General features: G+C 43.0%; 1 long non-coding RNA gene across 1 annotated transcript; it reads left to right on the forward strand.

The window, feature by feature from the left end:
* The first annotated feature begins 37,468 nt into the window (after positions 1-37,468).
* On the forward strand, positions 37,469-40,381 carry LOC121499509. Its single transcript, XR_005990151.1, has 3 exons — positions 37,469-37,584; positions 39,654-39,729; positions 40,069-40,381. It is a non-coding gene; the product is annotated as an uncharacterized LOC121499509 (long non-coding RNA).
* Positions 40,382-60,948: the final 20,567 nt, after the last annotated feature.

A 60,948-nucleotide genomic window follows, 5' to 3' on the forward strand; every position in this document is an offset into this window, starting at 1 on the left:
ATTATCAAGCAGCAAAAGCAATTTGATATCCAGGAATATTTCACAAACCACTAATTGAGGCAGGGCTGTTTGCTCATTAGCAGTGCTCTGGTACCCAACAGGTCTGAGAGTGCTAATACCCTGCCTGTGGCTGTAAATCCAAAGACACAAAGAGTTTCTCCTTAGGAGTGTACCTAGGAGTGGAAGAGATCGGACAGACTTGTTAGCTATCAGATCCACTCCGTTGTAATAACACTACCAAAGGGTTACTGGGAGCAGAGCAGAGTTTGCCAAACAGTGAATTTGCCGATGTCAGCAACCCGGAAGGTGAGTTGATTTTGACCATATGTAGGAATAGTCAGCAGAGGGACAATAAAGCACTTTGGGGTGGGGCTGTATGGAAGCTAAACAAGAGCCAACTAGAAAAAATAAGCAGGCTGGGGAATTAATTACCTGCAAAGGTAGACTAAGCCCAGACAACAGAGCAGCACAGAAAAGCCACACCACTCCCCAGCTTTATTTAGACTCCAAGTGTTAAAAAAAAAAAAAAAAGCCTGAAACTCAGGCCTAGCCCCACACTTGTTTGTTTCAACTAACATTCTAAATATGTATCCCTGAAATTCTAACCAGTCTAACAAAGAGGTTAGAAAAATCGCTGTGGTGGAAGAAATTAACCAATGATCTTTGGACACAGAAAATCAGCTAATTTTGTAGAAACACAAAAGTTAATTTTATTTTGCCATTGAATGAGTTATTCTTTGGGTAACACTAGTAGTTGGAGAAGATGAAGCCAGTGACACGTAAAGCCATTAATTCTAATTTGTTTTATATATGTATATTTCAAACAGAGATTCTTAACCCTCTGTGTCCACTGGGGCAGGGGGGGTTCATGAACTCAATGAAAAAGCCTACAAAATTCTGTGTCTGTGTACGTGCATGCACACATGGGCACATCCTTGCTCCCCTGAGGAAAGAAATCATTAGCTTTTATTTGGTTTTCACAGAGTTCCATGACTCAAAAATGGTTAATAAATTCCTAAGCTTAATAGCTACACACTCACTATGAGAAATTTACCTTTGTGTGAATCTAAATGTCGTACCTTTTCACCCTTCCATGCTTCTTCTTGAGCTCATCCACCTACCTGGAATACCTTTCCTTTCCAGTTCAGCCATCCTTCAAGGCTTGGCATACATAGCACCTTCTCTATGAACCCGTCCTTGCTAACTCTATTTTCAGGTGGAATGAATATTCCCGTTGAGCATTCATAACATTCCATCAAAACTTCTATAATAGCACTTACCAAAGTATTATCATTGTCAACTTCTGTGTCTCTTGGCTAGAGCCCTCTCCTACTCATCTGTGGGCCCCAGACTCCTAGTACAGTGCCTGGTACTAGGAGGTGTTTTTAAAATAAATGTGCAATGACTGAACAAGCAATTGAACTTAAACCATCCTCCAAAATAATTCCAGGTCTTAATTTCTTCTAGTGAAATATATCCCATCCATTTCCAGGTGTACAAGTCAAGATGAGTTGAAGACCTCCAAGAAAATTCAAGCCCAGCCAAGTTTTGATGAGTGTTCTGAAGTGCTATCTTCAATGGGTGTTCTTAAAATAACTAAGCTGTTAACACATCCTTCCAGCCAAATGGTGTCCCTTCCCCCCACTCTGCTAATGCAAGTGTGCATCTCTTTATATAAAATGGATCTGCCTGAAACATTAAGCTTGGAGGTGGAGATGGGCAAGGGGATAATGTGTGACCATTAGGCAAGCATAAAAAATAGTTCCAGATGTGGCTTTATTAAAAACAACCACTTTGTTGGTAATGGCAGAGAGAGCTTTCTGTTTGTAAAGTTAATGTATCTCAGGGGTCTAGAAGTTAGTGCTCAGTATGTCTCGGGTACAGATAAGGATCATGCTAAAGTATCTATTCCCCATGTCCTTTTATTGCTTGAGGAAATGTGTCTTGGTGGAACAAAGGGGGGAAAAAAAACAATGCCTTCTACTCTGCCCTATCCTCGCCTCCACAGGTCTTCTATATGGGTCAAGTGAAATGTCATGGAAGATGGGAAAAGGTTAGAATATGGGACAGTCCCAGAAAGTGACATTATTCCTTCCTAACTCTTGAACCTGACCCCGTTTATTTGATTTTGGACTTCTGACATCCCAGAGAAAGGCATTCCCCTGGGTCCGGGTCTCATTGAGACCCTATGCTAAGCGCAGGGATTCAATGATGAGCAAGACACAATCCCTAGTCTCCAGGAACTCACAGTCTGGTGGGGAGGAGAATAGAGATGAACCACAGAGAGGTGCCAGATTTGGGGAGGAGGAGCCATTATCAGGAGAGACTTTACAGGAGAGGTGACGTCTGAGCTGAGCCAGTGGCACTCACCAGGAAGGGAAAGTTGGAAGAGGAACTTGTGTGCAAGGAAAACATAGTGCTTTCAGAGAGCTGTAAGCTGTTTGGAGAGGCTGGGAATGAAGATATGGAAAGAAAAATGAAGGGAGATGAAGCAAGAAAGTTTAGGTGTCAGGTTGTGAAGTAGTATCTGTTCCATGCTAAGAGTTTGGGTGTTATTCTGCAGGTGATAGGAAATGTAGAAGACGGCAGAGGAAGAAAACAGCCTCTCTCAACTTGAGAAAGATTCATACAGGTTAACAGTTTGGATGATGGACTAGTGGGGAAGACACAAGGTGAGGAAAGCAATATCAAAGACAGGATTTAGTTAATTTAGAATGCCCATGGTCTTTAAAGCTATCCTGGAGGTGGGGGAGAAACGGGGAGAAGATGGCTTAGGCTGAGCCCCATTATGCCACATTTCTTCCTACACAACTCCCTGGCAGGCTAGGCCTAAGGAGGGATATTGGGAAGTTTGTGCTTCACCTCAGCTACTTGTCCTGAACTTCAGATCTCACGTGTTGACTTGACATCTGAAGGGAAATCATCTTATAAAATAGTCCACAGTCTACCTGCCTGGTGTCAAGATGTTCAAATAAACAGATATAAAAGAAAAGGGATTGTGAGCTCACCACTTCAGGATCCAAACCTGATTTTATGTCATCCCTCAGAATTGACCAAGCTCAGTAGGACCAACTGACCCAAACTATACAAACCTTTTGATGCCAGTGAAGAGACCAGTGTTTTTACTTTTGTTGGGCGAATTGAACCTCACATTCATGCAACACTCATTTTATTCATCGAGCAACATTGAATTCCTATTTTGTGCCATGCACTTAGAAATGCAATGAGGAGAGTGAAATCCACAGGATGCCTCCCCTCAAGGAGTTTTTATTCTGGTAAGAGATACTGTAAAGAGAGAACACACCAATAAATGTATGAGTCTACACCTTGACGAGCACAGTTAAGAACTGGGCACTGTGAAAGAGAAAAACCATCTAAACTGGACCAGGAGAGTTGGGACGCCTGGGTGGCTCAGTGGTTGAGCATCTGCCTTTGGCTCACGGTGTGATCCCAGAGTCCTGGGATTGAGTCCCATGTCAGGTTCTCTGAAGGGAGCCTGCTTCTCCTTCTGCCTTCTGCCTATGTCTCTGCCTCTCTCTGTGTGTCTCTCATGAATAAATAAATAAAATCTTAAAAAAAAAAAAAAAAAAACTGGACCAGGAGAAAAAAAGGCCTTTCTGCCAGAATGCTTGAATTGAGACTTTCTCCATGACTGGAATTCATTGAATGAAAAGCAGGAGAAGGGGCAGCAGTTGGAGGGGCAGCATGAAGGAAGGCTTGGGAAAGACTTTGGGGCACCCTAAGGGTTTAGAGACAGGCTGCTGTCCTGGAGTGCAGTGAGCAAAGGAAGTGTGATGAGCAATGCGATAGGTCCTCACCAGGTCACGCTCTTGTCCCTCCTGTCCCCTTCCATTTTCACCACTACCCAGGCTGTGTCATTGTTGGTAGCTGTATCTCACAGAGACAGCAACTGTTGCACCCAGGGAGTCTTAAGAGCTTTTGTCCATGCTCCTCATCCAATGGCTTGTGGGGCCACAATTAAGCTTCAAGAACCATATTCTTCTCCTATTTTGTTCCAGGAATCACATGCCCTGGTGATCCTGGGTTCCTTACCCGGAGCACGTCCCCGCTTCCACATCAAGCACCCTAAGGAACTGAATTAGTCATCAGAAGGTTCTTTGATGTGTACACCATCTGAGCAAAGGTAATCAGATAGTCTCCTGGGATATGTCATCTATGCCATAGCAGCAAGTAGTGAACTCTCCTTGCCCTGCGACAAACTCCTCCTCTCTAGAGGGCCCAGAATACTTAGTGCTGAGAACCCCTGACACTCTCTTGCCATACAAACTTCCTCCATGTACATCCACTGAAAAATAGTGCCTGATGGTGGACTCATTGTTGCTTCAGAAAATTGGATTACCAGATCACTAAGTTACTGCCTACTGCTACCTACAGCTACCTGCACAGAATTTGTGTATTTCTCAGTTCTCCTTCAGACTGTCAGTCCAACAGATTCTGCTAATGGCTACTCTCTTCCAGAATGTTGATTCATCTAGGTTCATGCTCAGAGGGAGGATTTTTCCCTGGCCTTATCGCAAGTCCAAGAAAAAGGTGGGCAGGAACCTGGGCTGTTATATAATCGACCACACTAACAGAATGTTTACAGTCGCCACTAACAAAAGACACAATTTAAAGAAGTCCAGACATGAACCAAGTCCGAAGCTCAGTGACCTTGTTCATTGACATCATCATGGGCTTAGGAGCTTTAAATCTTTCCATGTCACCATTCTTGGTGTGTCCAGGAAGTTTCTCGTGTGGCCTCAAGATAACTTTGGCAGTTCCTGGCATCATAGGTAAATGCAATAATCACTAGTAATGCAAAGATATTTACTTTAATATTTCCCTTTTTTATTAGCAAGATGCTTTTCTAGATGCTCCCCACCTCCACCCCAGTAGACATCCCCTCAGATCCCGGAGGCCAGGAGTTGGTCACATACATATACGCAGACAGGGAATGAGACTTCCATAATTGGCCTACAATCATGATTTACTCTTTTGGATCACCTTTTTCTAAGCACATGGGAAAGTGAACACAGAAAGTTGTTTTTAAAATAAATAAAAAATCAAGGCTCTGATGGCAAGAAAGAAGTGAGAGAGAGGATGGCTTTGGGGTTGGTGGATGTTCCCTAATGCTCTACACCAAATATTTCCAGTTCTCCTCTTGGGTACAAGGTAGGGCAATACTTTCCCATCTCCTACCTCCTTGAAGGAAGGAGTAAGAAGGCTTCTTACATGGGTAAGAAGCCATATGACTTGTGTCAGCCAATGAAATGTGAGCAAGGGTGACATCTGTCACATCCAGGTGGAAAGAAGCTTAAGAGCAAGTGAGAGATTCAACATGCTTCCTTTTCCCAGCTTTGGCAACCATGGAACCACAGAGAAGGAGTGTCCATTAACCTGGGTCTTTATTTTTTTTTAATTTTTTATTTATTTATGATAGTCATACACAGAGAGAGAGAGAGAGAGGCAGAGACATAGGCAGAGGGAGAAGCAGGCTCCCTGCTGGGAGCCCGACGTGGGACTCAATCCCGGGTCTCCAGGATCGCGCCCTGGGCCAAAGGCAGGCGCTAAACCACTGCGCCACCCAGGGATCCCAACCTGGGTCTTTAAATAATGATGATGTAGATCTGAGTCCCTCCCCATGCCCAGCATATCTACAATAGACATTTAACATGAGCAAGAACAAAACCTTTGTTGTTTTTGGACACAGAGATTTGAGAGCTGCTTGTTTCTGTAGCATTACCTAGCCTTTCTCAACTCCAGGAGAAAACAAGAGTATCTTCACAAGTATCACCTGTATAATGTTCATAATAGATGCCATTTACCAAGATACCATGTAGCAGGCACTGTCCTGGGTCTCATAAGGTAAAGATAGGGCTGTATTTTGCATACGAGAAAATGGAGGTTTGTGTCTTGTTCGGGTTCATGGAATAAGTGATTGGTGGAAGCCCAAGTTGAGTCCAGGTCTTTCTGACTGCGAAGAGCTTGCACTGTATACACATGTCCTTATTCCCAAGTAGAACTGCCACATGAATTTATATCTAGTTGAGCCTCACAACTTTCCTGCTGTCATTCTGTACTTCACAGATCTAGGAAGACACCAGAGCCTCTCCCTTTCCACTCTTCCTCGGTATCCTCCTGGTGACATGAAGAATCAGGGTGTCATGAGCTAGAGGAGGCACAAGGATTTTGGAACCAAATGGTCCAGAGGATCAATCCAGGCTCTGCAGTTGTACCTGGGGGAGTGTGGAGCGAGTACCTTAATATTGCTAAAGCCTCAATCTCTTCCTTTGTAAAAATGAGGACAGCTATGGATACCTCAGAAGATTGTCAGGAGGATCATATATAGAAAGCCCTTGTATGGAGCAGACAAGCAAGAATTAGTCATTTTTCATGATGGACTATTTCATCGTAATTTAAAATGAAATAATCGGGAATCTCCCACCCCATGGCCCCAAGCCAGTGTGCATGCATGCACATACAAACCGTCCTCGCTGAAATGCAAACGTTTCCCACTAAGATTCAACAAGGTCTCACAGAGTCTGCTTCTTGGTCATATAAGGGCTGGCAGGTCCTGTCTACGGGCTGGAGAAAAGTTTTGTTTCCCCAGCTGCACTCACAGGGGAATGCTCTGCAGGCACGGCATTGGGAACCTGTTTGACTTGGCTCAGAGGCCTGTCAGCACATTCAGGAAGTGAAGTCAGAGAGAAGCAGGATTTCAAACAGAGCCAGCTGCACACGAATGCCCAGGCAGTGACATGCCTTATCTAGGCAGGGTGCCTATCAGCCTGGGTTGCCCTGGGTGCTGTCAAAGAAACCTCTGAGAATGGCTCTGAGCCAGAAAAGGAAGAAGCAGTGTCTGGCACCCAGAGAAGGGCTGTGACTTCCATAACAAAGCAGCCAGAAGGGCTACGCAGGGTTCATCTAAGCCAGCCCCTTGTCTTGGGCAGCAGAATGACTAAGGCTGGACTCCCAGAGCTTGCTGGGTCAAGAGGCTAATGTTTATCTCTCTGGAGACTTGAACTCAAGTGTTGGGAATGGAACGAAGGAGAGGGGGAGGATAGCAAAAAGAAGGAATGGGTTAGGAAGGCTGGGCAGAGGAGACAGAAAAATGGATGGTGTTCCACAGCATGTGGATCCCTGAGAAGGAACATGCTACCATTCTCCAGCCACGTCCGGGACCAAGTACAGTGAGTAACTAAGACCTTCATGAACCATAATCCCAACTAGAACATCTCCTAGCTGTGAGTAGGAAGATAGTTAATTTCCCTAAGCCTCAATTTCATTAGCTAGGAAATAGAGATGGTAATACCTACACCTACAGGGTTGTTGTAAGGATTGAATAAGCTGACATAGCTTAGTGCTGGCAAATCAGAAAGGTATCAGCTTAGAATTCTATGGTTGCAAGCGATAGAAAATTCAGTTTATGTAAAAAAAAAAAGAGGCAATTTTATTGAAATATATAATTGAAAAGCCATCAGTAGAAGTCGTTCTAGACCTGGCTATATGCAGGGCTCAAATGATATTAATTAATAAATTAATTAATGGAAATTGATTTCCCTCCATCACTCAGCTTGCTATGGGAAGTATTAGCTTCTTGCTCAGGCTCCATATGAAAGTGTCCAGCAGATCCCGCTCTCTGTCCATGGGAATAAGTAAGATGGCAACAGCAGTTACTTCCCTTCTCCCAGGATGGTGTTTCATTGATCTGATTGGGTCTCATATCCATCCCTGAACCACCTGAACCAGTCACCATGACTGAGGGATGGCATGTGACATACTGATTGGCTTAGGTGTAGATCAACTTTCAATACTAGGGTTTGGGAGTCCCATCAAACCACATGGTCAAAGAAGAGAGAGAGGGGGAAGAAAAGATCCTCAAAGCAATGTCAGGACCTATAAAAGAGTAGATGCTGCTCCATCTATTTTGTGATTATTGTTGTTACTATTATCACATTTTACAAGTCAGGATAGAGGGGCAACTAGTCCCCTTCAAAAGCTGGGTCAAAATTCATGATACATTCTTCAATCTCTTATAACAAGTTTGAAGCTCAAGGTATAAATCATCAAAACATATTGCACTGGATGGAAAATGTTTGGGAGGACTGTATTAAACAATATAACATGTGAAAATACTCTGTAAAAAAGAGTTACTTATTAATATTAGTTGCTTTTGTAATGTTTATTGTAAAAAATTAACTCATGCAGGCCAGCTGAAACAGAGTCAAAGATACTCCGGGCAAGACTATGAAATGTCAGGACCCCACCAATCTATTCTGGTCTATATTTTTCTCTACTTTCCCGCTCACTGAACTCTATCAGTATCAGTATCTACAATTAGTATTTCCACAATTCAAAAGCTGAAGTAGTAAAGGTCAGAAAAAAAAAGAAGTAGACAGTCATCATGACTGAATTCTATAAAGGAGAATCCGAGGAGGGCACTTGATGGGATGAGCACTGGGTGTCACACTATACGTTGACAAATTGAATTTAAATTTTAAAAATGAAAGTCAGCCCTCGACACAAGGGTTTGTAAAATCAAAAATCAAAAAATAATCCAAAAAAATAAACAATAAAAGAATAAATTTTAAAAATTTAAAAAAAGGAAGGAAGGAAGGAAGGAAGGAAGGAAGGAAAGAAGGAAGGAAGGAAGGAAGGAGAAAAAAATTAAAAATAAAAAAGAGAATCCAGTACACAAATAAATATTCTTTTCTTCTACTCACATCAAAGATCTTTACATGAAAGATCTCTGAAAATTTCCAGAAGTGGTTATTAGCATAAGAAATGAATGAAAAATCCAGTGTTTCAAGAACAGCATACCAAGAAAGGTTAATGGGTCTACTGCATGGTTTAAGACATTTCCAGGAGGTGATATGGTGACCAGTTCTTGGCATAAATAGTCAAAAAATCTTTCCACCTTAGGATACCAACATGGGATTGAATGATCATGACTCTCTCAGAAGGTAGTGTTACCGTGTTTATTCACCAAATATTGAACACCTCCTCCGTGCCAGACACTGAGCACTGGAAGTGAGAAGTTATGTAAGATATCAATCCTACTATCAAAAGCTGATGGTGGGGCACCTGGGTGGCTCAGTCAGTTAAGCAGCTCTTGATTTCAGCTCAGGTCATGATCTCAGGGTCCTGGGATCAAGCCCTGCATTGGGCTCCTGGCTCAGCAGGGCATCTGATTCAGGATTCAGCTTTCTCTCTCTCTCTCTCTCTCTCTCTCTCTCTCTTCCCCTCTGCCTCTCTCCCTGTCACTCTTGCTCACATTCTCACTCTCTCTCTCTCTCAAATAAATAAGTCTTTAAAAAAAAAAAAGCTGATGGCATTCAATATATTAGTTGCTGTGAGAGAGGTAAATACAATATACTTTGGAAACAATATCCCACCTAAGGGAGTTGAACAATGGCCTCACTGAGAAGCCAACTTGGAATTGTATCTTTAAAAAGATGAAAAATGGGGTGATGGTGTTCCAGAGAGAGAGAGACCAAGGCCCATCAGTCAAGCATCAATTATTCATGGACAAAAATAGATGGAGTTTCTGCCCAGTGACTGTCAGGTAAGGAAAAGAGACATTTAACAGATTCTTAAACACATGATCAAAATTACTTACCAAGCCCAGCACTTTGCAAAGTGCTACAAAGATGTACAAGCAGTACTACTGCAGCGCGCTCCCAGAGCATTCAGTGGAAGGGTGGGGAGGAGCCTGACTCAGTCTGATCATTAGGGAAGGCCTCTCCAAGGAAATGACCTTTAAACTGAGACCTGATGGAATCAGTCAGGCAGATGGGAGTGGGTGGGGACAGCATTCCTGTCTTGGGCAAAAGCATGTGTTAGAAGTAGCCAGAAGACCAGTGTGGTTAGAATGTAAGGTTCCCTCCAGGAGAATCAAGGGAGGAGATGGGAAGAGAAGGAGGCCATGGGGGCAGGTGAATCCAGATGGTGAGCAATTTAATGCAGGATGTCCAAACAGAGCACCTCAATGACCCTCAAGTCTCAAACAACCCGAGAGGCTAGATGACAGTGAGCAAAGAGAACTTACGCATGTTCTAAAAGTCACACATTTCATGCTTAGGGCAGAAGCTCTGATTCCTGGCTAGAAGACATGAATCATGACATTAGCTGTTTGTGAAGCTCTTGGGGCCCAGACTTGCGGCCAATGCCTTCTGTGCTACCTTGTTCAACCTCGCAACGGCTCTATGAGCTAGCTATCACAGGCTTGCTCCTCGGTCTACAAGCTCGACTGGTCCCCGAAAATGGTTGCATCCTCCGACTGTACAAGTGAGGAGCGGGGTTTGGCTCTAAAGTCCGGCCCTTGATCATTCCATCAGGCTACCCCTGAAGGAATCAAAATCTTTAAGAATCTTGAAAATTCAACAGCTCAGCAATATCACCCTCCTCGAGCGGCACTTCAGCAGACAGTAGGTTTACAAGAAACGCTAATTCCTTTTTTTAACGTGAAAGGTGAATGGGAACTCCAGGGACCTTTTAATTTTCTCTCCCTTCCATATCTGGGCTTTAAGCCCCTGCTGTTTTGAATTCCATTTCAAATGAAAAAATAACCAAAAACCACTCTCTGCCAAGCCATTTGGATTTAAAACAGACTGGCAGAAACCTGGAAAGAGTCAAGATTCTCCTTAATATATCAAATACAGCAGCCAGACCCAATCTGAGAGGCTTTGCTCCATTTTGTAGAGAACAGGCCGTATTTTGAAAATGGATGAGTAAGGTTCACTGTTGCGACTTGTTTCAAGGTCTGGAGGCCAGGCCTGGTTTTGATCTGACAGGCCTGGGTCTCCAAATATGGGTTATTCCTTCGCAGAGACTCAGAGAGGCAGCTTGCTCGCCAGGCACAGCCCTGGAACAGTGTCCCTTTGAAGACTTCCTCTGTGGGTCTTAAGTGGGATTTGGTGCCCATTGTGGAATCACAGTAATGAGCTCAAAACTAATGTTTTTCATTACGCCAGCAAATCAGTCAGCCCCTCTGTTTGCTCAGGTGTGTGGCTGTGTGCCCCATGCCCTGATCTCTATATAAGAACAAAATAAATATTTTCAAAAGGAAGAAAGAATTGAAGACGAAGGAATGTCACAACTGGTGGGATAGGAAAAAATGAGAGAAAGGAGGCTCTGGTTAAAGTAAGATATAATTGCCATCTACTTTCTTTACTAATTGGTCACCCTCTAGTCTGTGAAGGAAAAAACAAACAAACAAACAACCATCTGCTAATGATGTGGCAAGATCCTTCCAATTAATTGGGGCTCATTCAGAGGCTTGAGCAGCGCCAGTAGATGGCACCAGAGGGCAGACACAGCGCTCCCTGCTTCTCAGGGTGTAAAAGATTTGAAAAAGCCCAGTCAACAAATTCAGCTGGGACCAGAAGAGCAGGGGCGGCGTCCTCCTTCAGAGAGGACCAAGCATAAACACATTTTTCACAGAATGGGGAAACATATGCTCTGGAAATGTTCTTGCTCTACCAGCCAGAGGCCAGGAAGTGAGCACCAGATACTGTTTACAGGGCAGCTCGTATTTCAGAATGAAGTAGAAGGCTCAGCAGGTAGGGAGGCCTAGAGAAGGAGAACCAAACTTGCAAGAAGCCCACGCTGCGACGGAACTGTGGAGGGCTGGGCTCAGGAAACTCGCTGGATAAGGCGATGGAGCCTAATGCTATCGGAATAAACCCACCTGCCTCCACAGAGGGACCAGCTGGGGGAAATACAAAGTGCTAGAGCTAGGTTAAGATCCTACATATGTGACCTTGACCAATTCTCGTCCCTTCTGAGCAACAGTTGACTCATCCATGGAAGAGATGCAATAATTGTAAGCGAGAGACAAAATCTGATTTATAGAGAATGCTTAGCACAACATTCAACGTCCAGCAATCTCTGAAAAACTCCTCCAGCTGTGGCACTAAAAGCCCTTTTCTCTGGGAATGGGTACAATCAGAAAAGACAACTTTCTCATCTGTGTCACCACTGCATCTGATACACACTGATTCTCTCTGGGATTGTCACATTATTTTACATTTTATTTACTTATACAGGTGCTCAGGTTGGGCGCTCCTTTAAAGTAAGGGCTGTGATGGTAAAGTTCTCCTTACATTCCCAGAGTCTATCAGGGCCCCTCGAACATAACATCTGTCGAATACAGGAGCTTTGCTTGTAAGCAAGTTGTACCAACCTACCAAGCTAAATGATTCAGATACAGAATTATGGCCATATCTCACTTTCTTTTTCTTCACTGTGCTCAGGAAAGAAAATAGAAAATACTGCAAACCCAGTGATGAAAATCAATTTTGAATTTTTTTTTTTAGCTGAAGACCAAATAGGAGCCAGATGCTAAGCAGCCATTTTCAATATTGGCCAGCTTACCCAACCAAGATTCTAAATAAATTCCAAGACACACCTGCAAGAGTAGACATTGTTCTATGATCTTAGTGTCACAGGTTAAGATTTGGGCATGTGGCATTCTAGTCTACACAGGCCTAAGAGAGATGCTAAAGGAAAGAAGAATGATCTGAATGGAAGCAAATAACAGGAGAGCAACAGAACCAGGGATGCCAATATGGCCAATTTTAAACAGGGAATTGGAGACCACAAAACTTGGCTATTGTGGTCAGATAGACTTGTTTACTAAGTAGCCCCTTTGGGGCAAGTTACTTAATTGCTGAAAGACTTAACCTCTTTGTTCAGAAAATAAGGCATATTAGTCAGAATAGGTTAACCTATGCTATGGTAATGTATAAACTCTGAACTCTCAGTGACTTAGCAAAACAGAAGTGAATTTCTCACCCACCCAAGGTCTCACCCAAAGGCAGGTTAGTGGGAGCTCTTCTACACTCAGGGATCCCATTTCCTTCTATCTTGTGTCATTGTCATCTCATCATGTGGCTTCCAGTATTACTGCAACAGGGAAGAGAGAGTTGGAGAAGGCACACTGCCTCTTAAGTGCCTTAGTACAGAAGTGACATATGTAATTCCTGCTCAGAGTCCATTGTTCAAAATAAGACACAGTCCGAGTTTAACTGCAGGGGAGACTGAGAAATGTGGAGGGGCATAGAGATATTTGGGGAGCATTATGTATTATATGCCCCCACTATATTTTAATATTTAGTTAAAATAATTGAATCGGGATTAGACCCTGCTGCATGAACTAGAACAGCCAAATAACAGTGGCTTTAAAAAGTTAGAGGTTTATGTAAAGCCAATAAAGTGGCTTTAAAAAGAAGCCTGAAGAGGTGGGCAGCTCCACAATCATCAGCAGCAAAGGCTTCTTCTCTACCTCTCTGTTCCACCACTATTTGCATATGGCTTCCATCCTCAAGTCACTGCATGGTTTCAGGGTGCCCTCTAGGTGCAATGGCCACATTTCAGCCAAGATGAAAGAGAAAAAAGATCAAGGCAATAAAAGGCACCCTACACGCTTTAAAGAGCTTTCTTAGAAGCTCACTCAGCAACTTTCATGTAGATCCCCTTGGCCACTCCTAGCTACAAGACAGTGGATGATGTGTAGTCTTTGACATTTGTGAATGGGAGAGTGAACGTTGGGAAGGCTACTAACAGTCCATGCCAAAATAATAACACCCAATTCATGGGGTTATGGTGAGCACTTTACAAAGGTAAAAAATAGCTTTGCCCAGGAGCTATTATATGTGTCCAATAAATGTTAGATATTGTCATTACTGTTTTTATTAACCACGTCATCATTTTGGAAGCCTGATCTTGGTGGCAACACCTTAGGGATCTGTCAAGAAAGTGGAACTAGTGTTTGGTCTCAGTGAGGAAGATTTGGAAGAGCAAGGCAGGGTACAAGAGCCCCAGACCCTGAGCTAGGGATTAGCAATAGCACTCCAGAGGAGGCACCGAGGCACAACGTCGTTCTGGTGGGCTCGGCCAAGTCATCAGGGAGCTGAGAGTGTGGAAGGGAAGAAGCTGACTGTGGTAGCACGAGGGTTTTCTGAGGCTGACTCCGGTTAAGAGATGTAATTAGCAGAGAGAAGAACACAAGAAAAAATGGTGGAAAACCAGAAAGCATCACAGTGACTGCCTTCATTGGTACCTTTAGAATCCAATCTTTCTGTACCCTCAATTCCACGTATGTATTTTCTTGCTATTGACCTCTTTCCACCTCTCTGAGATCACCTCACCCCTTTACTTGGTTTCTGCCACCACAAATCTCAGCCCTTCTTAATGCTACTGCTTTTTCACCCTTTTCTTTAGGATGCTATGGCCAGGCATAGCTTTTAGTACTAGGGATAGAGTGGGAAATAATACAGGCAATGCTCTTTGTTTGTAAAACCTATATGGCATGTTGGCTTTTTCCTTCCTTGGATTGGTGCCTTCTAGGTAATTCCTCAGCCTCACCGCTGGGACATCCTCTCTGGTAGGCCACAGTCTTAACAGTCCCAGTAGTCACTAAAACCCAGATATAAGAGGTGTAACTTAAATCTACATCCCACCTTCAGAGCCCACTTCAATGTTGGCTCAGAATCAGATCAGGGCTAAGTCTGTGGCTGGAAGCATTAGTGGCCTCATGAGGAGATGCTGCAGAAAAAAGAGCTAGAGTTAACAATAGTGTGACCAGCCTATACAACTCCAAATCTTCAGGTAGAACAATGAATAACCGCTTATATCAATTATGGTTCTTGGGTTGCAAGCAACAGAAACAGACTCCAATTAACTTAAGTAAGAGAGGTTTCCTGGAAGGATATGGGATATCACCAACAAAATTGAAAATAGCTGAAGAGTCAGACTTCTGTCCAGAGTCTGGGGAAGCTCAAGGACTTTATTTGAAACCCATGCCTCTGTTGGAAAGAATGGTCCCCAATCATATTTCTGTGCTTTTTCTTTCTCTACTCACGGACATATTCCTGAGAGAAAGGGAGGCTATAGTTCTGGCCTGAGTTACATTTCTACCCCTTCTCAACTAAAGTCCAATTAATAGTTTCTACCAAATCTACAAGTAATAGGGTCTGGTAGGTCCCCAAAGCAACATTCGGGTGTGACTACCAGAATGGAGAATGAATGCTGGGTAGGCAAATACACAGATGTCTACCTCCCCACTCTGGGTAATTATCCTATTCCCAAGCCTATGGCTTTAGGAGCATTTCATGAAGATGCATAAGAGTGTGTCCTCCGGGAAACATTTTCAGTTGCAGAGAGCACGACCATGGCTGAGTTATAATAATAATTATATATAATTTATATAATAAAATTGATGCTCATGTTGGGAATTTGGAGTGGTATTAATAGAAATAACAGTTGACGAGTGATTTAAAATCTGAAAAATACAGGATTTTATTTTTGTATTACTTGGATTTTTTGAAGTCTGGTATAGATTTTTGTAATTATAACTTTATGGATTTTTAAAATTAGTAATGTGTTCACATGGTTCATGCACCTTCCTCCATCCTGCCACCTAGAGCATGGATGCCTTCACCTTGAAACTTGGAGGCTGCCCTTTTGGATCATGAGGACGAAAACACAGGAAAGGGAGGATAGTGTGCAGAAGAAACCTAGATTCTGATGACTTTATGGAAAAGAGACATTATGTTAGCCCTGCTCTGTGTTGCCTTATATTTTTATGTATTAGAAAAAAAAAAAAAGACCCCACCTGTTAAAGCCACCCCTGTTTGAGGTTTTTCTGTTACAATCAAGCCTAATCCCAATTGCTTCTCTGAAGTTACACCACCAGTAAGTGACAGAGCACTGATTCTAACTCGATTCCGGAGCCTAGACTAGGTGAGGCAAGAGAAGCATGGAAGGTACAAAATTTAAGGAGGCACTCACTCTCAGGGTAATTCAAGTGCTGACCATGCACTTGTAGGACTCTAAGAGTAGGTGCCTCCTATAATTTTGCACCTTGGGTACTTCTCTTGCCTTACCCTGCTCAGCTTCATCAGCTCCCAGAGCCTGTGCTTTCTGACATCACACTCATAGGACAGGGCCTAAGATCAAATCAACCTGTCGATATACCATGACCATGAGAAAGCAACTGGTCTTACTCTGAGATTTAAGAAATACCTTCTTTGATATTAACTATGAGATGCAAGATTTTAAAACTTTCTTACATCTTCATTCCATAGCCCCCTGCTATTACAAGAGCTAGCTTTTCTCATTAGCTGGCACGGGAGTGAAAAGCCCTTCTGAAATACCTCGCCCTCCCATCCGCTTTCCAGGCAGGCAGCCTTGTTTATATATCACTTCTCCTGGATGAATCATTTGTAGCAAGAGTACAGCTTCCACTTGTCCATGAGAAACTGTTCAAAACAATCCTTTCTATTCTGCAAAAAACCTCAGGAATAACAATAGATATTCAAAATAAGACTGCTACTTGTCAGCCTCTCAAAGTCAGGGAACAAATAAAAGTAACTGTGTGCCATCGAAAATCATTTTGAAAGAAAAAACAAAACCTCCTCGTGACTGCTTATTTTTTTGAGCTCCCACTCTCCACCTTCTTTATATTCTGCTTCCTGCAGAAGCCTTTCCAGTTCCTTTTGCTTCTGGTTTCAAGGCTTTATTTTCATATGATGCTTCCTGAAGTCCATGCAGAGTCAATGTGGGGGGAAGGGGAGGAGAGGGCTGGTATAGGGGCCAGAGTTCAATTGCCATTGGCATTTTAGGAATTAGAACCCCTGAATCAGGGTATCCCTGGGTATCTCAGCAGTTTAGCGCCTGCCTTTGGCCTAGGGTATGATCCTTGAGTCCCAGGATCAAGTCCCACATTGGGCTCCTGGCATGGAGACTGCTTCTCCCTCTGCCTCTCTCTCTCTCTCTCTCTCTTTCTCTCTCTCTCTCTTTTATGAATAAATAAATAAATCTTTTTAAAAAAAGAACCCCTAAATCAAGGTTAGAGGGAAATGTAGTCATATCTCAATAAGGTATATATTTAATATGCTGAATTTATGTAGTACTACAGAAAGATTTCCAAAGAAATCCATTTTCTGTAGATCTCTGCCAAACTCTCAGGAACAGAGAAAAGGTAGGCAAAGAAACAGGGGCTGATAGAAGCTAATAGAAGAGGAGAGTGGGGTCTGGATCATAGCTTGTGAAGACACTGTCCCAGAGTCTTAACATTAATTCACAAAGCCCTGCCTCCCTTCAAAGAGAGTGCTTTTATCTCCATTTTACAAGTAGAAACAACAAGTTCAGAGAGATTAAGTAACTTGTCCAAGATCACACAACAAAACATTGCTAGTAAGGACCCAAATCCAGGCAGACTAGACTCAATACGTATGCTCTTCCAAGCGTGCTTTGCTGCTTGCAAAAAGCTCGATCTATTTCTTATTAGAGGGAAGGTCAAGAAGGTAAGGCAAGAAACTGAGGATCTAGTCCCAGCATGGGGATATGGGACAAAACATTCCATTTCCCCCTGGGATTCCGTGCTCTTACCGATGGAACAAGAAAGTAGAACTAGGTGATTCTTCAACTGCTTCTGCTCTCTGACAGTCTGGATTTCCACATCTACTCCCATCAAAGGCATCCAACAAAAGCATAAAATAACAGGAAGGGTGAGCCACAGGCAGGATCCCTCCCTGTGGGTCAGGAGTCCAGGAAAGGCCAGAGACAGCTACTGCAGGATAAATAAACTGAACTTGGTGTTCTTTGCACTCTCCCATTTTCTCATCAACCTTTCCAGCACCTGCCTCCATCAGTCAGGTACTCTGCTCCTGGCCTTACCACTTCCAGCCCGCCTCAACTTGTAGCACCCCATCCAGGCTTGCCCGGATTCCTGCAGTGTTGAGTTAAAAGGCCTAACTGTTTTTGTTTTTTGTTTTTTTGTTTTTTGTTTTTTTTATCCAGCCAACTGGATGGTTCCTTTTTGCACATTTTAAGAAGGTACTACTCAGACTTGGGTAGGCATGGTCCCGAATCAGGATGTATGGCTTGGCAAGCAGAAGTATGGACTGCCTTTCAGCTCCTGCCTTCCCCGCTCAGCCAGATGCCCTGTGCAATACACAACTGACACGACTGTATTTGGCAGCCCTGGGATGAGGCCAACTGTTGATTCATTTCAGTGAGTGGTACTCCATTCATCCAATTATGCATGGTGGAGAGGGACCTAAGCAATATCTTGACCCCTTTCTCACCTTCATTTCCCATGTTCTACTCACCATACTGTTGATTTAGCTTCTATTTACCTCTTAGATTTTCCAGTGCTCTCCATCACCACCACTGCCCTGATCAAAAGAACATCTTTCTTCTGAACTACAGCACTAGCATTCTAACTGGCTTCCTTCCATCTACTCTGTCCTGTCTTGTGTTTATTCCTATTGTTGCCGCCAGAAGGTATGTGAACTCAATGAGTTTAGCACTGAGAGCTAGCAAATTGGAGGATCTTTTCAAGATATAAATATGGCCATTCCTCTTCCTTGCTTGAACTTCTGAGTGGCTTCTCATGACTTGTTTGTTGTTGTTTTAAGGTTTTACTTATTTATTTGTGAGAGATGTAGAGAGAGGAAAAGACATAGGCAGAGGGAGAAGCAGGCTCCCCGCAGGGAGCCCAATGCAAGACTTGATCCCAGGACCCCAGGATCACGACCTGAGCCAAAGGCAGATGCTCAACCACTGAGTCACCCAGACATCCCTTCTTATGACTTTTAAACTAAAGACAAAACTCTTGACCAGGCCTCCTGTACCATCAGTCACCTCCCTACACTTCCAGATTCACCTGACATCGTTTTCTTTTCAGGTCTCTTCAACCCAGCTCTTCAGAAAAGTCTCCCATGATAAAATTCTTCTTTCTAGCTAGGGCACTGATCCTCCTTCTTTGCCTGTTAACTCCTACTCACACTCTTAGTGTGTCAAGGGTCAAGCATTATACCTCAGCAAGGCCTCCCCTGGTCCCCCTGACTGGTCAGCCTCCTGTATGCTATCCCTCAGAAGCAAGGGCCTTCATCCCTTTGCGGCACTCATCAGAGTTCCACACATATTTGTGAGAGTGTCTGACACTATCTCTCTCTCCATCTGGCTTGTAAACTGCATCACACAGCACCTGGGCTCATCGCTGTATAGTGTCGGGCACACAGTATCTACCTGATAAATATATGTTGGATGAATGCAGACTTGTCTGGCTTGGAGAAACCAACATTTAGCTATGACCACTTCTGATAATCCCCCCAAGTCATCTACTAGTTTAATGTCCCCCAACTGGGGGTGTAAAAGAAAGAGGAAGGAAAAAAAAACCACAGAAATTAGCAATAGACAAACCATCCCTTCATAGGTAACCAACTCTGAAGGCATCTTCTATGAAGCATTGTGGTTAACTGGTTCCTGGCAATTATTTGTTGAATCAGTGAATAAAACCCAATCATTCAAGGCCCAGATTGGATGCTATATCGACTAGAAAGACTCAGAAATAATCTCTTTCCGGTACATGTCCAAAGAATTTCATCATTCCCTCTTTGCTGATAGCTTATATCTTGTGTTAGAGTTATGTGGGTAGATGCCTCATCTCATAGAGCACATTGTAATTGTCCAATTGATTCCTGCTCTGATCTTCCATCCCCCAACATCTAGCACAATGTCTGCTGTATAGTGCTCAAATAAGGTTTGGCAAAGGAATGAAGGCACAAAGAAATGATAAATCATGCTCATTTAGCTCTCTCTCAGGGGTACAAACTGTTAGTTTGAATGTATTTCTGATTTTCCTGATCCTACATTGTCTTCAAAAAGGCTACAGGAAAGGACTACTTGGGATACCTTCAACTACTTTAAATTAATTAATTGTCCGTCATTTAGTAAGGCTCCATTGTGGGAAGCCAGGTTTTTGTTTTCTCTCCTGGTCAAGCATTTTCCAGTCTACATGATCTCGACAGCTTTCTAACTCACATCAGAGACCTTCCAGTACCACATATGTGCCCCCAAGCACACCAGAGGTCAAAATCCAGTTTTGGTTATCTCAGTACTCACCGTATAATCATTTAGGCAAGTGCTCTCATGCTATTTAATTAAACTGCCAACATTTTCATTGAGTCCCTTGTTTGTACCAATGGAAAACAAACATTAATACATAGAAAATCTATCCCTCTTATTAGTTTCTGATTAAAAGACTGTTTAGATATTGTGTCAGGATGGTGGGAGTCTCAACTCTTATTTGACCATGAGCTACCATTAGGACTCATATATGTGTGCTGAAATATGCCTACGAGTTGCCAAGTTTTAGAGCAGAGAGAGATCTCAGAGGTTATTTGACCTAAATGCCCATTTTACAGATGGTGAAACTTAAGTCCCAGAAGAGAAGAGACTGGCCAAGTGGGTCATGGAATTGAGATGCACACTCAGCTAAAGAAATCTTGAGAGTTGAAGTACTTATTGTATCTCCTGGGATATGACAGGCTTTTAAAATATTTTATCACTCCTATTTCTAATAACACCTCAGAAAAGTTGCATTGTCCACAGTTTGTAAGTGAGAAAACTGAGCTCAGAAAGTTGAAATAATTTGTTTCAATGTCTCCTGTCTACCAAATCTTCCAGATAATGAAATTGGGGTTGAAACCCATATCCACCTGAATCTGAAGATGGAGCTTCTCCTACCACACCAGGGTGGTGAAGGTCACTGGAGCTTTGTGAAGAGCACATTGCTACTGAGTGATGGGTTTGAGACCAAAAGAATGCAAATTCCAGACTAGAGAATTCCAGAGCAGAGATGTCATTATGATCCTGGCCCCCATGCCTCCCACACAACCACCACTAGCATCCTGAGTAGTCAGACCAATACCTTCTCAAACTTTACGGTGCATACAAATCACCTGGAGATCTATTAAAAGTGCAAATTCTGGTTGAATAAGTCTTGAGTATAGCCTGAAATTCTCTGGATTCTGAGATTCTGAGGTAATACAAATTCTCCTAGTTTGGGACCATATTTTCTGTAGCAAGGCTGCTGAAGATGTAACTGGATCTTCAGCAGCCCTATCCCCAGACTGTCAAGAAGCAAAATTTATAGGGGTGAGGGAGGGCAGCTATGCTTGAATAGCTGGAGGAAGCAAAATGTTGTATAGATATCATTTGATGAACATCTTACTATGTGCTGGCATAACACTAAGGACTTTATTGTACAATCATATTTAATCCTCCCTATAATCCTTCTTGTAGCTATTGGTGTTCACACTTTACAGATGAGGAAACAAACTCAGAGTTTAGGCAACTTCTCCAAATTCACATGGTTCTGTCTGATTCCAAAACTCATGCTCTTAACCACAATGCCAACTTCCTCCACAACCAGCATCCCCTTTACACTCAGTGATTCTGAATGGCACTTTCAAGGGGGAACGAGTCTTTGACTAACTGAGGGGGGCATCCCAGACTTAACACCAGAATGCTAGTGAATATCTTAGACCAGATGTTGACCAACTTGCTAGAGGAATGTACAAAGGATTCATTCACACCAAGGCAGAAATAAGCATAAAAAGCTTAAGTGAAAAATTAGAAATAACTTACATGCTCCACAATAGAGGAATGGTTAAATAAAACATAGTATATTAAGCAATGGAAATACTAATTAAGCAATGAGAGTACCTATTTCAGTAATATATTTGCTAGGATAGCATAATATGTCTTGTGTTAGAAAAGACTGTGTGTGTGTGTGTGTGTGTGTGTGTGTGTGTGTGTAGGTATTCACACATAGGAAAAGATTGGAATGAGGTGTTCCCAAGAAATTAATATGAGTAACCTTTTAGGTGGTATTATTATTCATGCTTTTCCTTTCATTTTCTTTTCTTTCCTTTCTATACCTACCTGTACTTCTTATTTTTCTATAACAAGGGTAAATCATTTGTACAATTAAAAAAGTAAATAAATATGCAAGTTAAGCTAAGGAAAAGTTTTTCCAAAAGGGGCAATGAACGTAGACATGCATTACCAGAGAGTAAAATACATTATAAAGCTGTAAATATTATAACAATTTAGGGTTGGGAAATACTAGACTGACAAGTCAGTGGAAGAGAATAAAGTAAAATATAAGATTTGGATACCTAAATAATTTACTATCTCTCTTTACATGAGAAGGCTTTTCTAGAAATAATATAAAACTATTGTATGGCCCTCTAAAATGCTACATGCGCAGCCAGTAGATCATTGACAAAGAAGGGGAAATATTTCTAATATATATGACAAATAATCAGGACTAGTCTTCTTAATAGATAAAGGGTTCTTATAACTCAATAGAAAAATTGTCAGAAAACATAAACAATTATTCAAAAAATGGGGCAGGGGTTAACCGCAAGAGAATGAATCCTAGCTTTGGTAACATTTAGAAAGGGGGCACTGTTTTTTGCCACGGTCCATCCTGATCATCAGAGTTTTTATGTAACTCTCAAGGTAGAAATTCAAATCAAACTAGAACAGGAACAATCTCATGAGTCACATCTGACCACTGAGGTTCATCAGCAGCTTAGTGAGAGAGGGATCAGAAATGAATACCAGTAAACTAGTGTGCACAATTCACAGTTTGGGGAGGTTTTTTGGCATGCAATTAGGCTTAAGCTAACTGCAGAATGAAGCAAAGAAGGAAAGGAAGTGACATGGCATCAAGAATGAAAAGGTGTAGCTAAAGGGGCTTAAATCCCAGCTCTTCCTCTGACTGTGTGTATCCTCAGGCACCTCACTAAATTTTCATTTCCTCATCTGTAAAATGGATTCAAGGAATCCTCTCCACAGTGATTTTCTGTGGGAAAAATAAGATCTCCTTTGTAAAGCATGTAGCATCACTTAGTGAGTGCTCCATACATAGTAACTATTATGACATCCCCAGAATTATTGTTATCACCCATGTGAGGGCAGGAACAGGGACAGGAGCTGCGTCTCCCCTCTCCTCACCCCAGTACTGAGCCTATAGAGCAGAGCCCTATAATGACTGGGTTGGGGAGGGCAGCACAGCACTGTGGCTGCATGGATAGAGTGTGGCTTTATCTCATATCCAGAGCCCTGTGCCAGGGTTGACTCCCACGGACGGGGAACCTCCCAGGACCTCTGATTCCTCATGCAGAGAGACCATTGGTGGTGCAAGCTGGAGAGATCAAACTAAAGGGGAAGGCCTTTGAGGACATACTCTCTGAGCTGTAAAGCTGTCAGCCTCAGCCCTGCCTTCTCTCGCTCACGGATGTCAGTCCTTGAAGCAAGTCTATGCAGCAAAGTTTACCTCTAAGTCACTTCAGGAGCCTCATCAGCCCATCCAGCAGGACTTAGAAGATGTTGCCAGACCAGGAATCTGCTAATTAGCCAGGATCAAGCAGTTCCTAGCCTCGTCCAGGATATTAAGATTCAGCTGATTGGAAAACTCTGGGAGACCCTAGAATATCCCCTTAATGGCCATCATTACCCAAACACACGCCACATAGCCCTCTTTCCTGCACCTGCACTGCCAACCAGACCATGACCTGACATCCCGGGACCGACCAATAGCTGACATTTATGGAAGGGTGTCTGTGTTCTGAGCCTAATGCTAAGTGTCTTACCTGCATTGTTTCAATGAATCCTCGCAGATCTAGGAGATAAGTATTCTCACATCTTACCTACGGATCAGGAAATTGAGGTTTACAGAAGTTTTAAGCACTGAAATTAATTAATTGAGGGTTATAGGTCAGGGCCTCAAAGCCAAGTCTGTCTGACTATGAACTCATTATGCTGCTTCTCTAGGAATTATTTTGCAAACGTCCCCAAGAAGAGAAGGGACCCACCCAAGATCACACAGCTAGTAGGTACCAAAACTAGGATTCAAATCTAGAGCTCTCCAATTCCAAAGCCATGCACTCCCCATGACACCATGCTGTGCTCCCTGGTCCAGCCTCTAAAGTGTCCCTTCCCTGAGCCTAGAGCCTGCTTTTGTCCCAACTCATTGGTTGATGGCCTGGAACCATGCCTGACATTTCTCATCTCCTTTCCCTGGGGGCTGTTTCTAGAGTCTGTTCTTGTCAATGGGACACCTGCTGTGCATGGACAGATCTTGCCCAAAGGTGATAAATCCCGGCTGGGTTCCAGAGAATGCAAAGAGAGAGTTCCCACTGCTGGTGCCACATCTACTTTTGAGAATGAGAAGCTAACTAACCTATCCTCTTGGTTGCTACATTGGGTCTTCAAAGTTACCCTGCTCCTAAGCTGACTTGGAAGAGGCCAAGACATCAGTGCCCCATCCCACCTTCTCCCACTTCCTCATCCTACTCCTCACGCAGGCATGTTAAGAACCCATAATGCCTTGTACTCAAGACCCATGACAACCGTGCACTGCTGCTTTTTACTGTGTTTGTTCATTTCCAATTGTAAAAGCAACAGGCTCATTGTGTTATTTCCCACTGCTCTGACAAACCCGCCTCTCTGCAGCAGTGCTGTGGGAGCATCAAGGGAGCCAGAGTTGCAGATGAAGCATTACAACCGGCCTAAGTACAAATTAGAATCCCCCCAAGGTGTTCAAAGGATGCCACAACTGGATCAGTTGGCACATAAAGGCTCCCATTCAGATGGAGGGATTCAATAGAGGAAGAGGCAGACTAAGAAACAGAATATTTAAACACTTCCAATCATTTCCTCAGAAAGGCTTTCCGCATCTCGTTGGAGGAGCGAGTCATCTTCCTGTGTGAAGTGTTCTAACTCACTTCCGGTGAGTAATGAAAGGGGCATTCAGGCCTGGACGCAGCCACCGTGCACGAGGTGGAGCCCACGGCGCTGCCACTTCCTCTTCAGAAAACAGAGGTGCCGCCTCTTGGGCCCCGTAGCTCGCAGGCCACCAAACAGTGGGGTTCCTGAGGGGCATCTGCCCACGGCCTGCGCCAGCTCCCTGTCCAGCGTATCCGTGATGTCTGTGACTCACAGGGAGCTCCCGCCAGAAGCCGTTTGCTGGTGCAGCCTCTGCTGCCTGCAATGCTCCAGCCCCAAGGCAGGTCTGTGGTACTGGCAGGCGGCAGGCGTGCACCAGAAAGCAGCAAGGACCCAGCCTTACCTCGGACTGCAGCAGCATAAAGAGCAAAAATCCAAACCAGCACAAGCAGGTGGGTGTGACGCATGGGCTCGTCTGTGCAGTAGGCTGGAAACCACACATGGTAGGTATGGTGGAGAGTGCACACGCGTGCCATACGTGCAGAAAGCTATGTGTTATCTAGGTCAAACGTGGCCCTTCCGAAGAGAAAAGATAGGAAAAGAACCCATTGCTCCGAAAGCAAATCAAGCAGGACAGTGAGAGAGTTGGTGTGTCCGAAACCCCCATCCTACCTCTAAGTTGGATTAACCAGAAGGCCTTCAAATGATCCCCACAGACACAGCCTGCAAGGGGGGTGTTGGAGGTGTTGTCTCTTCTCCTTTACACAAACCGAACTTCAGAGAGGTTGAGCTGCCACAGACCACACCAGTAGTCAGTGGTCCAGTGGCATTTGAACCCACATCTCTCAGACCTCCGCACTCTTAGCTTCTTCAGAATTCATTTCCTTCTGATAGAAATTTTTTGAAACCACCTGTGGGCACTGCCATAGCTTGGAGCCAGACACACTCATGACACGGTGTTGAATGGAAGGGGAGAAAAAGGAGAAAAAGGGCAGAAGTTCTAGATATGTTGCTAACTATGTGACCCTGTCACCAGTAACTTTAGTCACCTTAATGTTTAACTCTGTGATTGCCTTGAGAAGTTGTTCAGGGGAGGTTCTATGATGCCACCTCCCATACAGACCCTTAAAAATTATAGTTTTCTCATTCATTCATCCTTTGTTTATTTATTCCACCACTCAGTAAACATGCATTGATTACTCAGTAACAAGCATTGGAGCAAAGGGATAAATAAGGCCCAGTCCCTGCCATCGAGGTAGTCATGGTCTGGTGGAGAAGAAAGGCCTCCAAAGGGAGTCATCCTGCAGTAAGATTGATGGGCGTCACAGGGAGAAAACGTTACAGCAGTAGGAACAGAACAACTAATTCTGCCCAAAGGGCTGGGGGAAATTACAGAGAAGGTGACAGTTGATCCAGGCTTTGAAGAACGAGTCATGATTAGCTAGGATGGATGTGCTTCATGTCCTGTCCTGTCTAGGCACAGTCTGTGGCTTCACCCCAGGTGACGTGGACACTGCCATCTTGAATAAACAAGCAAACACATGGAAGGATGGTGTAGGGGTAGGAGAGTCAGGCAGTCCTGGGTTGGAACTGGAGCCCTGCCACTTACTAGCTCTGCCCTAAGTCTAAGTCTCTATCATGGCAAACTTTTGAACTGCTTCTCCTTTTTTCTTTTTTTGGCAGCTTTAAAAAAAAATCCTTTTCCAAACCTCCTTCTTCTCAATTGAAGGCCCTTCTACAAACATATGAAGTGCCTACCATTGCCAGGTAGTTGGCAGGTACTGGGTAGGTGAGGAGATGCAGGGGCAAGTGGGACAGTCCTTGTCCCCCTAGGAGCACAAATATTTTGGGAGGCATGGACACTGACAGCCATTCAGTAGACACAGTGGGATGTGCCCCACGGTGGTCCCTTCCAGCAAGACTATGGGGGCACAGAGGAGGGGCAGTTAATGCTCAAGGCTCCATCCTCAAGCCATGGCCACTTTCTGAAGCTCCATTTGGGGTCCTCCAGGCTTGCGTGGCACTGTTGGGTGATTTATTGTAACATTTAGAGCTGGAGTGGAATTTTGAGATCATTTTACAAGTGGGAAAACTGAAGCCCAGGAAAGCAGAAAGCATGGGTAGCAAGGGACAGAATCTGATTCAGGACCCAGACCTCTGGGCTTCTGTGTCTTGCTAATTTTCAGCAGTGATGAGATACCCCAATCTTCTGCCTCGTTTTATCCTCCCACCTGCCGCCATTCCCTGTGGTCTCAGTCAGCTGGGTGTAATAAGGCAGGACAGGTACTCGGAATAAATATAACATTTCTCAGTGGGATATTTGAAATTAGGGAAACCATTTTTGGACTCATTTCCAAAAGTTTCTCTAGCGAGGACGTTTATTTTTCGAGCCAAAGTATCAAGGATGAATTTGGTGCAGATGAATGTCTTTGGTGAAAGGTAGTAGATGGAAAACATCCTGGCATGGGGTGTTGGAAGCCCAGCTTCCAAGATCAGCTTTGCCAGTTGGTTGCCTTGGGGCCTCAGGCAGATCACTCTCCTCTCACGGCCTCCAGTGTCCCCTCAGCTGAAAAGATGGCTGAACCCATGAGATCCAGGACTCTGTCTACTGTGGTCTCTCCAGGGCCCACAGCCATGTACACAGTAGGGACTCAACACATGTTTCTTTTACAAGCAAAATACCTTCAAAGTCACCAGCATTCACTGAATAGGAGTCCATGAAATCATTTCCAAAATCTAAAGTTTGTCTCTGTTCATTTTTTCCCCTCTCTCTCATTAGAAGCATGGTTACCTCCCCACCTCCCCGTCTCTTAGCAACAACATGGAAGGGTTGACTGTTCTGAAGCACTTCTCAAGTTGCGTGACCTGGCAGCTGTGAATTATTCTGTGTACTCTAATATTATCGTTTCAGCATTGCTCCCCCTCCGCTGTCACTCCCCGGGCCTCCTGCTCAAAACCACCCGCTCAGCGCCTCACCTCACTTGTTGCTGAAAACACACCCTGATTCCACCTACCTTCACCCAGCTTGTTTGTTCAATTGTTCAGACATCAGAAAACTAGATGGAGCGATGTATTTTAGCGGGGGCACAAGAGCGCAGTGAGGCAAGGTAAACACTTTGCAATACTTGCAAATCCCAGATCTGAAACCCATACACATTTTTCTAGAGTCTTCCATTTGTTATTTTGTTGTACAATGGATTAAGCAAACAAACAAAAATTTTAAAACAAACAATAATGACTACCATTAATTGAGCACCTACTATGTGTTAAGCAACTGCACACACTCTTCCCTGCTTTATCTTCTCGAAAGTCCAAGGAGCACCCACTTTTACAAATGAGGGAACTGGAGTGCAGAAATGCTGACGAACTTCTCAGGGTCACACAACTGATGAATAAATGCTGCTGTGGCACTGAATCTGGATCTGCTATCTGATTCTCAAAACTAGGGTTATAAAATTGAGAATAATCTGAAAAATGTTGGCCCGCAAGAATGACCTAGCAAAAAGAGAACAGAATGGCAGTTATAGACCATCCAGTTCTTTCTCCACCCACTTTATTTCAACTCCTAAAACTGAAATAACTTGTTTTCTGTTGCTCCAATATAGAGAGCTGACTAAAAAAGGGCCTACGGAGGAGATGCCTAGCAATTATTAGGCCAAAGAAAGTTCAGGTTAGCCCTGGTAGTTTATAGATGAGAAACTGAAACTCAGAGAGTTGAAGAAGGCCACCCAAGTTCACCCATCTTAGGAGTAAGTAGCAAAGCCAGCCTTATGGCTATAAATTCTATGCTTTCCATCTGTGAGAGGCATCTGAGCACCTGTGTGTGAGCCCATGGCTCAGAGGCCTAAATGAGATACTATCCCCAAAGTATCTGCCTGGCCTTGCCTTACACATACGTAAGTAGCTGCTGCTGACCCAAATCCTCTTTTGAACCTCAGTCTCTTTGTCAGTAAATTGGGTTGGCGAGGGCCCTCCACTCATACCTTTGTTAAGAAATTCCACTGAGTTCTGAGATGCAGCAGAGCTTTGTAGTCTTTGCTTTCCAAACACGAGCTCTAATCTTTTGGGGCCCTCAGGAAGGGCCTTTCATGTTCCTGCATGATTTCCCAGGTGGGCAACATTAGAATAAGGTTGTAGCCCCTGCCCCGGGCTTCTTATGATTATGGATGATTATGAACCAGGAGAAAGAAAAAAAGACAGGAAAAATATTAGAACTTCTGTCCACATGTCTATTTTACCTTCTCGACCTTCTTCCCATCTTGGCTCTAGCTTTGACATCACTGAAGCCATTGGCAAGGAAGGCCGTTGGTTAGAAGGTCGTAGAGGAATTCATGCAGGGTAGGCCAGCCTAGTTTAGAAGTCAGGTGCTGCCAGGTAGAGGGCTCAGAACATGGGAGGCAACGGCACCACATATGTCATGAGGCTTGAGGACTGTTAGGTTCTCCCCATGTGCCTGAGCCTGGATTGCACACGAGGCAGTGAAAGCCAACAGGGGCCAGGGCGATTCCATTCTTGGTTCACCAGAGTTCCTATCACCTCCTCTTTCCTCTCTACCCTCTCTCGAGGCCCTCTTTGCAAGATGAAAACAAATCCTGACCTCGTGTCTTTGATCTTGCTTCCTCTAGACTCCAGATAGTCACCTTCTTTCTTACGGGTGACACCACCCCAAGTAGTGAGTTATGGGGGAGCAGGTCAAGGAAGTAGAGCCAGGTGGTGCAGAGAAATACTGCAAGGAGTCTGCCTGGGGGAGGATGGAAAGAGAAGGAAAGGTACTAGGGGGACAGCTGGGTTTAAGCTGGTCACACGCACGTGTATGTGTGTATGCGTGTGTTGAGACCGAAGCCCATTTACATGCCTTTGGGAAGAAGCCAATAGAAAAGAAAAGGCTGAAAGGACAGGGGCCAAGGCAATAGCACAGGGTTTCTGAGAAGGTGAGAAGGGAGGTGGCCCAGAGCTCAGAGGCAGTGATTGGCCTCACTCAGGAGGAGGGGCCACTCTTCCATTGTGGTAGGAAGGGAGGAGGGTACCAAGGAGCAGAGGTAAGAGCACCAGTGTGCCCACTCTGGCAGACATGCCAGCAACCAGAGGTCAGTACTGTCTCTCCTTCTTCTGCACACAGCTATGGCCTCACGCCAAGCGCTGTCTCCAGTCTCTGTGTCCGTGAATTGCCATCCTTACCACAACCTGCAAGGCAGGCATTTCTAAAACCCCCATTTTATAGATTGCCCCACTGAATCTCAGAAAGCATGTGAAATTACTGAAGGTTGCACAACCAATATTATTAATGAAAATAGTGCTGACACAAATACAGCCCTTAGTCTGTGTCAGTCTTTATTCTGAGTACCTTTCTTCATTAACCTATTGAACCCTATGAGGTAGGTGCTATTACTCTCCTGACTTTACAGATGAAGAAACTAAGAAACTGGATGATTAGATTATTTGCCTAAGGACAAACACCTTTAAAAGCACTTGAACCCAGGGACACTTGGGTGGCTCAGTGGTTGAGCGTATGCCTTTGGCTCAGGTTGTGATCCTGGGGTCCTGGGATGAGTCCCGTATCAGGCTCCCTGCATGGAGCCTGCTTCTCCCTCTGCCTGTGTCTCTGCATCTCTCAGTGTCTCTCATGAATAAATAAATAAAATCTTTAAAAAAAAAAAAAAAAAAGCACTTGATACCAGACTGTCTGCCTCCCAGGTTAGTATTTGGAACACTTCTGTCATTTTGGTCGTAGGAAACAAAGTGACACAGATCAAACTCATTTGTCTGATTCTAAGGGCCATACTTTGCTCACATGTCAAGGGATGAGGCTGCATAAAGGCAAATCAGCTTTGAGAGTTGAATGCTCTGTACCACGATCTAGTTAGGATGTCTAAGAACAAGTAATCAGTATCCCCAAAAGGCTTCCTTCTCCTTCACTAAAACTAGTGGCAGGGTTCTCCTAAGTTACCTAACAGCTGGGGTGTCTCTATAGTGGGGGCGAGCAGGTGGGGAAAAGTTAAAACATGGTACAAATTTAACTGATCAACAGCATCTGTCACATACACTCAAAGTGAGAAGCCTTCATTTCTTCAGGAAGTCATTTATGGATCAGTAGTGCTGGTGGTCATGCCAGCATGAGGCTCATGGGAGAGAAAGCCCCTGGCTCTTGCTCTCTAAGGAGCTTAGACACTGGGACTTGGAACAACCTCTTTTTTTTTTTTTTTAAGATTTTATTTATTTATTCATGACAGACACACAGGAGAGAGGCAGAGACAGACAGAGGGAGAAGCAGGCTCCATGCAGAGAGCCTGATGTGGGACTCAATCCCGGGTCTCCAGGATCACACCCCCGGCTGAAGGTGGCACTAAACCGCTGGGCCACCGGGACTGCCCTGGAACAACATCTTAAGTGGACAAGTCCCTCTCGGTGTGTGGCAATGTCGTCCAAAGGGTGTTGGAAACAAAGGGGGATGCTGTGTCTGCCCAGGGAAGGAACTGAGGCACAAGCTTGACAGAGGAACCATCACTTTTAAGGAAAGAAGTTTGCCAGAAGAGCAAGGGAAGTGAGGGCATGTGACTCAGGCTGAGAGCACACAGGTGCCAAGTCAGAAAAGCATGGAGAATATGTCACATTCTGGGGAAGTGTTGTTCAGTATGACTGCCCCAGAGATGCCAGCTGTGGGGGTGGGTGGGTGATGCAGCTGGAGAGGTAGGCAGGGGCCAGGTCCTGTTGCCATGGGTGCTATACGCCGTACACCTCAATGTAACCTCTAATCCTCGGGCACTGAGCGGGGCACTTGATGGGATGAGCACTGGGTGTTATTCTATATGTTGGCAAATTGAACACCAATAAAAAATAAATTTATATAAAAAATAAAAATAAGAGTCAAGAACAAAGAAAAAAATAAAATAATAATAATAATAATAGTAGTAATAATAATAAATCTCTAATCCTTCCTACCACCCTGGGCAGCTGTGCTATGACTGCAGGTTTCCCCCAGCCAATAATGTTCCCAGATAGTTCAAAGCTCTGGTGGCTTGCTGCTGTGGTCCTGAGTGTAGTTCCCAGGAGAGGGGCTTAGTGCCCCTCTGGCTGTTAGGGCTGCAAAACCAATGCTGAATGCTATTTTTGCTTTTTGCCTTTTTCTCCCCCTCATAAAAGTGAAAAATTCCTCTTCAGGTTTCTTTCAGTTAGCAGAAACAAGTACTAACGAAGGTCTTTCATGAAGGCAAGGTGGTGTAACACGAACTTTGGAAAAGCAAGGGATGCCTGTATTTCTAATTTACAGATAAGAAAACAGAGGCTCATAAGAATTAGCATGCCAGAGCTGATAAGATGCAGATCCAAGGTTTGAACTCAGGCTGGCCCGAGGCCAGAGCCTACACTCTTTCCACTCCACCACAATGACTGCCTCAACTAGGCCTCTAAAGCTATCGCTCCCTATTATGTAACCAAAAAAATAAAAAATAAATAAATAAAAGGCCTTTCTTTCTATGGTGGCAGTGGCGATGTCTTCCAGAAACTAAGATTTGTTCCCTTTATAAATGAGGGGTCAGTGCATTTTTTTTCCCCTGCTCATTAGAAAGGTCTGCTTCCTACCAGAATGAATAATGAGGTTGTAGCTGTCTGCATTCAGCCATAGGAAGACGCATAATTGTATTTCTTCCATGATGGAAGAACCAGCTGTGGCACTAATAAAAATGACTGCTTTTCAATTCTTTCAACAGAGTAAATAAAACTCTCTTGTGATGAACAGCAAATTGGTTTCCTGCAGAGTTGTCACATCTGAAAGGGTGCAATGAGGGGGCTGGGAGAGAAGGTGGGGTGAGAGCTTAGCCAGTGGTTCTACTCAAGCAGCATGCTTTCTCCAGGTATGCAATCCTAAGGTGCTCTAGGGAGGAGAGATATTTTTAACTCCTTTCAGGAAATTCCCAAGTCTGGCAAAATAATACACCAGTATCCTGGCAGATCCTGGTGGAAAGGGGGTCTCACTTATTAACAACAGCAGTCCATAAGCCTTCCAAGTTTGGGGCACCAATTCTTTTCCAATTTACGTATTCCACAGATATGTATTCGGTGCTGGCTAGTGGTTTATTCATTAATTGACTATTTATCGGGTGTCTACTATGTTCCGACACAGAGCTGTGCCTTGGGGAAGGGGCTCACAGTCTAACAGAGTGAGACACACGGTTTGTTACAATTCCTGCGGTAAGTTCTATAGACTGGACATAAAAGCTGGGAATTTTTATAGTCTTTTCATTGTTTTGACAAATAGGATAGAAAAGCTGTTTTGCCCATAGCTTTAAGCCAAAGAGCTACAAACCAAGTCTAATAAAAGAGTAAAGATAATGTAGTTGGAAACAATAACAGAGGGAGACAGACGTGATTCTGAAATTTGCAAAAGATTGGTGGATAAGACAGGATTCCCATAGGAAACAGGTGGATGTCCAAATTAGTAGAGTTTACTTACAAAGGAATCCTTTGTGTGCAAGGATGTGGGCAGGATGTAGGGGACCCCTGAGGCTGTGCAAGAACCCGGGAGTAGAAGAAGTGGTGCTGTTAGCACCCCAGATCCAAAAGAACAGGGAAGGACATTGGCTACAGGAACCTGGAAGGGAAGAGTTGTATGGGGAAGATCACCTTGAAAAGCGTAGTGATGGATAGCTGAGGATCATAGTCAGGATGACCACACAGAAGGTGTCAGAGAAATAAATTGCTAATCTCACTGTCCTCTGCCCCAAGATTTTTTCCATCTTGGGGTCAAGGAAGTCTTCCTGTAGTGGAGATAGTATCTGAGCTAGATCTTGACAGATGAATGGAAGTTTGCTAGTTGATGAAGCAAGGGGAAAAGTCTCTAGGCAGAAAAAATAGAGCAAAAGCAAGAAGGTGGGAGGTGTATGGAAAACAAATCCTGAGAGACCTTTTTGATAGGCTTAGAAGTTTGACTTTTGTAACCTGGGCACTGGTCAGCCATTGAATGATTTTTAAGCAGGTGAATCGCATGACCATATGTGCAATTATGAAAATCCTGTTGGCTGAAGCATGAGAGATGGGTGAGAGAGGGGTGCAGCTCGGAGAAGAGACAGGCTGGTGCAGTAAGTAGCAGATAAAGAGGGGAGCCACACTCTTGGAGATGGAGAGAAGGGAAGATTTTGAAATAGTTGAAAGAAGTAGAAATGGGGCAGCCCAGGTGGCCCAGCGGTTTAGTGCCACCTTCGGCCCGGGGTGTGACCCTGGAGACCTGGGATTAAGTCCCACGTCGGGCTCCCTGCATGGAGCCTGCTTCTCCCTCTGCCTGTGTCTCTGCCTCTCTCTGTGTGTGTCTCTCATGAATAAATAAATAAAATCTTAAAAAAAAAAAAAAGTAGAAATGATGGTTGATTGAATGGGAGAAGGGTGTGCAGGGGAGACAGGCAGCCAGGCTGATTCTCAGCATTCCAGCTAGGGTTTCAGTGGACCACACCATTGGCCAGGACTTGGAAAGGAAAGAGGTAGCATAGGTTTGAGTAACAAAACTGAGATGGCTTTGCTCTGAGGCAGACTGAGTTCCCCATGCCTGCAGGACCTCTAGGTGGAGATGCCCACTGTGACTTGGGTAAGACTCTCAAGTTCAGAGCTGGACTGAGAGAGAGGTACAGGACACTGAAGCCCACTGGAGGTTAGGACATGGTAGCACACAGGAAGAGCACGGACAGAGGTAGGGGACTCACTGGCTGGGCCACCTCCATGCCCTCATTGCAGGATGAAAATGGGAGAGCCTCCTTCGCTGGGTTGTTGTGAGCAGTTGACAGAAGAGACACATGTGAAAGTGCCTGGTGCATAGCAGATCCTAAAAATACTTGCAGAAATAGAGAATAGGTACAAAATGCTAAGAAACTTGGTTTTATGCTGTGTTCAGAAAAGAAACAGCAGCTGCTTTACAACAAACACCACAGTACTATCTCCCTGCCTATTTCCTTACACATCTGTCTCTTCTTGCTCCTTGGGCTGAAAGGGGATGGGAATTAGATCCCAGACTTGTCTGTGTTTCACATTCCCTTACATATTTGAAAAACAATTAGCACATAAAAGGTGTCCACTAAATATATAGATATGGCTAATTGATTGTCTGGTGGGGGGAAAAATGAGAAAAACCCCAAGCTGTAGATAGTCCCAATTACCCTAGTACTTCTCTAAAACTCACAAACCGCTCACTCTCTGGGTCCTGTCCGTCTCCCACCGGAGAGACATGATTAATGTCCTTTCCCTGTTTGAGAGTGGTGGTCCAAAGATTAATGAAGCCAGAATCCCTTGGAGATAACTTGAGTAAGAAATGGGCTGTATTGTTGTCTCACTTTAATTAATTTGAAAATTATCCTATATTGTTCAAATGGCAACTGACTCATCAAAAGTGGGTGTTTGGAAGTGATAGATGGAAAGTCTGAGGATTTTCTCATTAATTAATTTGGCTGTGAAAATAAGCACTGGTCCACAATCCCCAGTGAAATCAAAACAGACCAAGAGGTAACCAAAGAAATCGGGCTAGTGGGGAATGGTATAAGTTCTCCCCTCAGGCATAGACTCAGACTTTTAGCAGCTGAGTAATAATTTTATATAGGTGACATGTACTATGTGATTTTCTGTGTTTTCCCAACTTTCTACAATGGGTACATGGTATCTTACAATAAAAACTTAATTTTTAAAAAGTAAAATAAAAATATTTGTCATACATACATACATACCATATAGAATAAATACAGCATGTACAATTAGTACAATAATATAGAGTAAAGTAAATTCTATATTTTTCTCTTTATGTCTTGAGACTTTTTAATTAGTATTCCATAATATTATTTGCCCCCTTATTCCATTACTGCATGAACCAGGGGCCTTCACTTGTAAGCAACAGAAACTGCATCTGGCTAATTAATAGATGCCAGGAAGGAGTTTTTTGGAAAATACAAGAGAATTCAAAATTTCAAAAGGAAAGTGGGGAAATAGATTTAGAAAGACAGGAAGAGGAAGCGAGCTGCTCCAGGGGTTTTGCAGGAACTACACACCGGCTTGTCCAAGAGCCCCTGTGACGACCAGTGGCTCAAACCACTCACATGCTCGATTAGGAAGGGAAGTTCTGGACAACTCAGTGAGGGCCATGTTTCTGCCACACGAGGGGGGGGTAGGGCACCTTGCTAAGTGTCCTGGCCAGACTGTACCCAAAGGACGATTTACCCAAGCGAACTTTAATCCTAGCCCCATGGAGGTAGTATGGATGTTGGACAAACAAAAACAAAAACATGCCCATCCCATGAAGTAACTGTTTCCCCTTCACCCAGAGTCTTTTTAGGTATAATTTCCATACAAGCAATAATGTTCAAATCAGCCACTGATCCATTGCCGAACAGCTCTGACTGTTAGATAATTATTCCCTGAGTATGGATTCCACTTCTGTCTTCCTATATCAAAAGAGGGGTCAGACTGGCAGTTGGACTGGAAACAACTGGAACAGTTAGAAGATCAGTTGAGAAAGCTGGGGTGGGGAAGCTTGGCGGTGAGGAGCCGACTCAGGTGAATGAGCTGTCATCACCACATTTCCAAAGGGCTGTCTGCTGCGTAGCAAAAGAATGAGTTCTAAAACAATCAATAGAGGCTCCAGGGAGGTAAGAATTGTCTCAACAAGCTGTAGAATTAAAACGGCCCCACTCTGGAAAGTAGGAAGCCCCCATTTCAAGGGGTTAGCAATTAGGAATTCCAGCGTGGGGTGGGCTTGGGTTATTTGATCGCTAAAGGATTCTTTGAACCCTGATAGTCTATGGTCCTATGGTCCTTTGTTATTTGCAAACCTACTAAGTGTCGAGCTGAAGGGCTCCTTGACTTTCAGTTACTCAGTCACATGCATACCTCAGGGCTCAGCTTCTCCTTTTTACTTGGTTTGCCAGCAAACCTGTATTTGTGGAAGAGTTCGCCAGGCCACTACTTGCTCCTGCGAGAGGATGTTGGGATTTCCTCAGCCGAGCATGACAAGCAGAGACAGAGGAAAGGAACAAGAGATAGGTTCAGAGTAAGAACTCTAGAATTTAAACCTCAGCTTTGTCACTTACATACTTGGGACCTTAGGCAAGTCGATGGGCTTTGTAATTCTCATTTTATCCATATGTAAAGAGTGGATGATGAGAAGAGTAAAAGTAGTAATAACCTGCTTTACAGAGTTAATTTTTTTAAAAAATGTAACACGTGGCTTTTTTCGAGTCTTAATCGTGTGTTAGATTATTTACATGGATTATTTGTTTCATGCATTGACTCATCCTGCCAATAATCCCATGATGTGTAGATTCCATTATTCCCACTTCACAGATAAGAAAACTGAGGTTTAGAGAGTTTAAACCATTTGCCTAAAAGATGGAGCTAAAGGGGATCCCTGGGTGGCGCAACCGTTTGGCGCCTGCCTTTGGCCCAGGGCGCGATCCTGGAGACCCGGGATCGAATCCCACATCAGGCTCCCAGTGCATGGAGCCTGCTTCTTCCTCAGCCTGTGTCTCTGCCTCTCTCTCTCTCTCTCTGTGACTATCATAAATAAATTTAAAAAAAAAAATTAAAAGATGGAGCTAAAATTAAAATCAACAGATCTAACTCCTTCAGCTGAGTACTTTATAATGCCAGACCACTGCTGTCACATGGGTGAGCACATATCATACTGGACTTAATAGACAATCTGGAACATGATAGGGACTCAGTAAATATTAATTTTCTGCTCATCATCCTTCTGATTTAATCTCCTAAAAATTCTAGTTAAAATTCATCTTTAAATGTTGTGCCCCTATGCTGCCTCAATCCTCCACCTGGTCACAAAATGGATGCAGGAGCTTCAAGTGTCAAATCAAGATCCCACACAGCACCCTTCTTGTTCTTTTGCAGGAGCAAAGAAAAGCTTTTCCTAGAAAACTCCTCTCACATATTATCTAACAGATTTGTGTCCACAGTCTCATCCCTAAACCAAGCATTGGAAAACAAGGATGATTGAATAACACCAAGGCCAACCAGTCCTACCCCTGGAGCTGGTCCAAAATCAGCCTCTTCTTGGAGAGGAAAGGGATGCAGGTAGGTTACCAACTCTCTCCTCTACAGCCCTGTTATTCTGTTAAGAAAAAGAAGGCTCAGAGGGGTTTAATTAATCTATCCAAGGGCAAGGGTAGGGCTGGGAGGGAAGTGTATACCTAGGGTGGTTCTTTGGTAAGGAAGAGAGTTGGAGCTGTGGCAGGGTAAGGAAGGGATTTAGGACAGTGGTCCTGACCTGTGCTGCACCCTGGAGTGACACAGGCCACTTTAAACAGCACTGGCGACTGGATCCCAGCCCTAGGGATTCTGACTCGCTTGGTCTGGGAGGTGGTCTAGGTATCAAGATTTGTAAAAGCACCCCAGGACATTTTAATATGCAGCTAAGGTGACAGCCACTGATTTAGGAGAAGCACTTAGGAGGGCTAGAGGCCAAAGGTATAGAGTCTGCACTAAGTAACAGAGATACCGTCTCTCTTGTTTCTCCTCAATAATTGCTTCCATTTACTGAGGACTCCCCCCGTTTCAGGCATGGCTGCACCCTCAGTACTTGCCATCTAGTAGAAGGGCAGTAATTGAAGGGATCACAGACGCTTTACTCATAGAATGAATAATTTTCATGCAACCTCCACAAAGTAATAGTGCTTCCATTTTACAGATGAGGAAAAAAAGGCCCAGGCATTTTGAGAAACTAAGTCTTTTTAACTCTGCTCTCCAAGTCCTGTCCCATCTGCAGAAGAGATCAGGAGTCTGAGAAGCAAAACTGAGACTCTCCTCTCTCTTTCTGTTGTCTTCCACTTTGCATCTGACACTGTCTGGAACCTCCTTCTGGTCCCTTCCACCTGCTGGGGAGCACCAGCCTTCTGGGAGTCAAGGGCTGAAGCTTCCTCCCTAAGGCATGGGCAAGCATCAAGACCAATCTTCAGTTTTAAGAAACCCCATGGAAGCCTGATGTCTAACCTGGTCTTGACACCTCCTTGTGGTGTGAACTTGAGTACAGGCCTTCCGGTTTCTGGGCTTCATTTTCCTCATCTGTAGCATGAAGAGGTTGGACTAGAATCTGCAGGTCATAAACTCAAGTACTTTTGTGTCTGGATAGATGATGTAAACCCATGGGGCAGGCTGAATGGAGTTGAGGGAAGGAACAAAACTATGCCCTGTCCAAAAGGGTGGAATTTATTGAACTCCACTAATTGTCATCATGGTAACCTGTGGGCTCAGGGATATGAGAGTTTCTGATTCATTTTCAAAGAAATGCTAAGAAATCTTTATTTTTTTTTTGTTCAATCTCCTGCTTAAACTAATGTTCATCTAGTAATATAATAATAATAATAATAATAATAATAATAATAATAATAATAATACAGGGGGAGAAACGTGAATGTGGACCGAATGTAGCCCACAGGCTATTTCTTTGTGACCTGTGGGCTAAATGGGCTGTAAGGCTCTAATCACATTCTGTGATTTCTAAATGAGGGGGACTGACCCACACATTGGCATTTCCGCACTAATTGAAAATTAGGGAAGTTGACCCAAATGGCATCTTTCCTATTTTCATTCCTGGTACTTTGCTATGCATTTATTTCTGGGGTCCCAGATATATTGTACCCCCTCCAAAATCTGAGGATCTTATTTGAAAGATTCCCCTGCTTTATAGAGAAATAGTGCCCTCTGCTGGAAGAGTAGTGCAGAAAGCGGCCTTTGGGGCCGAGATCCTTTAACACTTGGAAAGAGTGGATTTGTTTGTTTTCACTTGAAATAGATTTCATGAAGAATAATAAATAAAATATAAACGCATATTTATGGATGGCTTGATGTATGTTAAGCATAAACTGGACTTTCATGTATCCATTTGGGAGTAATTACTCTTAATCTACGAAAAGGCCAGGATTCAAGAAAGGAAGAAAACATTTGTTACATCAAGTGACAGCAATCTGGAAAGCACAGACAAGGAGAGGAAATTGGAGTCTAGGTCTCCAGACTGCGTGCTGGAAAGTCAGAGCCTTTATAATAATGTATTGCAAATCTGTGGGTTTTAATAGTTATTTTCACTGCATCCTTTCAATAAATCCTCCCAATAACACTCCAAGGCAGGTATTATTTTCATTTGGCAGATAAGGAAAATGAAGCAAAGAGTCTGAGTGACCAGCTCAAGATTCCTTGGCAATGAAATGATGGAGACAAGCTTAGGTAAGTTGCTTAGCCTCCCTAAACCTCAGTCCCCTATTTGTAAGACATGGATGAAAATAGCAGCTATGTTTTCAACAAGGATGAAATACAAATACATGTGTGAGGCACTTAACACCACACCTGGCGCAGAGTGAGCCTGGTACCTAGCATTGGCTAGAACCACTGAAATGGTCAGAGTCCAGGTCTTTCAACTCCTGGTCCTATGCCTTTTCCACTATCTTACTTGGGTCTTTAATGGTCTAAATAGGGACCCCAGTGCTGCTGGAATTTATAACCATGGCCCAAAACCCTAAAAATATAGCCCAGTTTTTTTTTTAACATAAGTGGCTTTGTCTACAGGTATTAAGATCTTGAGCTGCATCATAAAGACAGATTATTCTAAATGAGGGAAGTTACAGTTCCTGGGACTATTGTGCAGATCGCTGACTCTACATTCAAGTAGGAGCACTGCCACGTTGGATGGTATCCAAAAAAAAGTGGTGTGGGATCCAAGAACCACATCAGAGAAGACTTGTTGAAGGAACTGCTGATATTTGGCCTGAAGAAGACAAGACTCATGGACCATATTCATTCATTCACTCATTCACTTGTTCATTCATTCTACATTTATTAAGTACTTGCTATATGTGACATGCTGCAGATACAGCCAGCAGCCAAACAGACAGAATTTCTGGTCTCATGAACCCAAATCCAGAGAGGATTCACATGGAGTAATAAAGGGTGTCATGCGAAGAATTAGCTTTCTGTTGAGTGAACCAGGACCAGGGCCAGAAGAGGAATATACCTAGGCAGAACTCTTTAGGTGCAGGTGAGGGGGCAGGGATGGCTGGCTCAAATGCATGAACCCCTTGTATTTAAATCTAGAAGGCTACTGGAAAGCTATGAGAGGGGATCCAAGAAGGGGCCAGGTTGGGCCAGGGCTTAGCAGCTTTAGTTCCCTTCAAACCAAGGCACTGTGGATGCACCAACATTGACCAGGCTGCTCTGGAAAGGCCCTCAGAAGTTGCCACTTAACTGGTGGGAGAGAAAAACAAGGACCTGAAGCTCCTTGGTCTTTGGTTTCCTTTCTTGAGCCTCCATGTTCTCGATGCTTCAGTGATACTATGGCCCTTTCTCTCCCCACCACCGAGAATTCTTTTCAACAGTGTCCCTCTGCAGAGCATAAGGGAATTAGCAGTAAAATATTTTAGAACAGGATTCAGATTTTTCAAAAGCCCATTATAAAAAAAATTCATTTCAATTGTAGCTGATTCTGAAGCAAAACAAGCAATAAGGCTGAGGAAACAAAAATCACCCAAAGATAATCGTGGCTAAGAATATTTCCTTCTATTTTGTCCTTGTTTAGGATTTTGTTTTATTTTTTAAGTACATATGATCACACCAAATCCTGCTTTTTCACTTAGGATTGTTCAAAACAAGTCTGTCGTGAAAATTATGATAAGCTCTTCATTACAATCATATATTGACTTATATAATTATATTATTATTATGTAACATTATATTAAGTAAATAGACTATAGTTTACTTATTCATTGGCCATTCCCAATCTTTGATACTATTCGGTACAACGTAGAAGACCATACATGATACCAGTGTTGGGGAATAAAGGAGGGAATGGTGTGCTGTGGGGAGGAAAGAGGTTAGCACTGAGTGGGGAGTGTATGGTCACTGATCAGAAAAAGAATAGAGCAAGTGACATAGACTTAAAGACCTGTAGATGTTTCCCGGTTAGACCAGTGAGGAAAGCACATTTTCAGTGACTGAGAGGTCCTCTGCTGGGGTCAATGCCAGGTTCCCACTACCAGGGACTAGCTGGGTGACCATGGAAAAGTAACTTCTCTGAGCCTCATTCTCCTACCTGTGTTTCAGTGTGGCTGAGAGAATTACTTCAAATTGGTAGAGAGGAGGATCAAATTGAGAAACATGTGCAAAGTCCTTCATGCCATGCCGGATTCTCAGCATGCTCCCAACACCGGCCAGCTGTGCCAGATTGTCTTTTGGCAACTCAGGGCCATTTTTGCCCTTCTAAGTTCTCCTTATAACATGGGGGTTGGAAGCCTAGCAACTATGTCTTATAAAATTCCTACTCCCAGAATGTGTTAGTTTACTAGGGCTGTCCAAACAGCCATAACAAAGTACCTCAGGCTGGGTGCTTTAAACAACAGAAATTTAGGGGCACCTGGGTGGCTCAGTGGTTGAGCATCTGCCTCTGCTTAGGGCATGATCCTGGGGTCCTGGGATCGAGTCCCACGTTGGGCTCCCCGCAGGCTCCTCTGCCTGTGTCTCTGCCTCTTTCTCTGTGTCTCTCATGAATAAATAAATAAAATCTTAAAAAAAAAAAAAAAAAGAACAACAGAAATTTATTTCCTCAAAGTCCTGGAAGCTGAAAGACTGAACTCAAGGTATCAGTAGAGTTGGCTTCTTCCAAGGCCTCTGTTCTTGGCTTGTGGATGGCCACCTTCTCCCTGTGTCTTCACATGGCCTTCCCTGTGTGTGTGTGTCCTAATGTCTTCTTATAAAAGGACACCAATCACATTGGATTAAATTAGCACCTGTGAGACCTCATTTTATGTTAATTATAATTCTTCTTTAAAGACCCTATCTCCAAATACAGCCACATTCTGAGGTAATGGAAGTTAGGACCTCAGCATGTGATTTGGATGGATTTTGGTGTCATAGCTTAGCCTGAAACATAGATTCTGAATTAGAGGCATAGCTGCAATATTTGAAAGTCAGAAAAGAAGCAAAGCCATTGTCTTAGTCTTTGGCAGGTGATAGACACAAGGTTTTTCTAGTGCCTGCAGCTTCTAGGCATCCTCTTGAAAATCACCCACTTTGCCGCTACAGAAAACCTAGATCGTTAGGGATATTTTCCTGCAATTCTTGTACTTCCTGCTGCCATGAACACTGGCAGTGGTTTTCCCAACCTTTTTCTCCCAGATCTTCTAACAGCTTTGCAAGCATCTAATTTCCGTGTAAAATGCTTTCCTGTTTGAGATACCTATGGTAGTTTTTGATTCTGACCGAACCCTGAAGTCTACAGTAGCTATTATTTTCAGTGGTGTGGGACAGTTGGTGAGTAGAGTTGCAAGAGACCCATTGTAGAAAACAGGTGGCAAGCCACAAATGAAAAGATCCTGGAAAAATCAAGGATAGGACACTTAGAATTTATCCTATGGTCTAAGACATTAAAGACTTTTCCTGCTAAAACATCCCTAATGGCAGAAAAGAATACAATTTTACTCTAATGGGTTCTGACAGCAGCTGCTACAAGAAAATTCTCTGAAGTGTTCTCAGGTCACCCAAACTTCTTGATCTACAATATATTCATTTGTTTTCATGTAAGGTAACATTTGTAATTATTAGCCATCAAGTAAAGTGAACATTCTAGAGTGATGCTGTTTATCCTACGATTTCAAGCACTGCCTGGACCGCATCACAAACCACAGTTTGAGAAGCAGAGCCCAAGGCAATATGGAAACACTGAATGGTTTTGAGAAACAAAGTAAAATGGCAATTGCTTTTCTGAATGATCTCTCGGCTGCTGTGCAGAAGGTGGAAGGAGACAAGCATGTATGCAGGGAGATCTACTAGAAGGCAATTGGAATAATCCAGGTAAAAAATGATGAGACATTGAGGTAAGACTCTGGCAGTGAGAAAGAAAGACAGGAGCCAATACAGGTGACTAAAAGAACTTGAGTGGTCATTTTCATCTCTGGGCTTCAGCAGAATAAACAGGTTGAATCAGCAGACCACCAAGATCCATCCCAGGCCAAAGATGTAAGTGTAGGTACAGAGGCATGGGGGAAGGGAGGTGCCAAAGGCTCACAGGGAAATCTCTTGGGTGGTACCACCTACCCCTGACACCTTGACTCTACCCCTTGGGGGCTGCTGAGAGGGGGCTGGCCAGGGCCAGGGGAGGCAGAGCCTATACTTTGGGCTAGTATTGTGATTTATTTCCTTTTATCTTTATATTATGTGCTTGCCTTTAATCTATCATAAATATTCATGGTTTATTTCACTCAAAGGCCAGCTTCATTCAAAAAAGACTTTTGCTGCTAGGTTGCCAATGAGACAAAATTCTGTACACTCATTTGTTTTAAAGAAGAAAATTCTAGATATAAGGAGCAGTGATATTTTGACAAAGGTTTCTAATAATTTCCAATTCTAATTCGATTCTAATTCTAATGTTACCTGTCATATAGGAGGCACTCAATACACATCTGTTGAATTACCAAATGAATGAATATACGGCAAGTGACACATGTCAGTGCATTCAAACACTTCTGATAGCAAGTATTCCCTTACATTATTTGTGTGACCTTACATTGTCTTGGCAGTTCAGCCCACAGTCCAGGGCCTTGTTCATACATGTGCTGTTCCCTCTGCTTATATGTCCCTTGCCTCTTAATCCATCTGGAAAAATGGAAAAATGTCTTTTTATTTGTCACTACTCAGCTTAATTGCCAGAGAAGAACATAGCTACATAAGATAAACACAGGCATTCAGAGTCATACGGAACTGGGTTCAAATCCAGACTCTCCTACATAGAGTGGGAGGGTATATCAAGAGTCTTTTCTCATAAACATTTGGTCTATTAGATGATAAGTAAAACAAAAAAGAAAAATTATTTCACCAAATCTAGCCATCGTTTTCCATGGCTATGAACCATTTTTCTGCAGGCAGTCCAAGCTGGTAATAGCACCAAGTTTCATGTTTAGCTTTGCTGAATGTCTCAAACTGCCACCCACATGGAAACATGTCATAGGTTGGATAGAAAATACATTTGATGGCACAAAATCTCAGCTATATGCAGGATTTACCAGAACTTTAACTCCATCCAATTTCTGGATTTTGTCTACGTCAAACATGTTTGGCAAGCTTGTGCATCACTGTGCTGGGGGAGTCCATATTTAGAGTAGACCAAAGCTGAGCAGCAAGACTCAGAAAAATTGAAAACTCTCATTATTCACATTCTGTTATTCAGAGATCAGTGAGGAGTTCATACCAAGACTGGCAAACCAGTTGAAAGGGTGGAACTTCCCATCATTCCACCAAACCTACACCTTCTCCTTGTGCGAGAGTCAATCTGGTTGATGCACCAAATATGGCTCATGGTGCATTTCACTCATTGTCAATCTCTTGGCCTTTGAGTTCACAGATGTGTTGAGCTGCCACCTTTACTCTCAAGCCTGTTTTCCAGAAGAAACCCTGAAATAGTTGAATTTTTTTTTGTCATGGCACATCTAAAGGACTAAATAAAATAAAATGTGCTTAACGGGCAGAAAGCTATGGGCACCTTGAAACAAACTTCAAAATGATACTAAACCTGCTTATATACAATTTGACTTTCACATTGCAAACTTAGCATCAATAAGATCATCCTGTACTACAAAACAACTTTTGAGATACACTAGATTTCGGTCCTTAGGCAAGCCTCCTAATCTTCCTTAGCTTCAGTTTCCTCATTATAAATTGTGAGTAATAATTCCTACTGTGAGACCTCAGTGGGGTATATTAACACACTTGGCACACAACAGATGCTCAATAAACAATGTCTATAATTAAGCATCCCAAAATTCTACCTTTTGTAGAGTATGCTTTCTTTTTTGGTACCGTGTATACAGAATGTCCTCACCTATAAAGTGGACAAATTGATACCAAATTCATAGAATTATTAGGGCTAAATTAGATAAGACACATAAAATTACAATCTCTTCATGATTCCCATTTGCATTATCCTAAAATCTAATGTGCTTCCATTAGAGTTCTAATCACTTTGTAAGTGTTCATTACATGTCTATGTTGTTCACACAGCTACACATTCTTTGAGTTTCCCATGTGTGTCTTGGAAGAGGATGGGTGAATAATACGTGTTGGGTACCTACCACAGGCCAGGCCTATATGGGGTGTTTTTGATACACTGTCTCCTTGGTTCTTTCCTCAGTCTCTGTAAGGAGATGTTGGATCCCACCACTAGGTGGGAATACTGATGTTATGAAGGTCAAGCCCCGAGACCAGGTGTGATGCCATGCTCTTCACATCTCTCTGCAGCCTGACTGAGACCAAAGCAGGCATTCAATAAATGTGGAATAATGTTCCTGTGAATGATGAGGCCCCTGCACCAAGGTTGAATGTTCACTAAGGCTCAGCACTTGAGAGCAAGTACTTGGGCCAAATTGCCTTGGTTCTTCCACTTTCCAGCTCTCTGACTCTTGACAGGTACTTAACCACTCTGTGCCTTAGTTTAAAACAATTGCAAAGTAGAAATCATAATAGTATCTATCTCCTCTTATTGTTTCTTTTGAGGATGAAACAAAATAGTTTATGTAGATTGTTTCATACAGTGCCTGGCATAGAGTAAGTGCTCTATAAATGTCTCCCTTAAATAATCAGTCTCAGAGCCCCTGAGTGGCACTGTTGGAGACACTCAAGAAGCTACGCCATGAGCTGTGGTAGGCCAGGGCCTCAGGAGCCTGCAGAAACTTGGATGCTGTTGCTGAGGGGAAGTGAGGCCCATTTCCAGCTGCAATGGCCTCACAGCTAACAAAGGGACAGTGTTCATTTCCTTCAAAAGTTGTTTTGCTCTCTTTCCAAGGCTTTAGGGCAACTGCTGCTTCAATAGGAAGCTCTCTGAAGCAGTGAGGCAATAGTCACTCATCCTAGGAGGTGATTCACACACCAGAGTGTGTGGTCCACAAATGGTGTGGGGGTGGTACCTCTTGGGGAGAGACTGACGTGCCCCTAAATGAGTTGTTTGTGATCACAGGCTGCTCACGAGCAGATATGGGAACAGATGAGCCAATTAAGTTCTTGTTGTATCCTCTCCACACTCCTTCAGGAGGGGGGCACATGTTGCTCGAAAAGATGCTTAACTTGGGCATGAGAAGTGTTCTTGCCTGCATCCCCCAGGCCTCTCCCAAATGAAGGCCAGTGGAGACAGAATGGGGAACTGGAGGTTTGGATGGTTTCAAGACTCGTGCTGTTCACTTGGTGGTAAAATGAGAGAATTCCTGAAAAGCTGACTGGAGAGAGATTTTGGAGCTGAGCATAATTCCAGTGGGGTGAGAGTCTTGTCCCTAAATTTTACTCAATGATAAAAATTTTATCAAGATTTTAAAAAAAGCAATTAACCTATCATTTGTTTCTTCCAAAGGACTGTGCATGTTCTAGGGGTACTATGAATCTTATTCTGTATCTATCACAGTCAAGAGGGCTGCATTGGCAGTGCCAAAGTGCTTGGATGAATCAGAGCTCTGGGCAGCTATGGAACCTCTCAGTGCCTCAGTTCCCTAACCTGTAATATGGGAACCTACCTGAAAGGGTTGTAAACATTAATCAACCTAAAGCAGTGTTGCTCAAAGTGGGATCCACCCTCCAGAGCTCATCTACAAACTTACCAGTCCTTTGCCAGTTAGGAAAGTAAGAGTAACCTTTTGAGAAATTTTATCCCAATTGCTCATTATAGCAACAGTTTATTATATTTTACAAAAGTATCAGTTTGTAGTAGATGAAACATTTTTTAACTGTCTCTTCATCACAGTTTGAGAACTACTAATGGTGTCTATCTTAAAATGTAGGTGTGTTGCAGTATCCATATCATTTTGTTATGAATATCTTCCTTTGACTTCTCCTCTCTGCTTATCATTGAGTTTTATGGGTTGGTAGTATGATTTCCATTTCAGGATTTTTAAAAAGTTATTTAAAATGTTTATTATTAAAAGTGGGTGTCCTAGTGTTAAGAACCACTGATATAAAATTTTAGTAAACACAAGGGCTTTGGATTTGATTTCAAGACAGAGTGAGAGACTTAGAGTTCTAAATGGGAACCCTGGCAACATAGTGAGGAAGGGCCTTCTATGAAATCTCACCCTTCAGCAGTGTAATACCATGGGAGGCCCTCCTCCTTGGATCTGCTGTTGGAAAAGTCCTCTTGATGAGCCTGGGTTGAAAGTAGTCTTTCCCACTTCATAATACATTTCGTAAGATAGAATATGGGCTTTGCTCAATATCAACTCATTAATTTTAGACAAGAGCAAATACTAGGCCAGGGAAACTGTCATTAAAGTGATTATTTTAAAAACTACCAATGTGGAGCACCTGGGTGGCCCAGTCAATTGAGCAGCTGACTCTTGATTTTGCTCAGGTCATGATCTCAGAGTTATAAGATGGAGCCTTGTGTTGGGCTCTGCGCTCAGCAGGGAGTCTGCTTGAGGATCCTCTTTCTCCCTCTGCCCCCCTCCATGCTCAAACTCTCTTTCTGTCTCTCTCAAAATAAATACATAAATCATAAAAGAGAGAGAGAGAGAAAATCTACCAGCTCATGGGCATTTAAGGTGCCCTCAATTTCCACCCCCATAAAATGAGAGGTTCAAAATAGGTGTATGATACTGTAGTGTAGCAGAAGGAGCAAAAACTTTGGAATCAGGCATAACTAGGTTTGATCTTTCACTCTGCTGCCTATGGATCAGCAGATCACTTAATCTCTCTGGGCCTCAGTTTCCTCGCTAGTAAAATGGAGATAGTAACACTTGCCTTGTAGGATCTTTGTGAGAATGAGCAGACACTTGCTGGTGTGCCCCTGACATAGAGTATTTAAATCATTGTTAGCTGCCATCTCCCTACTTTCATGTTTCCATGAAGGAACTTCTGACAAATAAAAATTAAAGATGATCACATATATCTTGCCATTCTCACTGAGAGGTGGAGTCTAGTTCCTCACCCCTTGAATCTGAGCTAGGCTGGGTTACTTGTTTAACCATAAAATGTACCAGAAGTCATGTTCTAGGACCTGCAAGGCTAGGTCATGGGAAACCTTGCAGTTTTCACCTAGGCTTCTTGGAAAATTTGTCGTGGGGGAAGCTACCTGCAATGTAAGGATCTGATTACTCTGTCTATGCTTTGAGGAAGCCCACGCTACAAAAGTAGAGAGGGCAGTGGGGGAGAGATATTCCAGCTGGCCAGTCATCCAGCCCAGGTGCCAGACATGAATGAAGAAGCCTTTTTTTTTAAGATTTTATTTATTTATTCATGAGAGACATAGAGAGAGATAGAGAGAGAGAGAGAGAGAGAGAGAGAGAGAGAGAGGCAGAGACACAGGCAGAGGGAGAAGCAGGCATCCACGCAAGGATCCTGATGTGGGACTCGAGCCTGGGACTCCAGGATCATGCCCTGGGCCAAAGGCAGGTGCTAAACCGCAGAGCCACCCAGGGATCCCCCTGAAGAAGCCTTTAGATTACTCCAATGCCAGCCTCCAAAAATAGCCATGTGAAGGACCCTAAGCCAGAACCATCTGACTGAGACTGTCAATAGACAAAATTGTAAGAAAAAAACACTGCAGTGTGGAGTGGTTTATAAGCCACAGTAGACAGCCAGAACATTCTGCTAGAGTAAAATTTCTAGTCTTTCCACCCCTTACTAACTTATGAGTGATTGATGGTTTGCCAATAGTTTAAACTCCATTAGCTCACAATCCTATACAGGCCAGGAGTAAGGTATTCAAGGTTGCTGTTTCCACATGGCCTGCCTTAGTTTCCCATTTCGTGATCTGTGAGCATTCTCCTCCTTCTCCTCTGTGACAAGTGTGGCTCTTCTGGGGGTAGGTGGGGAGGAGGCTACTTGCCTCAGTGATCTTGCCTGCGACTGGGTAGGTAAGTAGGAGAAAGCGTACTTCATGTTGAGGTGACTTTCCCCAGTCTAGATCTGATATTTTGAACTCCTTCTCTTTGACCGAACTGGTTAAAAACCAATAGTGGGGAATGTTGGGACTGGCACCTCCAGAGAGACCCCAATGTCCCTTCTAATTCTGACATTGTGTAAAGCAAATGGTTAGATATTAGACAGGTTCCTAACCTGCCTTGCTGATATGGAACTCTTGCACACATTGCTAATAACGTGTTTAATTTCCTCAAAATAACAAACAAGCTAAAGCAATTATACTCTTGGTTAGTCAGTTTCTGGTTTTCTCTTGACACTTTTGATGGTTTGCTTACATTACTTCTCACAAAGATCACGACAAAAACTTTCTACCAAAGCCAAGCTGATAAACAGAGCCCTGGAGACTACCATCATATCCTGTACATGACTCAAACATGACTTCTAATTTCCTTAGTCCCTAGGAAGACGACAGTGTGCATCTGCTATATTAAATTCTGTTGGGCCTTCATTGTTTTTTTCTTTTAGTTTCATTGTTGTATTGCTTCCAATCATTTCTTCTTATTCAGGACACAGAAGGAGAATGAAGATTCTGTTAAGGTAACAAATATAGGTGTTTTTCTGCCCCCTCTCCATGACAATGCTAATCCGTCCATTCATCTAAGTACCCAGTCATTCATTCAGCATGTCTTTATTGGGAGCCTTCTCTGAACTGAGGCCTGTGCTGAGCCCTGGACATTTAAGTGTAAGTGAGATACTTGCAGGCCCTTTCCTCAAAGGGAGTACCTCTAGTGACAGAGCATTTCAGCAGATCGTTGCAATGCTGCCTAATGAGTGTCCCAACAAGGAAATACATATACACATACACATTCTTCTGAGGGAAGAAGGCAGAGGCATTGAGGACACCAGCCTCTGATACCCGTGTCCTCTTAATATTCAAGTTTAAGCACAAAATTTGAACACTTTTTGTGACTCTGCCCATGGATGAATTTCACCATTGCATTTTTGTGTCTTTCGTGGATCTTATTTGCAAAATCTTAGGCAACAGAATTGCTAGAGGTGGAAAATCAGTCTCTAATAACTGATTATTATTAGCATAGTGACTGCAATATATATTATCTTAGTGAAGCCCCACCACAACCCTGTGAAGAGGCCTAGCATCTCTATTGCATAGAGACCTCTAGAGCTTAAGGAACATGCCTAAGCTGACACAGCCAGTGAATGGCAGAAATAAGCCATGAGAAGAGGTTTGTATGAGTCCAATTCCATCATCTATCGTATTGTGCAATAGAAAAATATCTACAGAAAGAGCAACTCCACCCCTCACACTGCATCATTAAAAAATAATAAAACCCTTATTGGGGAAACAATGACAAAGAGCAGTAGGAAGGATTTTAGTGGTCCAATAATATTAAGAGATATAAAGCAGGTGTTATGGGCTGAATGTTTGTGTCTCCCCCCCCAAATTCTCAAGTTGAAGTCCTAGCCCCCAATATGATGGTATTTGAGGTGGAGCCTTTAGAGAGCAATTAGGTTTATATGAGGTCAGGAGGATGGGACCCTCGTAATGGGATTAATATCTTTGTGAGATAAGGGAGAGAGAGAGAGATCCATCTCTCCAGGAATATGCCCCAAAGAAGGGCTATATGAGAATACATGGAGAAGGTGATGGTCTACAAGCCTGGAAGTGGCTCTCCCAGTCACTAAATCTGCTGCACCTTGGTCTTAGACTTTCCCACCTCTAGAACTGTGAGAAATAAATGTCTGTTGTTTCAGCCACTAGTGTATGGTATTTTGTTACAACAGCCCAAGCAGACCATGACAGCAGAATATGAAATTCAATACAATCATAACTATGTAGCACAAATGTACAGAAAAAAATAGGAAAAAAAGCCTTAGAATGTTAACTGTTCTAAGTGATAAAAATACTTTTTCCAAACTTTTCTATATTTTCTAAAATGCTTATAAAATGGCTCATATGAGCTCCAATTGCTCATAGGCTGATGTTTATTGAGCACTTAAGTCCGTGCCAAGATCCATAATTTCAGTTGGTCCTCACAACGATCAGAGGGGGCAAGATCTATAAATTCCTCTATTTTACGTAAGGGAAAAGTGAGGCCAAGAGAAGTTAAATCATTTGTTACAGATCACACATCTGGTGGATGACAGAGTAGGTATTCAAGCTTCACTCTGTATGGCTCTACAACTAATTTTCACTTTGAAGTTCCAAAAGCAATAAACTTTATAGTCTTCCTTGGCTTCATCCTAAATTTAGACTCTAAAAATGTTATGTTACTCCAAAACTTTAACCTTCATTTGTGTATTCCCATTTTGATGCAGGGAAGACAATAAGCCCTGAGGAAGTAAATTCCTTACTTTGAGAACATGAATTCTTAAAGACCACTTAGTAACTTGTTTCATCCCTGGGGCCTCCTTCATCCTTTCCAGCTCTTGCTTTCTGTTAGCCTTTTCATTGGCTGAGGGTCACAGAACCCCCCCCCCACAACCCCCCCAGTTGGAAGGACCACAGAGACCATCTGGTCAAATGTCCCATGTGAGGCTGGAGGCCTTCTTCAACCTCCCCAGGTTAAAGAAGTTAACCTGTACCTTGAATACATCTAACTGTACCTTGAATACATCTCCAGGGCAATTGCTGCCCTTGACACTATGATCCAGCTCTTTGCAGGGACTGTGTTTTTGCTTTGAGGGAATTTACAACAACCTCATTATCTACAAAGAAAAATAAAGCAAATACAATGCTGTCCTTACTTTTCTCTCATGGATAAACAATTTTAATGTGCTGCAATAAACTGCTTGTCCAGCATATTCAAGACATACTAGTGTCTAACTATGGCAGAGAACATTGCTGATACTCAGCCAAGATGCATCTAGCATCAGGCCTGGCTGCCTCTGTCCGCAGGCTTCTTTCTTCAGTCAGCTCCTGCTCTAGTCTTCCACATCTCAGCAAACGACACCTGCATCCTAGCATTGCTCAAGCCAAAAACCTAGGAGTTATTCTTGTTGCCTCCTTCTTCCTCACCCCCACAGACAATCTGTTACCAAATCCTGTTGATTATACCTCCAAAATATATCTCAATTTCATCTAATTCTATCATCCACTCATGTCCAAACAACTATCATTTCCCATCTGGACCCCTGATATTCCCCACTTTCAGAATACTCCCCCCAAGCGCGCACACACACACACACACACACACCACAATCCATTAACCAACCAATACCCAAAGTGATCTTTCAGAAAAAATATGCTAGGTCATATCACTTTCCTGCTTAAAATCTATAAATGGCTTTCCATTGCCCTCATGACATGATATCATTAAAAATCCTCCTTGATACTTCCAGGGTTCCTATGATGGCCCCAGCCATCTCTTGGCCTCATCTCATATCATTTTCCATCTCATTCGTCATATTTCCATGTCAACAGATAGCTTTCAATTCCTGCCTTCCTTGGGGCTCTCATTACCCACCATCCTGGAATATTCCCCCTGCACTGCCCATCTCCTTCCCTGATCTTTGTTTGGCTGGTTCCTATTCGTTCTTCAAATGTCAGCTTAAGTGTCCCTTCCTCAGAGAGGTCTTCCATGATTTCCCAACCTATATAGCTCTCTGTGGAAGCCAAGGGCTATTCTCTTGCAAATAACAAAAACTGAACTTTAACCAATTTGATTAAATAAGCAGTGTTTTTTAGATCAATAAACAAAAATGAATTTTTGACCTATGGAACTGAGAAGTTTAGGATTGGTCTTGCCTCAGACACCATAGATACAGCATTCAAATGATATCATCAGAACTAAGTTCAACTCCATCTTTTCATTCAATTTTACATCCAAAAAATATTTATTGAGTATCTAGTAGATACCAGGCACTGTTCTAGGTGTTGGGTTGTATTAGATAAGAAAAAAAGATAAAAATTCCTGCCTTCATAGAGTTGTCATTCTAGCAAAGGAAGATAGTAATCAAGGAAAATATACTCTATAATAGAAAATTTAGGGTGAGATAAGGCAGATTGGTACAGCAGAGAGAGGGAAGGGGTTTGCAATTTTAAACAGGGTAGACTTCTATGAGAAGGCACTGTTTGAGCAAAGATTTGGAGGTGAGGAAGCAAACCATGTGAATATCTGAGCTGGTGGGCCATCCAGGCAGAGGGAATGGCTAGTAAAAAAAGCCACTCACACAAGAGTGTGTCTGTCATCCTCAGGACCACAGGGAAGCAAGAGTGACTGGAGTGAGGAGGGATAGGAAAAGAGGTCACAGGTAGCAGGAATCCCATCTTAGAGAGCTTCATGGGCCATTGGAGAGTTTTGAGTAGAGGAGTTAAAAATCTAACTCCTAAAAGAATCATTCTGTGTTGAGTGAAGATTTCAAGGGAAAGCAAGAATAGAAGGAGGGATCAGTCTGGCAGCTACCACAGTCCTCCAAAGACTAATGGTGACTTGGACCATAGTGAAAGCAGTGAAATGGTGAGAAGGGGCTAGAATCTAGACACATTTGACAGATTGGATGTGAGGTGTGACAGATGCCCAGGATAAAGTCTTCATTTCCCAGCCTCTCCTAATGATAGGTGGAATCACCTAATTCTAAGTTTTAGCTCTTGAGACATAAGCAGAAGGAGGTGGACAACTTCTCAAAGGGAAGGGGCATGCCCTCTACTTTGCCTCTTACCTCTGCCTTGCTGGCTGACATTTAGCCATAACATTGGTAGCCCTCTTGCACGTTGCCATTTTGGATCCTCCCAAGGGAGCCACGGGGTGACCCACGGAGGAGCTGTCACAGCAGCGCTGGTCTGCCAATGCATGGCTTGTTGTTACATGAGAAAGGAAGACACCAAGTACCTGACCCCTTTTACTTTAAATCTCTGCACAAGAGGTCAAATGTCTACTATACTGAAGATAATGGCCTTGTGATCTTTATCTCACATGTGCCAGTAGGACTTTATCTTGCATGTGAAAGTCTAGGTCAACCCAAGGGAAACATTTGATGGCAGAAATTACACCTTTTAGAAGTCACTGAAAGGAAATTGAAAGTACAAATACTTTACTTTTCATAATGAACTATTTTATTCACAAAATGTTTTTTTTAATAGAATAATAATTGGCATACAGTGTTATATTCATTTCAGGATTACAACATAGTGGTGTGACAATTCTATAGCTTCACAAAATACTTTTAACTACATTACTTTCTTTACTTCTTGAAACAACACTGTGAGTAGAGTATTGGTCTCCACTCTATCGTTATCACCCAGTGGATAGGGACTATATTTTAATCATCTTTCTACCCACATCTCCTGTATGCAGGAGTATGGTCTAGCATGCAAATGTGTTTAGTAGATATCTGATTAATAAAAGCATTTGCAAATGCTTGGATACATGAAAAATATGGTTCCCCCATTTTCAAGATATTCAAGAACTTACCAAGATGTTAAGTGACTTGCTCCAAGTCACACAGTTCATAAGAGATAAAGTCAGAAAGCTATGCCCTCTGAGTTGACACTTGGCTTCAGATTTTACCCAAAGAAGACAGGAGGCAGGAGAAAGAGAAAGAGGAGTGAGCTGCAGGGAAAATAGAGAAAGGGAGAAGACAGGGTATAAGTAGAGAACTTACTCCTTGACTGGGACATTCTGCCTAAAGGGAAGGAAACAAATAAACTAGGGATATCCTCACTTGGAATCCTGGGGTGGTGCCCAGCCCAGCGATAGGGAACAGGCACGTCAAAATCCTGCCTCTTGCTGGAGGCTAGCATGCCTCAGAGCACGCTCAGTGCTCTCAGCTCTCTGAACCTCAGAGCTGCTCTGAGTCACTTTCCCGCTGGCAGATTCGGGACACAGATACTCTCTCCCCGGGTAATGGATCTTTCTGTAAATAAAGATCGTTTAAGAAAACCAGACCCACTAGCTGCTTATGTTTGCCGGGAACAGAAACGAGTGTGTCTTTTCCCTTAAATCCTTTTTGTGTGCTTTTAAACCTTCCTGCTTGCACAACCTGAAAGAGAATTATTAAACCCCAGATTTAAAAAAAAAAATTGTTCTGCAGCTTTAAAGTTTGCCTGCCTTACTCATCTAGTGGGGAGGATGTGGGTAGGGCCACATGATGTCAAGTAAGCAACAAAACCATGACATTCATCTCAGGCTGTAACTGACAGCACAGAGCCAGGATGACCAGAAATCACAGAGCCCTCCTCCAGGGCAGGTGGCAAAGGCTGGTCCCTGGTGGTCTTAGCCACAGCTCCCAGGCAGGCTAGTGCCCGTTTGAAGGAGGAGCTGTTTTGAACACAGACTTACAGCAGATGTGAGGGGCAAAACCAGCCCTGGTGTGTAGGGAGTGCAGTGGTAACCTAGACTGGCTGTAGCCCGAGGCTGCAGGATCTGTTAAGCACCTACCACTCGCCAGTCCCTGGTGAGGCCCGTCCACTTCCTTTATCTTTATTTCATTTTGTTTCAGATCATTTCATCTTCCCAGCAGCCCTCTGAGGTAGGGATCCTGACCCACCATTACAGACAGTGAAAGTGGGACTCAGTGACACGTACCCTCCAAATGCACCCTGCTAGTAAATGCAAATCTGCAATTCCCTCCTGTTCACTTTCCACTCCACTATTCACCATCTACTCCAGTAAGCATCACCTTTGCCATTCAGAGAATCTGCCTACACTCCTAAGTGAGCAAAGGAGAAATAAAGACAAAATCCCTGTAGAGGGGAGGATAGGGTGGGTGTGCCTGTCTGTAGTCTCCTGGGAAGAGCCTCAGGGACTCTGCTGGCTTTCCAAGGCCCCAAGTCAGAATGGGATGACACAGACCACAGGGTGCATGGGGGGGCGGGGGGCAGCCCCTGCTCTGGGGCTAATGAGGCGTAACCACCGCACTCCAGGCACCAGAGCCATCCAAGGCCTCTGGAATCTTTTATGGCAGGTCCACTAAAGTTGCAAATCCTAGTGGCCATAGTATATTTTCAAAGGCTTAACCAGCTCAGTAAGAAGAATGCTCTGGAATCTTCACTAATTCAGTGAGGTCTGTTTCCAAGACATGGGGCTTAGAGTCCAAGAATCTTACTGAGTATCATCTGGGCTGCTTAACAGAGGGAAAATCACAGCAAGTTCAAGGTGTCGGTGACTGTGATGGAAATGGGCTCTAGTGAGCATGAAATTAAATCAAATAAAAGCGTGGAAAACCTTGAAAAACCCCTTCCTGTCTTAAATGAAAGCCACAGAAAATGTATATGAGTAATTCCTTGATGTCCAATTTTTTCTATCAAAGTAAATCCTTTCAAAGGGTTAGAAGAGTTAGGGACAGCATGTCGCCTTTCAAACACACCCTCACATGTAAATAATTAACACAATATCTGTACTGTCAGGATTGTTTTTACTACCACATTTCACTAAACCATTATTTTAAAGAGGTCTTTGGTTTTCTTATGAATGTGAAAGAATATAATCCATGGCATGGAAACAAACATATATGAAACACATTGTGGAAAATCGCACGTGATAAGTTCTCAAGTCAGTATGAAGAAAAGACGGTAATATGATATTTTCATCAATGTTGAATTGTAACTGGGTCTATTTCATGATACTTCGCAGGGTTCTGTGATGGATGATGAAACTCTTATCCCATGAAATACCCTATGTCAGAGCGGGTGAAGATACATAGAAATCCATTTAGTATAATTCAACAAACATTTACTGAGCACATACATGTACCAGGAATTCTATCAAGTATTAGAAAGAGTGAAAGTTGAACAAGTCAAATCCATATCCCCACACCGCACCCCCTATCCCACTTCCAGCCCCTTGAAGCTCACAATGTGGGTGAGATGAAATTGCAGGCATCAATTTCAAGTAATGTATTTTCTCAAATCTCTGAAAACAGGATGCATCTTACAATCAACAACATGTCAGAATGTAATTGGCAGAGCTTTTTCTTTCTTAATGGCACATAAAATAACAGAATAACTTACCATCCATGACAATAAAGTTTAGATTCAATGAAATATGATAATTATTGCATAAGGCAGAACAGAGACAGTGCTAAAACAAAGAGATCCAAAATTTCCTTTCAAACTGAAATGTACTGTCCCTCCCTGGAAGAGTTTTTATAGTTGAAGAACTTAAGCCCTTAATGGGTAATTCAAGGTAAATAAGTAGGAATGATTACACAAAAGCACTTATAAATTGTTTTGTTCATAATAATAAAACAATGAAAGTGCACTGGTATTTCACACAACTTTAAGCAACAGTAATGGATATTATAAAATTCATTTCTATTTATTTTGCTTCTTTGAAAATTTTCAGGATTTCAGGACTTCTCTTCTGGTCGGAATAAAATTTGTTTTACATACCTGCTGGTAATATGCACACTAGGAGAGGTTTTATTTTCCAGAATTGGGCCTTTCACCCAAATATTCAATTTTCTCTTGAGTGCATGGCTTACAGTTATTACTCAGTCCATGGGTCATTGACTCCCAGAAATGAAAAACAATGTGAACGCTTATTTTTTAATAGCATTTTATATTGTTTTTTAAGTAGGCTCCGTGCTCAATGTAGGGTTTCAGCTTATGACCCTGAGGCCAAGAGTCGTACGCCCTACAGGCTAACCTATCTGGGCGCCCCTAGAACAATGTGAATATTTATGATGAGAAACAAATAACAAAGAAAACTTTGGGGGAACATTTTTTTCAATATTTTCAGCTTAGTGTATTTCTGATAGGTATTTCTCAATGAACAAACCTTCTCACTAGTTTTCTCCTCTTCCTATCCTCCAGATACCCTATGCTGCAACCACAGCAGGTTGCTGCAAATCCCTAGCCCTGCCTTGTACTGTCCATGCCTCATTGTCTTTGCTCCTGCCTTTTTAAAAAAAATTTTTTTAATCTTTTTTGCCTGGAATGCACTTACCCTCTCTCTACACTTGGAAAGCTGTTGCTCAGCTTTCAAAAACCAAGTCTAATATCACTGTCTTCTCTTAGCTTTCCCAGGAAAGAAGGGTCTGGGACCCGGGCTTCAGACACTCATTTGTTTGGGAAGTAGTCCCAAGGATTATGAAGGACAGGAAAGAGCATAACAGTAAAGGAGGGAAAGTCAATTCAAGAGTAAGTTACTGCTTTGCTCTATTCTGTAAATAAAGAGGCTCCATCCTATTGGATTTGCTCCCCATTGGTCAATTCCCCCTACCACACACACACACCAGTGTTAACCACCCTTGCTTTCCTGCATTGTGCCTGAGTGTACTTTCTGGTGCAGAAAGTAGATGTGTGGTGCTGTCAGGGTACACCTGTGTGAAGCTGGTTGCCATGGCAATCATTGAAGTAAAAGTGATCTAAAGAGGATGACAGGCAGTGCACAAGAGGTCATTTTCCTAACTTGCACAGAATTAGCCTTGCCCCATCACACCTCCATGGTGCCAGTCACAGACCTCTGCTTCATGGCCTTTGTTCTGTCGCTTTGTGATGATCCATTCATATATTGAGTATGAATTTCTAATCAGTGTTGACAAGATCTTGTTCATTTCAGAGCCTACTGAACTCAGCAGAGTAAACAGCAAGCAGCATATGGACTTAGGACCCCTCAATGTGGTAAAAACACACACACACACACATTTTAAATTAATGGGAAGTGTTATGGCAGCCAGTTTATTTCTCAAGTAGCCAATATGACCATTCAAATGAGAACTCAGGATGCAGTTTAAAAAAAGGAGAAATAGGTCGGGTGGGCTCAAAACAAAAAACAGCATAGACAAAGATGTACTCATCCATGATCCCGGGAAAAAGGAATTATTTTAACAAAAGTATCAGTTACAGTTCGTGGAATTTTTTTCTTCAGGAAACCTGACAAAAAAAGAAACATTACGTGGGTCATGTTACCAACCACTCCATTTATAATCCTAAATACATTTCAGTATGTAATTTATATTGCTAATATCTATCTTTAATCTCACTGGAGCCCTACAATGACTCCCCAGTTCACTCAGAATGAAAACTATTGTCCTTACAATGACACCTACAGCTCTACAAAATGTGATCCTGTTACCTTTCTGGCCTCCTCTCCTCCTGCTCTTCTGTGTGTTCACTTTCCTCCACCTTGCGGGCCCCCACCAGGGACACTCCCACCCAGAATGTTTGCACCAGCTCTTTCTTCCATCTGATCATTTTCTCCTGACATCAGCTTGGCAACTCCCTCAGCATGGCAAGACTCTGCTCAAATGCCTCCTTCCCAACAAGGTCTATGCTGAACCTCCTTTTTAAAACCTGTACCCCTCCACCGCTCTGAACTCTTGAGGTCCATATCCTGCCCTACTTTTTTTCTCTTTTTCCATAGCACTTAATCATCCTCAACAAATATGTAATTAATTTATTATGTCTATTTTTTCTCTTCCCCTTTGCTAGGATGTGACTTCCATCAGGGTAGGAAACTTTGCCCTTTTTATTTATTGGTGTATCCGAAGTGTGCAGAATAGTGTTTGGCACATAGGTGTTCAATAAACACTTACTGAAGGGATGCCTGAGTGGCTCAGCAGTTGAGCGTCTGCCTTCAGCTCAGGGCGTGATCCCAGGATCTGGGATCAAGTCCCACATCAGGCTCCTTGCAGGGAGCCTACTTCTCCCTCTGCCTCTGTCTCTGCCTCTCTGTGTCTCTCATTAATAAATAAATAAAATCTTTAAAAAAAATAAACACTTAATTGAATGAAATATCTTGAAGCTTTGAAATAACAATATGCTTCATAATATAGAGGACATGCTGTCCATCCAAACGCCGGTAGGGCACCTACTGTGTGCTAGGTGTGGATAACATAGACATGGTTCCTGTCATCAAGGAAGTCTCAGGCTAGTGTGGACACAGGCAGGGCCAGACAATTATTGGCCAGAGTGACAGGCCCTCTGACACAAGCCTTGCTGTGGCTATTGGGTCACAGAGACCGGGGTTTGTATGGTCGGGCAGGAAGATGTTATGCAAGAGCACCACACTGAAGCTGACTCTTCCTATAGAAAGGGAACTACTTAGTAAAAGGAAGGACATTGGACTGGATTTTGTGCACACATACTTGCTCATGTGCAAGTTATAAAAATGAGAGTCATAACAGTTTTACATTTCATCTTAAACACCCTTTCAGAATCATTACGGAATGAACTTTTCCCCTTGAGTTGGTTACTTGCTTTCTGCCTCCCCTCTCTCCCCTCCAAAAGTATAGGCAGTGTATAAAATAAATATACAGGCAATAAAACTTCATACATCTCTCCTTCACTAATGAGGAGAGACTTTGAGAATGCATGTAGGTTTATAATTGTTCCTTTGTCTATTGCATTGTGTATTTCTTGTCAGGATCATAATGCAATTGTTTTATACATATATATGTATCATGAATTTATATAGTTCTCATTTAAAATATCCATTGATTATGTGTTTATAAAGGAAGTTTTCTGTATTCAACTATTAAAAGAAACCTCTGGCTTTATTTTTTTCTACTTGTTTCACTCATTCATTCAACAAACTATTATTATTATTACATTGTTTAAAAGATTTTATTTGTTTGAGAGAGAGAGAGAGAAAGAGACAT

This window comes from Vulpes lagopus, chromosome 10 (genome assembly GCF_018345385.1).
Source record: "Vulpes lagopus strain Blue_001 chromosome 10, ASM1834538v1, whole genome shotgun sequence".
Lineage (NCBI taxonomy): Eukaryota > Metazoa > Chordata > Mammalia > Carnivora > Canidae > Vulpes > Vulpes lagopus.